We start from the raw sequence: 72,089 nt of genomic DNA on the forward strand, positions 1-72,089 counted from the left end.
GTTGAATTTCTTACAGAGCATTTTGAGACAATGGTTTGTGTTGTTTGTTTTCATATATAAGCAAGTATGGGAAATGTTTAAGGGATTGCATTGTATGCTGTATCAATGTTGTTGTTAACAAAGACTGAACTTTATAAAGATATCAAAAAGCATGCACATTAAATCTTAGAACTGTCTAGGACCTGAGGCATCTGTGCACTAGCCAATACCCTGGGTTGGTTGAGAGTTTCCACAGATTTAGTATCCCTCATTCTGGCCCACAGCTAGTTCTAGTCTTCTAGAATCTTAAACACAAAGAAGAATCTATGAAGAAAATATAAATGAAGCTGGAAAAGCAAATGTGGGGAAATGCTGTCAGGTTGTCCATATTGCATGAATCTGTGTGGAGTTTCTAGTATGGTTGAAGCTAGACCTTGGTCAAGAGGATAAGAATAGGGATTTATAGGATGCTCACTTTCCACTTGCCAATGTCACTCCTCTTACCCTCAACAGTCTATTTAGTAAATGTATCTACAAGATGGTGTCCAGTCAAGGCTTTGCATAGGATGTGAATAAAATAGACAAATATCTGCTGTTTATGATAGTTCTTAGACTATAATTGCCATTATATCCCCCTTTCCCTTCATGTTGGCAATGTTTTGCTGCTCGAGAAAGATAGAGGGATGAATTTTACATTTGGAGAGTTTGATCTATGAGATCACAAATGCTGTAATTTCTTTCTTCATGGATCTACAGGCATAGAAGCACTGGTGAGATACAGAGGCTCCTGTGGGTGTTTAGCTCACTGGTTAGTTGCCACAGCCATAGAGACTCATGATACAATGTCTATCACTATTATCAGGCTATAGTTTCTAGACTGTATGTTTTTGGAGTGACAGTTGCCATTCTATCCTTGTTGCCAGAAAATACTGATGTGCCCATGTCCTATGTGTGTAGTCTTTATCTCTGTTATCTTGACTCCTCCATGCCCACTCAACAAGAACTGGACTTCTATGGACATGATGGCAGAGAGTCTGAGAGAATTCCATCTGTCCATCACACTGATCCCTTAAGCTTAATATACTGAAAACCAGAACCAAAATGCTAAGCCATTATTGTCTAGGATTTCATGTCTATATGTACTTCATATTAACACTGTATCTCATGAGCAGTCAGTTAACAGACAATGCTATAATATAAAATGCACACAGAGAACACTGTTTTAATCTACTGTTAAATGCATCTCAAGAAGTGTGTGTATTTAATACCAATACAGAAGCTCTATGCATTACATTAAGCATCCCTGTATCACACTTGTGGATCATATAGGAAGTTCCTTCCTTATAAACTGAGTCAAGGGAATATCTTTAATCTCACATGTTGATGTGAGAGATAGTTTGTCCACAATGAGGTAGTATAGCAAGTAAATGTATCAAATGAGGTAGTATTCTCCTATTAAATGTCCTTTGGCATGTGGATTGGTTGTGGATGGAAAATCAGTGGCATATTCACTGCACATAGATTTGTGCTATATTCAAGTTCTACTGTGTCTTAGAAATATGTTGCTGAAGACATAGTCAAAAGCTTCAAGGGCCACATGTATACCAAGAGTTATTCACTGAAGTTATTGGTAATTCTGCCTGTTCATCTCCAGGCTATCGTGGGACTATATTAGGGTCTTTCTGTGTGCGGGACTCTTAATTCTACACCAACATATTAAGTACTAAAATAATGATTGGATTTATGGACAATTCCAAGTATTTTTATCACAGCTATGGAACATAAAATACTTGGTTCATTAAGACATATTCATTTCCTTTAACAGAAGAGACAGACTACACTTTGCTATGCCACCTGGACTTTATCACATCTGCCTCTTTTCTGTGGGTTTGAATGGATTTTCTGAGACAGAGAGTAAAGTGATCTATAATATATTGACTTTTTTATTGCTGGAAAACAAATTTTCACAATGTTAATAGTTTAAAATAAAACACTTAGCATCGTACTGTTCCCTAGGTCAAAAGTCTTTACAGGCATTATTTTTCTCTGTTTGGGGTTTCACAGACATTGAACAGGCCACTCTCTCTAATAAGATTGGAGCCTTGTATGTCCTGCCAGCATGCTGTTCTGTTTTCAGATGTGTTAGCAGAGTCCATTTTCTAGTAGCTGCATGACTGAGATCTCTTCTTGCTAGCTGTTAGTTGGAAAGCATTCTTGGTTCTTAGAAGACAGTCTCAAATCCTTGGTATCAGATTTTCCCATGGGCCTTTACAACAATGCCACTTGATTTTCTAATTCAGCAACAGAATTTCTATCAAGCCTCAAGAATGACTTTTTCCAAAAAAAGCCTCATCTTTTGTATGTGCTTCCTTTATTGGGTAGGTCCCATCTGGAGAATCATAGTTTCCAATATATGATTAATTAATCTTGGAATCTTGATTATTTCTGCAAAACTTCTTCTGTTTATCAAAGCTACATTGGCAGAGTGAAATTAGTATGTTCTGTCTGGCCATATCTACAGGAAAGGATTATACGGGCAAAACCAAATCTGGCAATGATTATTGCAACCTTCTTAGAATTTTCTGCTTGATTCTGTATCAATCGAACACTTGTATTATTCAGTCTTCTAGAATGCTTGGAGATTTTCTTTGTAACATAATACAGGGACTCAGGCACAGTTATAGCACTCATTGGGAAAGGATGTACATTACACCTATTGGGATATAAACGAAAGACACAAACAGATTGATGATGACATCTTCTTTCTTTTATATTTAATATATTGTTTATTCTTGTCTCTTTTATTATATCCTGACAGCATTTTTTCTCCCTATTTTCTCCCTTCTCTCCCCTGAACTTCCTGTCCCCTGATCCATGCCCTCCCTGTTTTCATTGAGAAATGAGTAGGACTCATTAAGCAAACATAACATGACAAGCTACAATAAGACCAGGCACATGCCATCACATCAAGGTAGGATGAGGCAACCTAGTAGGAGAAAAAGGGTGAACACTGAGGGGTGAGAGAGACCAGGACATCACCTTTATCACTAGTTGTCTTTCTGTCTAAAAGGAAAGGATTGATAAAGTATTGATAACAATGAATTGTGTTTCCCATTTGATACAATAGTTCAGTGAATAGTGAACTGGGATTAGAAAGTCAAGGCACAGGCATGTAAACAAGCACATACATACCTGTATGCTTAAGGACTTGTGTGACAGTGTTTAAATTACCCCCCCCACGACACACACACTTAGTGAAACTTTCAGTCTCTAAGATGAATTGATTCCTTGGAATCCAAATTGACAATTCTGATATGAATATTTTTTATCTTCTCGGGACCTAATTGTTGAGTTAGCATTTCTATACTTACTTGCAGACAGATGTATTTTGTACTTGAGCCACAGGGTAAGATATACAATTATGGAATTCCAAGGATTTTAAGGCCATTGGACTGATTTCTACTGCAACATGACATTTTCTAATGTTGTTTAGATGCAGAGATTAACTATTTACCCTTAATTTATGTGACGAAACAATGGATAAATGAAGCTAACCAGATATGGAGAACAAGTCATTTTGTCATTGAAGTGGTATACATTTGGACTGGACTCAGCTATTTTGGATAAAGAAGACTTGACTATATTTTTAAAAGAAAAATTTCATGCACAGATTGCAGAAAATGGTACATATGTTGCAATTTAATTTTGAAAATGAATAAAAAAGTTTATGAAATACCCAAACTTCACACTGTAGGTCAAAGAAAGTTAGCTATTGTTATGTTAATCTGTGACATCATAAAATTCAGATTCTCATGTGTGTGAAGAGACTGTTTACTCTGATGACTCTCAGCAAAGAGTTAATGAGATCAAAATTAAGTTTTTATTTACCTCTGTACCAAGATTCAAGTCTTTCCTTGTTGGAGGCATTAGGAATCATCCAGGAGATTGTTGTTTTTTCTTAGGGAAATTTACCACAGTTATAAGCAGGCATCCCAAACAAAAGACAAAGAAAATCTTTATCTCATGGCTAATGTGACCATGAAGTTTGCTAGCTGCCAAGTAAGGGAAATCAGGGCATGTCTCAGCATGAGTCCAACATTCTCAGAGAGGGCTTATGAAGATACAACTGCAGTCTGAGATCAAAGGACTGAGAATCATGTGATTACTGTTACCTAAAGGCTTTAGAAACTGAAATCCTTCCTCCAGAGAAGAATGTGCACACTTTCCCTCTATCTTTGTTGACCTGTCCCTCTGCATGCTGCTTACATGGACCATGAATCATTCTTACTCTGTTAATTGATTCTAAGGTCAGTCTCTTCTAGAAACGTCTTCCTAGACATACCCAGAAATAGTCTTTTATCAGCAAGGTGATTGTCTCTTAGTCCAGTCAAGTGGGGACATACCATTAACCATTAAAGTAAATAGTATTTTTCACTTTTAAAAACTAAAATTTGAAATATTCTTTTGATGTTCTGCATTAAGCACTTTAATTAGATCAAATCTTTATATCAGAGCTATTTTAATTTCTTAATACTTTGTAGATCTTCATATAATATATATCAAATGTACATACACATATGCATATGTAGGTGCAAACAGTTTTGCATATGTTTCTAATTCACAGTATTTACTGTTAATGAATTTAGCCTCTGAGGAACTAATGGAAACATTAGACATGTCTAACCTTGTCTTCTTTTTTATTATTTATTTCCTGCCATATAGAAGGTACAGTGTAGGTAGCTGTTTTCTTTCTTTGTCCATCAACATGAGCAAACAAAGTTGTTCACTATACTTGTGAGCGATTATAGATAGTGACAAACGTAATTAACTTCTAAGTTCACATTATTAACATTCCTTAACTAACCCTATTTTTTGGCTCTGTGGTCTGAGTCTTGTGTGTGTGTGTGTTTGTGTGTATGTGTGTGTGTGTGCATGTGTGTCTTTTTTAGTTTATTTGATTGTCAGCTAAATTAGACACATACCCAAATTCTCTCTAACATGTGACAGACTTGAGAAACTAGCATGAGGGCTTGACCAAGTGACAGAAGGTAAAATGTGTGAAGATCAGTAGAGTGGACAGAATAATTATATATTTTCTGCTTACATCTCTACTTGGGATAATATTATTTTACTGGCAGAGTTCATGGACACTTCAACATTTAGGGTCTGTTCATTTACTTCCTTGAGGGATACAATATACAGGTCTATGGATTGGTGTCCCAGGTTTTACAGTTATAATTTTATGAGTAATACTTGACAGTGCTCAATGTATTTGGCAGCTATGCTTTGCAGAATTATGTTATAGTTTTAGTACAATAGTGGCTTAAAAACAGCTTTATGGTTGGAGGCAAGAGCTAGAGTCTTTACTTGGAAGCTGTGTATTCATACTTGTGTCTCTGCTCCTGGGAGGCAGCATGTTTGCATGGTGTGGTGATGGATCTAGGCTACAGTTATTAAAACCTCCCTTAGCCCATCACCTCTTGTTGTGAGCACTCAAGTTAATTCTTTCTCATACAGTGCAAGCTTAATTTTTTTAATAAAAAAGAGTTGAAAATTTTTATGCTTACTTATCTATATCTTATTTATCAGATCAAAACAGGCAGAGCAATGATCTGTGTAGTGCTAGACAGAAACAGAACCTAGAAAGCAGGCAACGTTGCTTACTCTTTGCTGTTTGATGTTAATTAAAACGACTGTCATTGCTTATCACATTGTCTTTGAAATCAGTTACTTTGATCTTAAAATTATTTTTAACTTGAATGCTTTTGAAAATCCTCTCTTCTCTGGTCAGACACATATTTAACAAGGCACATCCTGTCCATAATTAAATAGTGCAGTAGTTTTCCTTATCCATAGAAATAGCTCCTCCTTCTTGTTTGTCACTAATATATTTTTCATGGAATTTCTATTGTGCATATAAAGCTACATTGGTGACCATACACTTCAGAAGTCCCGTGGAAAATGTTTAGAGCTGAAATATTTTTATTTTAACCATTGATTATTATGTATTAGCCTATTTTCTGGGCTCATGAACATTTATTTTATCCTTTTCTTTTAAACCAATGCTCATGTACTTTTGTGGAACGCTTCACAATATTAGCTCCAAACATATACCTCCAGGATCCTTGGAAATTTATAGAGGACTTCAGCCATTGTCTTGTTCCTAAAAGACTTCCATTATTTTTGCCTTTTATACGTTTTTTTTTCTTCAGTCAGTTTTATGGTTTAGTTAGTTACCTTTTTGTGTCAACTGGCTTAGAGCATGTTCTTTTAATTACAATAGTTCACCATCTAAAGCATCTGTAATTTGAGTCCATAATGACTTTGTTGTACTATATATTTTTAATATATTCCATTTGGAAGAGTTATTAGAAATATATGCTAGTCATAATTCCATTTTCTTGCTAACACAAGGACTGAAATATGACCTCTACCAATCTTATGCCTCCTGACCGACCACAAATAAAAGTGATACTTTGTAACAATGGCTTTGATAGACATTGAAGCAATAAAGCAATTCAAAAACACATTTTACAACAATGACATGACTTTTTCCTCTTTCTCCACTTAGCAGAAAGTTTATTACTTGATAATATGTGCTCTGGCAGGGTAGCAAGCTTTCTGCAGGGCTATGACACAGACTGTTGTGTTCCACAAGTGCCTTCTTTAGTTTTTTTTAGCTTGACTGATCACAACTTTGGTGGATCAGCATGAGTTCTCACAGCTCATTCTCTGAGAGCCAATCTGTGACAATCAGTTCAGAACAATGTACATTGACTCAGGCTCACCCTCAGTTTGAAGTCTTTTAGGAGGCTTACACTGAAGTTAGATTAACTCAATGTCTGGTCTAGTTCAAAAGGACTACTGTTTTACAATCATAGTTCCCTCACCTGTGCTCTATAATTTGTGGTTCTGGTTTCCTACTAACTAAACTCATCAGGACGTTCTGTCAACAAAACGACACTGATATGTTCAATTCTGTGGTCGCCCAATCTGTTATAGAGTTTAGTTTATAAAGAAGATTATTATTACTACTCTACTCTCTTCAAACTAGATTTATTCCCATATAACAAACAAGTGTTTCACAGTGCATATAAAATATACATTAGGAGGTCTTTGATGTATGATTACTTGTAGAAACTCAGTCCCTCAAGATGAATATTGACATATGTGTCACTAACACTGCTGGCATCAAAATGTATTGTGTGATTATGATTTGTTGCTGTTTCCCACTTGGCTTTAAGGATGTGTGATGAACACAGACTCATAGTTACTAGTGCTACCTCATTTTATGTTACCCTAAACTGCTTGGCTGTTCTGTAGCACCTCTGCTACACAGTTTTTCCCCCTAGCAGTGTTAAGCAGTACACAGCATTGCTTCAGAGTCTGCCTACGCCGAAGAAACTTGTGGGGTTTAATTTCTTTCGTCTACTGCTTGGTAAAACATGCTGAAATGCAGGCAAACCAACTCAAATATGCAATGTGTATGGTATGATCCATGGCAATTTTATTCTTTAAAAGTTGACATGTTGGTAAAGCTTAAACACCAAAAGATTACTTTGTTGTTTCAGATATTTACAAAAGTATGAATGCAAATATTCCCTTGAGAATGACTAGTAAGAGGTTTCTGATCATCTTTCAGTAAAAAGATGGCTATAAATAAATAAATTAATTAAAAAAAACCAAACCTATAGGTTTACAGAGAGGAGATATAATAAAGCAGATTGTGTTATGTGGTCTCTTTCCTGCTTTTTCTCTATTGTTCTCTCCAGTCTTAAGAAGCCAGAAGGCAGAAAGCATAACCAACCATCTTCTGTGGGCAGTGTTGTCTTAACAGCAAAGTGACTTGGACTTGGTTCATAACAATGCAGTTTAAACCCTAGGGTTTTCCAAATGTAAAATTATTTTTTCTGCCTGGGAAATAGACTTCTAAGGGGAAAAGTGAAGGAAAGCCAACTCGTGGTTTAGAGACGAATCATATCATCAATTGCATTAATGAAACAAATATTCTCTCCTTTCATAGGTTCTTTTTTCTGCACTGAATCCACATCCAACTCCTTTATTTTCCTTTTTACTAGAATTTATTTATTTCATTGAACTGTTATGCTGTATTTAATGTTCTCCATTTACTTTCAAACATATAATTCTGATTTTAGTTATTATTTGACAAACACATTAATTGTATTATCTTTCAGGGTTATCAGATTTTCGGCCATAAAATTTAATATTTTGGTGTGATTATAATTTTACATGTGTGAAGTTTGGGTTTATGCTATTAGTTTTTCATTTTAGGCCTTGTTATTTTACAACAATATAAATCCATCTGCTAGATTTTAGACATGCTTTCCACAAAACCTAAAAATTGAATTTTTAAATCATATTTTGTTAGTCATTGCTAATAATGTGGATAGTCATGTGAAAAAAAAACATAGCCTAACTTGCTCTAGAATGATGAATGAATTAGTGTTGTTTGACATTTTAATGAAGATTTCAAGATAATTCTTTTACATTCAGGTGACTCCAGCTTTATTCTCAACAGTTAACCATGAACTGAGTAATTCCTGACACATTCAATTCCTTGTTTAGTTACAATCATAGATTTTCCCTAACAATGATACAAAGGTTGAAATATTAGCTACTATTTATTATTTTTCCTTTTTAAAAATAAAATTATATTACTTGTTTACATTTCCAATGTTGCTCTGCTTCCTGGTCTCCTTTCCACACACCCTGCACCCCATTTCCCTCTTCTTGGCCTCAAAGTAGGTGCTCACCCAATCACGCACCCACTCTTGCCTCATACCTCTAGTATCCCCCTTCTTTGAAGCTTCCACAGGACCAAGTGCCTCACCTGCCACTGATGGTAGATAAAGCCATCCTCTGGTACGTACATAGCAGAAGCTATGGACTGGCCCATGTATACTCTTTCAATGGTCATTTAGTCCCTGGGAGGTCTGAGGTGTCCAATTATTTGATATTCTTCTTCTTTCTATGGAGTTGAAATATCATTCAGGTACTTTAGTCCTTCGTAAGTCTTTCATTGGGATCCCTAGGCTCAGGCTAATGGTTAGCTGTGAGTATCTGCATCTGCCTTAGGCAGGTGCTGGCAGAGCCTCTCAGAGGAAAGCCACATAAGGCTTCTGTCTGCAAGCACATCTTAGGGTCTGCAATAGTGTCATGGTTTGGTGTCTGTGGATGGAATGGATTCCAAGGTGGGGTGGCCTCTGGATGACCTTTCCTCCAGTCTTTACTCTACTTTTGTCTCTGTTTTCTTTAGACAGGAACAATTCTGATTTAAAAATTTGGAAGTGGGTAGGTGGCTACAGACTTCAACTGGGAGTCATGCCTATATACTGGAGGTGGTCTTTACACGTTTTATCTCCCCCCTGTTGAGCATTAAACTAATTCCATCTCACTGGGTCCTGTGAGGCTCTTGCTTCCCTGGCCTTTAGGACTTCCTAGTGATTTCCCCTATTCCCTGCTGCTACTGCTACATATACTATTCATTCTACTGGCCCACTAGATTCCTCTCCTGTTTCTTCCCATACCTGACCCTGCTCTCTTTTCCTCCCTCTCCCACTCAGGATCCTCCTTCCCTCTATTTTCTCTGATTATTTTGTTCCTGTTTCTAAGTGTGATTGAAGTAGCCACACTTTGGCCTTCCTTTTTGTTAAGTTTTATATGATCTCTGAGTTGTATTGTGGGTATATGAGCTTTGGGACTAATATCTACTTCTCAGTGAGTTCATACCATGATTGTCCTTTTGGGTTTGGGTCATATCACTCAGATGATATTTCTAGTTCCTGCAAAATTCGTGAAGTCCTCATTAATAGCTGAGTAGTATTCCATTGTATTAATATGCCTCATTTTGTATCCATTTTCCCACTGATAGACATCTGGGTTGTTTCCAGCTTCTGGTATTTGAGGCTGCTATAAACATAGTGGAGCTCATGTCCTTGTGATACAGTGGATAATCTTTTGGGTATATGCCTACAAGTGGTAGAATTGGGTCTTCAAGTAGAATTTATTCAGTTTTCTGAGGAACTACCAGATTGAGTTCCAGAGCACTCCTCTTTCTCCAAATCCTTGCCAGCTTGTACTGTTCCCTGAGTTTGTGATCTTAGCCATTCTGACTGATGTGATCTCAGGGTCATTTAGATTTGCATTTCCCTGATGACTAAAGATGATGAACCTTTCTTTAGGAGCTTCTCAGCCACTCAAGATTCTTTAGTTGAAAATTCTTTGTTTAACTCTATACCCCATTTTTAAATTGGGTTATTGAATTCTTTGGAGTCTAACATCTTTTTTTTTCTTTTGAAATGTTATTCCCTTTCCCCGTTTCCCATCCACAAGCCCCCTATCCCCTCACCCTCACCCCCTTCAATAAGGGTGTTCCCCCTCCCAACAACTCCCCCTTTCCACCTCCCCACCTGAAATTTTGCTACATGGGGGGAGGGGTGCATCCTTGGCAGGACCAAGGGCTTCTCTTCCCATTGATGCCCAACAAGGCCGTCCTTTGCTACATATGAAACTGGAGAAATGGGTCTGTCCATGTGTAGTCTTTGGGTGGTGGTATAGTCTCTGAAAGCTTTGGTTGTATTGTTGTTCTTATGCAGTTGTAAGTCCCTTAAGCTCTTTCAATCCATTCTTTAATTTCTCCAACAGGACCTTGTTCTCAGTTCAATGGTTGGCTGCAAACATTAGACTCTGTATTTGTCACACTCTGGCTGAGCCTCAGGAGACAGTTATATCAGGCTCCTATCAGCATGCAATTCTTGACTTCATAAATATTGTCTAGTTTTGGTGGCTGTATGTATGGGCTGGATCCCCAGATGGTACAGACTCTGAATGGTCCTTCCTTCTGTCTCTGCTCCAAACTTTGTCTTCATGATCCCTCCTATGGATATTTTTCTTTCTCCTTCTAAGAATGACTGAAGCATTCACACTTTGGTCGTTTTTCTTGAGCTTCATGTGGTCTGTGGATAGTATCTTGGAGAATTTGAGCTTTGGGGCAAATATCCACTTATCAGTGAGTTCATAGCATGTGTGCTTTTTTTTTTGTGATTGGGTCATTTCACTCAGAATGATATTTTCTAGTTCTATCCCTTTGCCTATGAATTTCTTGATGTCATTGTTTTGATAGCTGAGTATGTTGTGTAGATGTACCACATTTTCTGTATCCATTCCTCTGTAGAAGGACATCTGGATTCTTTCCAGCTTCTGGCTATTATAAATAAGATTGCTATGAACATAGTAGAGCCTGTTGGAGCATATTTGGGTTTGTGCCCAGGAGTGGTATAGTTAGGTCCTTAGGTAGTTAGTGTCTTAGTCAGGGTTCTCTAGAGTCACAGAACTTATGAGTAGTCTATATAGTAAAAGAATTGGTTGATGACTTATAATCTGTAGTCCAACTCCCCAACAACGATCATCAGCAGCTGTGAATGGAAGTCCAATGATCTAGGAGTGGCTCTCTCACACAGGGCAGGCAGGCAGGTAGGCAAAAAGAGAGAGCAAGCCTCTTCCTTCTTCCAATGTCCTTATGTAAGTCTCCAGTAGAAGGCGTGTCACAGATTAAAGGTGTGCACTATTCCTGGGTCTGAGACTTGCTTTGTCCCAGGTGACCTTGAACTCAGGGATCTCTTTGACTTAAGCTCCTGGGATTCATGGCCACTTTGCCTCAAGATCTCCATACCAAAATCCAGGTCAGAAACTTGTATCTCCCAGCCTGAAGATCAGGATCAAAGGTGAGCCTTCCAATTCTGGATTATAGTTCATTCCACTGGATTAAACTTCATTCCAGATATAGTTAAGTTAACAACCAAGAATAGCCACTACAGGTAGTGAAATGTCCAATTTTCTGAGGAACCTCCAGACTGATTTCCACAGTGGTTGTACCAGCTTGCAATACCACCAACAATGGAGGAGTGTTCCTCTTTCTCCACATCCTTGCCAGCATCTTTTGTCACCTTAGTTTTTGATCTTAGCCATTCTGATAGGTGTGAGGTGGAAATTCAGGGTTGTTTTGATTTGCATTTTCCTGATGACTAAGGATGTTGATCATTTCTTAAGGTACTTCTTAGTCACTCAATAATCCTCAGCTGATAATTCTTTGTTTAGCTCTGTACCCAATTTTTAATAGTTATTTGGCTCTCTGGAGTCTAACTTTATGGGATCATTTAATTATAATATCATATCATCTGCAAATAGTGGCATTTTGATTTTTTCCTTTTTAATTTGTATCCCTTTAATCTCCTTTTGTTGTCTGACTTCTCTGGCTAGGACTTCCAGTACTCTATTGAATAGGTAGGGAGAGAGTGGGTAATCTTGTCTAGTCCCTGATTTTAGTGGGATTGCTTGATGTTTCTCTCTATTTAGTTTGGTTTTGGCTACTAATGTGTTGTCTATTGCTTTTACTATGTTTGGTTATGGGCATTGAATTCCTGATCTTGCCAAGACTTTTGTAATGAAGGGCCATTGAATTTTGTCAGACGCTTTCTCAGTATCTAAAGACATGATCACGTGGGTTTTTTTTCTTTGAGTTTGTTAAGATAGTGCATTTTGTAATTGGATTTCCATATATTGAACCCTGCATTCTTGGGATGAAGCCTACTTGATCATGATGGATGATGGTTTTGATGTGTTCTTGGTTTCAGTTTGTGAGAATTTTATTGAGTAGATTGCATCTATATTGATAACGGAAATCCGTCTGAAGTTTAGGTATAATCATGATTGTGGCTTCATAGAAGGAATTGGGTAGTGTTCCTTCTGTTTCTATTTTGTGGAATAGTTTGGACAGAATTGGTATAAAGTCTTCTAAGAATTCTGCACTCATCTGGTCCTGGGCCTTTTTGGTTGGGAGATGTTTAATAACTATTTTTTTTTCTTTAGGAGTTCTGGGACTGTTAAATATTTTATCTAATCCTGGTTTAACTTAGGTACCTGATATCTGTCTAGAAAATTGTCCATTCCATCCAGATTTTACAGTTTTGTTGAATATAGGCTTTTGTAGTAGGATCGGATGATTTTTGAATTTCCTAGATTCTGTTGTTATGTCTCCCTTTTCATTTCTTATTTTGTTAATTTGGATAATCTCTCTGTGTCCTCTGGTTAGTCTGGCTAAAGGTTTATCGATCTTGTTGGTTTTCTCAAAGAACCAGCTCCTGATTTTGTTGATTCTCTTTTTAGTTCCTTTTGTTTCTACTTGGTTGATTTTATCTCCAATTTTGATTATTTCCTGCCTTCTACTTCTCTCTGGTGTATTTACTTCTTTTTGTTCTAGAGCTTTTAGTTGTGTTGTCAAGCTGATAATACATACTCTCTCCCATTTGTTTTTGGAGGCACTCAGAGCTATGAGTTTTCCTCTTAGCACTTCTTTCATTGTGTCCTACAAGTTTGGGTATGTTGTGCCTTCATTTTCATTAAATTCTAAAAGGTCTTTAATTTCTTTCTTTATTTCTTCCTTGACCAAGTTATCATTGCGTAGAGTGTTGTTCAAGTTCTAATTATATGTGGGCTGTCTGTTGTTTTTGTTCTTATTGAAGATCAGCCTTAGTCTATAGTGATAGGATGCATGGGATTATTGCAATCTTCTTGTATCTGTTGAGGCCTGTTTTGTGACTGATTATATGGTCAATTTTGGAGAAGGTACCCTGAGGTGCCATGAAGAAGGTATATTTTAGGATGAAATATTTTATAAATATCTGTTAAATCCATTAGGTTCATAACTTATCTTAGTTTCTCTGTGTCTCTGTTTAGTTTCTGTTTCCATGACCTGTCCATTGATGAAAGTGGGGTGTTGAAATATCCCACTATAATTGTATGAGGTGCAGTGTGTGTTTTGAGCTTTAGAAAGGTTCCTTTTATGAATGTAGGTGCCCTTGCATTTGAAGCATAGTTATTTGGGATTGAGAGTTCATCTTGGTTCATCATTTTTCCATTGATGAATATGAAGTGTCCTTTCTTATCTTTTTTGATAACTTTTTTGATAGTCGATTTTATTTGATATTAGAATGGCTACTCAAGCTTGTTTCTTTGGACCATTTACTGAGGAAATTGTGTTAAGTCTTTTAGTCTGAGGTAGTTTCTGTCTTTGTCACTGAGGTGTGTTTCCTGTATGCAGCAAAATGCTGGATCCTCTTTACATATCCAGTCTTTTTGTCTACATCTTTTTTGGGGGGGAAATGAGTCCATTGATGTTGAGAGATATTAAGGAATAGTGATTGTTGTTTCCTATTACTTTTGTTGTTAGAGGTGGAATTATGTTTGTGATTCTCTCTTGGTTTCATTGCAAGGAGATTATTTTCTTGCATTTTCTAGGGTATATTTTTCCTCCTCATGTTAGAGTTTTCCATCTATTACCTTTTATATGGCTGGATTTGTAGAAAGATATTGTGTAAATTTGGTTTTGTCATGGAATATCTTGGTTTCTCCATCTATGTTACTTCAGAGTTGTGCTGAATATAGTAGCTTGGGCTGGCATTTGTGTTCTTTTAATGTCTGTATTATAGCAGCCCACATCCATATAGAAGCCTACAGCCTCTGGCTTTTGTAGTGTCTGGTGTGATGTCTGGTGTAATTCTGATAGGTCTGCCTTTATATGTTACTTGAAATTTTTCCCTTACTGCTTTTAATATTCTTTGTTTTGTTCATCTGGGGTTTTGACTATTATGTGACAGGAGGAATTTCTTTTCTCATCCAAACTATTTGGAGTTCTGTAGGCTTTTTGTATGTTTATGGGCATCTCTTTCTTTAGGTTAGGGAAGTTTTTTCAATAATTTTGTTGAAGATATTTACTGGCCCTTTAATTTGGAAGTCTTCACTTTTTTTATACCTATTATCCTTAGGTTTGATCTTCTCATTGTGTCCTGGATTTCCCAGATGTTTTGGGTTGGGAACTTTTTGCATTTTACATATCTTTGAACTTTGTGTCAATGTTTTCTATGCTATCTCCTGCCCCTGAGATTCTCACTTTTATCTCTTATATTCTGTTGCTGATGCTTGCATCTATGACTCCTGATCTTTAGGTTTTCTATCTCCAGGGTTGTCTCCCTTTGTGCTTTCTTTATTGATTCTATTTTTATTTTTAAATCCTGGATGGTTTTATTTGGTTCCTTCACCTGTTTGGTTACATTTTGCTGTAATTCTTTGAGCGATTTTTGTGTTTCCTCTTTAAGTGCTTCTACTTTTTTTTTTTTAACCTGTGTTGCTTTGTATTTCTTTAAAGGAGTTATTTATATCTTTCTTAAAGTCCTCTATTATTATCATGAGATGCGATTTTAAATCCAAATATTGATTTTTGTTGTGCTGCAATATCTAGTATTTGCTTTGATGGGTTCTGTTGATGTCAAGCAGTCTTGATTTCTGTTGTTTAGATTCCTGTGCTTGCCTCTTGCCATCAAGTTGTCTCTGGTATTAGCTTGTCTTGCTGTCTCTGAGAGTGGCTTGACGTTCCTGTAAGCCTGTGTGTCAGCACTCCTATAGACTTGTCTTCTTTCACTTGGATCTGGGAACAGAGAACTGCTCATGGGTTTGTGTGTCCTGAAGCCTCCAGGAGGGTCACTTGGAGCAGAAATGTTGGTCTTACCTTTGCCCTCAGGAGTGTCACTGCTCCAGGTGACTGGCTTTCAGCACTCAGTGAAGGCAGAAACTGGTAAGATTTTGCTAATGACTGCTCCTATGTTTCTATATCCAAGGAGCACTAGCCAGATTCCTTTTGGGCCTGAAATGTGAGCAGAAGTGATGGTCTCTCCTGAATGCTCATGATTGTCTACACTTCTGAGTGTCCAACTCTCTCCCCCATGGGATTTGGGTACAGTGAGCTGTGGAAGAGGTTCATCTCTGGGCACAAGGTGAAGCCAGAAATGTCCTGTCCCAGATGACTTCTGCCTTTGTGTGTCCTAAGGCCACCAGGTGTGTTGCTTGGAGCAGAAGAGTTGGTCTTACCTCTGTTCTCAGGTGTGTTTGTGCTCCTGGCAACTGACTTTTGGCTCTTAGCACAGGTCGGAATCTAATTTCTTGAGTTTTTTGTATATACTGGAGATTAGCCCTCCATCTAATATAAAGTTGGTAAAGATCTTTCCCCAATCTGTAGGTTCCCATTTTGTCCTATTAAAATGTCCTTTGCCCTACAGAAGCTTTTATGTTTTATGCTGTCCCATTTGTCAGTTGCTGATCTTAGAACCTGGGCCATTCTGTTCAGAAAAATTTTAACTGTGCCAATGTGTTTAAGGCTATTTCCCCTTTTTCTTCTATCAGATTTAGCATATCTGGTATTATACAGAGGTACATGATTCACTTGGACTTGAGCTTAGTACAAGTAGATTAAAAATGGATCAATTTCTACTGTTTCACCTGTAAAACACCAGTTAGACGAACACCATCTGTTGAAAATGTTTTCTTTTTTTCAGAGTATGGTTTTGACTTCTTTGTCAAAGATTAAATAACCATAAGTGTGTGCTTTTATTTCTGGGACTTCACTTCATTTCCATTGATCTACCTGTTTGTTTCCGTACCAATCCCATGAGGTTTTTTATCAGTATTGCTCTGTATTACAGCTTAAGATCAGGGATGGTGATGTCCCAAGAGGTTCTTTATTGTTGCAAATGTTTTTCACTATTCTGGGTTTTTTGTTATTCCAGATAAATTTGAGAATTGCTCTTTCTATCTTGGTAAGAATTGAGCTGAAATTTTGATGGGGGTTGCACTGAATTTGTAGACGCCATTTCATTATGTTAATCCTACCAGTCCATGAGCATGGGAGATCTTTCCATCTTCAGAGTTCTTTGATTTCTTTCTTCAGAGACATGATGTTCTTGTCATACATATTTTCACTTGCTTTGTTGAAATTACACAAAAATATTTTGAATTATTTGTGCCTGTTATAAAGTATGTTGTTTCCTTAATTTCTTTCTCAGACTGTTTTTCACTTAGATAAAGGAATACTACTGATTTGTTAGAGTTAATTTTATATCCATCTACTTACTGAATTTGTTTATAAGGTGTAGGAGTTATCTGGTAGAATTTTTGGTGTGTTTTATGTATACTATCATAATATCTTCAAATGGTGATAGTTTGACTTCTTCCTTTACATTTTGTATTTCTTTGACCTCCTTTTCTTTTCTGATTGCTCTAGCTTGGACTTCAAATACTATATTGAATAAACAGGAAGAGAGTGGACAGCCTTGTCTTGTCCCTGACTTCATTGGGATTTCTTCAAGCTTCTCTTCATTTAATTTGATGTTGGCTGTTGTTTTGGTCAATATTGCTTTTATTATGTTTAGGTATGTGCCTTGAATTCCCGATCTTTCCAAGACCTTTAACAAGAAGGAGTGCAATATTTTGTCAAACACTTTCACAGCACAGAGGAGATGATGATCATTTGATCATGATCTATAGAGTAAATTAATTGATGCAATTCTGTACATTGAATGATTCCTGCATCTCTAGGGAGAAGCTTACTTGGTTATGGTGAATGATGTCCTTGGATCCAGTTTGTGAGGATTTTATTAAGTATTTTTCATCATTATTCATAAGCAAAATTGGTCTGAGGTTCTTTTTCTTCATTGGGTCTTTGTGTGGTTTAGGTTCCAGTTGAACTGTGGCTTCAAAGAATGAATTAGGAAGTGTTTCTTCTGTTTCTACTTTTGAATAGTTTGAGAAGTATTAGTATTAGATCTTCCTTGAAAATATGATAGAATTCTGAACTAAAACAATCTGGCCCTGTACTGTTTTTGGTTTGGAGTATTTTAATGATTCCTCCTGTTTACTTAGGCATTATGGAACATTTTAGATAGTTTTCTTTACATGGTACTTGGCTTTTTCCTACTGCTTTTAATATTCTTCCCTTTATGTGCATTTAGTGTTTTGATTATCATGCGATGCTAGCATTTTCTTTTTTGGTCCAATCTATTTGGCATTCTGTAGGTTTCTTGTAAGTTTATGGCCATCTTCTTCTTTAGGTTAGGTAAGTTTTCTTCTTTGATTTTGTTGAAGATGTTTTCTGGTCTTTTGAATTGGGAATCTTTGGTCTCTTCTATTCCTATTATTCCACACACACACACACACACACACACACACACACACACACACACACACACACACATATATATATATATACACACAAAACACACACACACACACACACACACACACACTCACACACTTTACTGAAGAGCTTAAGAAATGATTAAAGAGTCAGTACTAATCTTTGAGGTTCCTCCAAACTGACAGTGAACTTAGAGTTTATGTTGCCTTTAGATTTTCTTAACATTCACATCTGCTTTCTATTCTATTTGTAAATACCTATTAGATTACTCCAGATGTGCTTAAAATAAATATACAATTCAAATATGTATATATTTACCATTTTAAATAATTTATATTTATATACATCCCTCCATGGTTTACCAAAGCCTACATTCTTTTAGGTGCCTGGGGTGCCACATGATTAAGGCTAATGGTAGTTTAGTCAGGAAAAACACAAAAATGAATACCAAGGATTATTTTTCAATTTCTCAGAAAAACACTAAAAGAAGAAACTGGGTTTGGTTTTGTATTTTTTAAATTAGATTGTTTAAATTTACGTTTCAGACATTATCACCTTTCCCAGTTTCCAGTCCATGAACCCCCTATCCCTCCCCCCTTTACAAGGGTATTCCTCACGTAACAATCCTTCCCTTCCTGCCTCCCTGCCCTGACATTCTCCTACACTGTGGGGGGGGTGATGGGGGGAGTCTTGGCAAGACCAAGGACTTCTCCTCCCTTGGTGCCCAGCAAAGACATCCTCTGCTACATATGCAGCTGGAAACATGGGTCTGTACATGTGTACATTTTGGATGGTGGTTTACTCCCTGAGAGCTCTGGTTGGTTGGTATTGTTCTTCTCATGGTGTTGCAAACCCCTTCTGCTCCTTCAATCCTTTCTCTAACTCCTCCAATGGGGACCCCCATTCTCAGTTCAATGTTAGCTATGAGCATCCACCTCTGTATTTGCCATGCTGTGGCAGAGCCTTTCAGGAGACAGCTATATCAGGCTCCTATCAGCATGCACTTCTTGGCATTAGCAATATTGTCTGGGTTTGGTGGCTGTATGTGTATGGGCTGGATCCCCAGGTGGGACAGGCTCTGGATGGCCATTCCTTCAGTCTCTGCTCTAAACCTTGTCTCCATATTTCCTCCTATGGATATTTTTGTTCTCCCTTCTAAGAAGTACTGAAGCATCCACACTTCAGTTGTCCTTCTTGAGCTTCATGTGGTCTGTGTATTATATCTTAGGTTTGTTTTTTTCTGTTTAAGGAATTTTCATTAAAGCAAGAATTTTATAATCCAAATTACGTTTCCTTGCTCAGTCATCAGCACTCCTTAGAACAGAACTGACATCCGAAGGTATTCCACAGTAAAGAATTATAAAGTTAAAGAAAGGAATGCTTTAAATTTTTGTACTTTGCTGAAAATTCTTTTCTCAGGGTTTATAAAACATTAATTTGTTTTTATATTTTACTATTTTTTTGTATTTTTTTTTAAATCCAGTAATCTAGGACTAGCACTGTTTGCTAGACCTGGCATTTGCTCGGTACATAAGGTTCAAAGTTTCCTTTCCTTTTTTTATTCATTTTATATTTTGCAATTTTTTTCATAATATTTAAAGATGTTTAAGATATTTTTCTTTGGTGAAGCACAAGTTTCTGTTCGTGGTCCCTGATCAATTTAGACAGTTGGAACACCAGTAGCACTGTTCACTGTTTTCTGGGCAGCCTCTTTCGCTTGGTGGGCTTGTAGTACAGCTACAGCTTCATCGACCTTTGAGCGGAGAGACTCTGGAGAAGCAAGCATGTGAAGCAATTCTGAGTTATCAATCTCAAACAGCATGCCAGTAATTTTGCCAGCGAGAGAAGGGTGCACGACTTGAATAAGAGGAAACAGCCATTCACCCAACATTTGCTTTTGCTCTTGCGGGGGTGCAGATGCCAACATGGAAGCAATTAAAGGTTCTTGACCTTGCACATGAACCGCAGGCTGTTGCATGGTAACTTGTGGCTGTGCATTAAGATATTGCTGGGGATTGCAGACTCCCGCAGCATATTTATACTGGGGAACAGTGCGGACAGCAAGAGTGGCTGCAGTAGCAGCAGCTGCAGGACGTGGACCCATTGTCTGTGTTGATGTGTTAGCAACATGCTGTGTTGGCATGACTCGTGGAATCTATGAGGAAGCTGGTCTCATCATACTAAATGGTGGTCTAGGCGCAGCTGGGTGGATAGCACCGGGCATATTCTGGAATGGATGAGGTCTGGCACCCTGAGCAATCCAGCAAGGACTTGGTCTTAGTTGAGCAATTTGGCTAGGAGGGTAGTATGCAGCATGGTTCTGAGTCTGTGGGATAGCTGCCATGAAGTAACCTGAAGGAGGTGCTGGCTGGTAGGGGTTGATCACAGGGTCGGGCACAGTTCGTACACTTGCCATCCTCTGCATATACCAGTTACTGAGGTGAGCCTGGTGCTCTTTGTGCTGAGCTAAAGCTACATAGAGTGGCTTGGTGGCCACAATTCTACCATTCATCTCCGTAACTGCTTTAATGGCTTCTTCAGGGGAGGAGAAACATACAGAACCAAATCCTTTGCTGTGCCCACACTCCATCATTACTTTTGCGTTAGTGATTGTACCAAATGGAGAAAACTGTTTCTGGAGACGCTCATCAATACCGTCATCAAGATTTTTCACATAAAGGTTAACACCCTGATATCTGGTGATCCTGTCTTGTTTCATCTGCTCAAATTTGTGCTTAAGTTCTGTCTGCCGTTCCACTTTTTTCTGAGCTCGACCAACATAAATCTGTTTTCCATTGAGCTCCTTCCCATCATTTCATCCGCAGCTTTCTGCGCATCTTCATGCCTTTCAAAGCTTACAAATTCAAATCCTTTGGATTTTCCCATTTCATCTGTCATTACTTTCACACTTAAGGCAGGCCCAAACTTGCCAAAGAATTCCTTAAAACGCTCATCATCCATGTCTTCTCCAAAGTTCTTGATGTAAACATCGGTCAACTCTTTTGCCCTTGCTCCAAGTTCTGCTTCTCCTTCCTTCCAAGATTTAAATCGACCATCAAACACTTTACGATCATTTAGAAGCATTCCATTAATTTTTTCAATAGCTCTTTCAGCTGCTTCCTGAGTTTCAAAATGTACAAATCCATAGCCCTTGGAGCCATTTTCATCACAAAGCACCTTACATGAAAGGATGTTACCAAACCCAGAAAATTTATCACACAGTGCCTTATTGTCAATGGATTTGTCCAAATTTTTAATGAATATGTTGCCTACTCCACTTTTACGAAGTGATCGATCATGCTGAGACCACATGATGCATACCGGCTTGCCCTTTATAACATCAAAATTCATGGTGTCCAAAGCATGTTCTGCGTCCACCGGCTGCTGGAAGTTCACGTGCACGTAGCCCAAGGAGCAGCGGGTGATCATGTCCCTGCATATCCGGATGGAGAGGTTGGGCCCCACCAGGCTGAACTTCTCATAGACCATCGCCTCGGTCTCGTCGGGGTGCAGGTCCCCCACGTACAGAGAGGCCATGGGGTAGCTGGGGGCGAGGTTTTGGTTTTTAACTCCAAATGTTTTCAATTTTTAAATATAAGATCCATATTATAAAATTTGTTCATATTTGTTTAGAACCTGGAAAAGTTGCAGAGTAAATCACTACCCTCTGATTAAAGACAAGTGGATTAAGTTTATGTGGAAGTGGGGAGATGCAGAAACTTGGCCAGTGGACTCTTGCACAGGTAGACCACACTTGACTGGGAGTCCGTGATTGGACTCCATGGCCCTGCATGAGCTTCATGCTCTGTGGAAACCCCATCAGACAGTCGCTTCATACAATCACAAGTGTTGCGGTAAATTTAAAATAGTGTTTCTTTTATCCTGCACTAGTGCTGGCATTGTAGGGCCACATGGCATCTGTGGAATATTTTCATCTCTGTCAACAAAGTGTCTCACCTGCTAAGTTCCATCCCTTAACTCAGTCTATGGCTACTCTCTGAGACCAGCTGTAATCTCTCTACCCATCTAGTTCCCAAGACAGGTTGCTACCATGCCAGGCATACACATCCCAATTCTGTGGTGGGTCCAGTCTCTCCCGCCACCACATACTCTCTTGAACTAAATTAAACTGCCACATGAAAAAACATACCACACAATAACCTCTGACCCTAGTGATAAGATATAATTGTCCATCTAAACAGCACAAAATCCTGTACACATCCATCCCTTAAGAATAGTCATAACAACCTGTAAATGTGCAGAGAGAAATCTTAACCTCTACCTCCATGTTCTCTCGGCTGCTCCCTCCCCTTTCACTCCAGTCTACTCCTCTCTAAAAGCTTTTTCCTGTCTATCCTTCCTTCTCGTCCAATGACAGGCCTTGTTCTTGAACCTGCCTTCACCTGCATAATGACATCAACCTACACATGAGGGAAGCACTGATCTGATCACAATGTTTACATGAGCTCCAAGAGAAAAACCCAGCAGTCACAGCTCAATTTTTCTTAGTGGTTTCCTTCCATCCACTTCCCTGTGAACATGCAGTAGAAAAGGACAGAGCAGGCTGTGCTGAGAAGCTCAGTTAGTACTGCCTCTGAACATAATCTCCAGAAAGCAAGAAACTACATCCAGAGGTGCTGCAGGACTCATCTGATGACCTATGAAAGAGAACTACCAAACCCTTTAAAGGTAAAAACTAATTCGGATAGAGTTGAAGGTCACCTGAAAAGGACCTGTGGCTGGTTAAGTTGCTTTAAGGACCAATATCATTCAGGCATCTACCACTTCACCACCTGATAGAAATTTCTCACCAAGATTCTAAGAACAGTATACTAATCAGATATTAATCAGATTTAGTTTTTAAAACTAGCTAATATAACCACTGGTGTCTTCTCCCTGCTGTTCCTTGGGGGGAGGGGGAGATGTTAGGAAGTGCATCTGGGCACAATTGTCAGAATAGAACCCCCCCCCAAAAAATCTGGAAAGAAAATTGAAAGACCAATAAATATTCAATTGACATGAAATATAGGGAAATCCAGAAATGTTGATACCCCTTTGTTGTACGATGGTGCAGCTGTCACCATGGTTCTTCTAGACTACTCTTTGGAGACTATGTCCTTGGTCTTTTATTGCTTATGAACTGTGCGACATTGGGGAGGTCTGTCTTTAGCTTGTCTCTGAAAGAAGCATGAGCTAAGCTTAATCCAAATCACAAACTACTCGTTAAGAACAATGTGTTCAGGAGCAAACTTGAGCCTGGGGACGACAGGTAAGACAAACTTTTCTGCTACAAACGACTTGCCTGGTGAACTCAGGGCACACAGAGGCGGAGTTCCTCTGGGGCCGGACACTTCCGGTGTTTGGCCAGAGTCCTGGACCAGCGGAGGATCCCTGCCTTCAGCAGCTCTCTGCTCCCAGGCCCCCTGGAGGGGAGTTCTCGCCGCCTGGTCGGGCGGGCACTCCTGAGGCAGCAGAGCTGAGGAGACCACCAACGCTGCCCACCCCTGCCCACACCCCTGGCCCAGGAGGAAACTGTATACGGCCTCTGGGTACCCGTAGAGGAGGGCCCAGGAGCAGCAGGTCCACTGCGTCTGAGACACCGCACCTGAAGGGACCGACCGGATAAACAGTTCTCTGCACCCAAATCCCGTGGGAGGGAGAGCTAAACCTTCAGAGAGGCGGACACGCCTGGGAAACCAGAAGAGACTGCACGCTGCACACAGTACTGATCCCAGAGGAAAACAAAAAAAGCTATCTGGAACCCTGGTGCACAGAACCTCCCGGAAAGGGCGGCGCAGATCTTCCTGGTTGCTGAGGCCGCGGAGAGCTCATAGGAAACACCCTGTGAGCAAACTTGAGCCTCGGGACCACAGGTAAGAAAAACTTTTCTGCCACAAACGACTTGCCTGGTGAACTCAAGACACAGGCTCACAGGAACAGCTGAAGACCTGTAGAGAGGAAAACTACATCCAAAAAGCAGAACACTCTGTCCCCATAACTGACTGAAAGAAAACAGGAAAACAGGTCTACAGCACTCCTGACACACAGGCTTATAGGACAGTCTAGGCACTGTCAGAAATAGCAGAACAAAGTAACACTAGAGATAATCTGATGGCGAGAGGCAAGCGCAGGAACCCAAGCATCAGAAACCAAGACTACATGGCACCATCAGAGCCCAATTCTCCCATCAAAACAAACATGGAATATCCAAACACACCAGAAAAGCAAGATCTAGTTTCAAAATCATATTTGACCATGATGTTGGAGGACTTCAAGAAAGACATGAAGAACTCCCTTAGAGAAAACATAAATAAACAAGAAACCTACAGAGAGGAAAAAAATTCCTAAAAAATGAAAATATAAATAAACAAGTAGAAGAGAGGAGTCTAAAAAATCCCTAAAAGAATTCCAGGAAAACATAAATAAACAAGTAGAAGCCCATAGAGAGGAGACACAAAATTCCTGAAAGAATTCCAGGAAAACACAATCAAACAGTTGAAGGAATTAAAAATGGAAATAGAAGCAATCAAGAAAGAACACATGGAAACAACCCTGGATATAGAAAACCAAAAGAAGAGACAAGGAGCTGTAGATACAAGCTTCACCAACAGAATACAAGAGATGGAAGAGAGAATCTCAGGAGCAGAAGATTCCATAGAAATCATTGACTCAACTGTCAAAGATAATGTAAAGCGGAAAAAGCTACTGGTCCAAAACATACAGGAAATCCAGGACTCAATGAGAAGATCAAACCTAAGGATAATAGGTATAGAAGAGAGTGAAGAAGCACCAGTAAATATCTTCAACAAAATCATAGAAGAAAACTTCCCTAACCTAAAAAAAGAGATACCCATAGGCATACAAGAAGCCTACAGAACTCCAAATAGATTGGACCAGAAAAGAAACACCTCCCGTCACATAATAGTCAAAACACCAAATGCACAAAATAAAGAAAGAATATTAAAAGCAGTAAGGGAAAAAGGTCAAGTAACATATAAAGGCAGACCTATCAGAATCACACCAGACTTCTCACCAGAAACTATGAAGGCCAGAAGATCCTGGACTGATGTCATACAGACCCTAAGAGAACACAAATGCCAGCCCAGGTTACTGTATCCTGCAAAACTCTCAACCAACATAGATGGAGAAACCAAGATATTCCATGACAAAACCAAATTTACACAATATCTTTCTACAAATCCAGCACTACAAAGGATAATAAATGGTAAAGCCCAACATAAGGAGGCAAGCTATACCCTAGAAGAAGCAAGAAACTAATCGTCTTGGCAACAAAACAAAGAGAAGAAAAGCACACAAACATAACCTCACATCCAAATATGAATACAACCGGAAGCAATAATCACTCTTCCTTAATATCTCTCAACATCAATGGCCTCAACTCCCCAATAAAAAGACATAGACTAACAAACTGGATATGCAACGAGGACCCTGCATTCTGCTGCCTACAGGAAACACCTCAGAGACAAAGACAGACACTACCTCAGAGTGAAAGGCTGGAAACAACTTTCCAAGCAAATGGTCAGAAGAAGCAAGCTGGAGTAGCCATTCTAATATCAGATAAAATCAATTTTCAACTAAAAGTCATCAAAAAAGATAAGGAAGGACACTTCATATTCATCAAAGGAAAAATCCACCAAGATGAACTCTCAATCCTAAATATCTATGCACCAAATACAAGGGTACCTACATACGTAAAAAAGAAACCTTACTAAAGCTCAAAGCACACATTACACCTCACACAATAATAGTAGGAGATTTCAACACCCCACTCTCATCAATGGACAGATCATGGAAACAGAAATTAAACAGAGACGTAGACAGACTAAGAGAAGTCATGAGCCAAATGGACTTAACAGATATTTATAGAACATTCTATCCTAAAGCAAAAGGATATACCTTCTTCTCAGCTCCTCATGGCACTTTCTCCAAAATTGACCATATAATTGGTCAAAAAACGGGCCTCAACAGGTACAGAAAGATAGAAATAATCCCATGTGTGCTATCAGACCACCACGGCCTAAAGCTGGTCTTCAATAACAATAAGGGAAGAATGCCCACGTATACGTGGAAATTGAACAATGCTCTACTCAATGATAACCTGGTCAAGGAAGAAATAAAGAAAGAAATTAAAAACTTTTTAGAATTTAATGAAAATGAAGGTACAACATACCCAAACTTATGGGACACAATGAAAGCTGTGCTAAGAGGAAAACTCATAGCGCTGAGTGCCTGCAGAAAGAAACAGGAAAGAGCATATGTCAGCAGCTTGACAGCACACCTAAAAGCTCTAGAACAAAAAGAAGCAAATACACCCAGGAGGAGTAGAAGGCAGGAAATAATCAAACTCAGAGCTGAAATCAACCAAGTAGAAACAAAAAGGACCATAGAAAGAATCAACAGAACCAAAAGTTGGTTCTTTGAGAAAATCAACAAGATAGATAAACCCTTAGCCAGACTAAGGAGAGGACACAGAGAGTGTGTCCAAATTAACAAAATCAGAAATGAAAAGGGAGACATAACTACAGATTCAGAGGAAATTCAAAAAATAATCAGATCTTACTATAAAAGCCTATATTCAACAAAACTTGAAAATCTGCAGGAAATGGACAATTTCCTAGACAGATACCAGGTACCCAAGTTAAATCAGGAACAGATAAACCAGTTAAACAACCCCATAACTCCTAAGGAAATAGAAGCAGTCATTAAAGGTCTCCCAACCAAAAAGAGCCCAGGTCCAGACGGATTTAGTGCAGAATTCTATCAGACCTTCATAGAAGACCTTGTACCAATATTATCCAAACTATTCCACAAAATTGAAACAGATGGAGCACTACCGAATTCCTTCTATGAAGCCACAATTACTCTTATACCTAAACCACACAAAGACCCAGCAAAGAAAGAGAACTTCAGACCAATTTCCCTTATGAATATCGATGCAAAAATACTCAATAAAATTCTGGCAAACCGAATCCAAGAGCACATCAAAACAATCATCCACCATGATCAAGTAGGCTTCATCCCAGGCATGCAGGGATGGTTTAATATACGGAAAACCATCAACCTGATCCATTATATAAACAAACTGAAAGAACAAAACCACATGATCATTTCATTAGATGCTGAGAAAGCATTTGACAAAATTCAACACCCCTTCATGATAAAAGTCCTGGAAAGAATAGGAATTCAAGGCCCATACCTAAACATAGTAAAAGCCATATACAGCAAACCAGTTGCTAACATTAAACTAAATGGAGAGAAACTTGAAGCAATCCCACTAAAATCAGGGACTAGACAAGGCTGCCCACTCTCTCCCTACTTATTCAATATAGTTCTTGAAGTTCTAGCCAGAGCAATCAGACAACAAAAGGAGGTCAAGGGGATACAGATCGGAAAAGAAGAAGTCAAAATATCACTATTTGCAGATGATATGACAGTATATTTTAGTGATCCCAAAAGTTCCACCAGAGCACTACTAAAGCTGATAAACAACTTCAGCAAAGTGGCTGGGTATAAAATTAACTCAAATAAATCAGTAGCCTTCCTCTACACAAAAGAGAAACAAGCCGAGAAAGAAATTAGGGAAATGACACCCTTCATAATAGATCCAAATAATATAAAGTACCTCGGTGTGACTTTAACCAAGCAAGTAAAAGATTTGTACAACAAGAACTTCAAGACTCTGAAGAAAGAAATTGAAGAAGACCTCAGAAGATGGAAAGATCTCCCATGCTCATGGATTGGCAGGATTAATATAGTAAAAATGGCCATTCTGCCAAAAGCGATCTACAGATTCAATGCAATCCCCATCAAAATACCAATCCAATTCTTCAAAGAGTTAGACAGAACAATTTGCAAATTCATCTGGAATAACAAAAAACCCAGGATAGCTAAAACTATCCTCAACAATAAAAGGACTTCAGGGGGAATCACTATCCCAGAACTCAAGCAGTATTACAGAGCAATAGTGATAAAAACTGCATTGTATTGGTACAGAGACAGACAGATAGACCAATGGAACAGAACTGAAGACCCAGAAATGAACCCACACACCTATGGGCACTTGATTTTTGACAAAGGAGCCAAAACCATCCAATGGAAAAAAGATAGCATTTTCAGCAAATGGTGCTGGTTCAACTGGAGGTCAACATGTAGAAGAATGCAGATCGATCCATGCTTATCACCCTGTACAAAGCTTAAGTCCAAGTGGATAAAGGACCTCCACATCAAACCAGATACACTCAAACTAATAGAAGAAAAAACTGGGAAGCATTTTGGAACACATGGGCACTGGAAAAATTTCTGAACAAAACACCAATGGCTTATGCTCTAAGATCAAGAATCACAAATGGGATCTCATAAAACTGCAAAAGCTTCTGTAAGGCAAAAGTACACTGTGGTTAGGACAAACGGCAACCAACAGATTGGGAAAAAGATCTTTACCAATCCTACAACAGATAGAGGCCTTATATCCAAAATATACAAAGAAGTCAAGAAGTTAGACAGCAGGGAGACAAATAACCCTATTAAAAAATGGGGTTCAGAGCTAAACAAAGAATTCACAGCTGAGGAATGCCGAATGGCCGAGAAACACCTAAAGAAATGTTCAACATCGTTAGTCATAAGGGAAATGCAAATCAAAACAACCCTGAGATTTCACCTCACACCAGTGAGAAAGGCTAAGATCAAAAACTCAGGTGACAGCAAATGCTGGTAAGGATATGGAGAAAGGGGAACACTCCTCCATTGTTGGTGGGATTGCAGACTGGTACAACCATTCTGGAAATCAGTCTGGAGGTTCCTCAGAAAATTGGACATTGAACTGCCTGAGGATCCAGCTATACCTCTCTTGGGCATCTACCCAAAAGATGCCCCAACAGATAAAAAAGACAGGTGCTCCACTATGTTCATCGCAGCCTTATTTATAATAGCCAGAAGCTGGAAAGAACCCAGATGCCCTTCAACAGAGGAATGGATACAGAAAATGTGGTACATCTACACAATGGAATATTACTCAGCTATCAAAAACAATGACTTTATGAAATTCGTAGGCAAATGGTTGGAACTGGAAAATATCATCCTGAGTGAGCTAACCCAATCACAGAAAGACATACATGGTATGTACTCATTGATAAGTGGCTATTAGCCCAAATGCTTGAATTACCCTAGATGCCTAGAACAAATGAAACTCAAGACGGATGATCAAAATGTGAATGCAGATCGCTCCTGAGAGACACAGCCAGAATACAGCAAATACAGAGGCGTATGCCAGCAGGAATCCACTGAACTGAGAACAGGACCCCTGTTGGAAGGAATCAGAGAAAAGAACTGGAAGAGCTTGAAGGAGCTCGAGACCCCATATGTACAGCAATGCCAACCAACCAGAGCTTCCAGGGACTAAGCCCACCCAAAAGACTATACATGGACTGACCCTGGACTCTGACCTCATAGGTAGCAATGAATATCCTAGTAAGAGCACCAGTGGAAGGGGAAGCCCTGGGTCCTGCTAAGACTGAGCCCCCAGTGAACTAGACTGTCGGGGGGAGGGCAGCAATGGGGGGAGGGTCGGGAGGGCAACACCCATAAGGAAGGGGAGGGGAGGGGATGTTTGCCGGAAACCGGGAAAGGGAATAACACTCAAAATGTATATAAGAAATACTCAAGTTAATAAAAAAAAAAAAAAAAAAAAAGAACAATGTATTCAGTCTTGGGAACTCTTGGTCAAGCTCCTTCTAACCTTTGGATCCAGGCTTCAGACTTGCAAACACTTTGGGGTTCTTAAGGGCAAGAGAGAGCTCATTGAGGAAGGAAATAAAATGGGAGTCTCTTTCAGATTTCTTTGATGATGGTGAAGTAGAGTTCTGGGCAGGTCAGGAAGTAGGTACTCTGGACTTTGTCATCATAGAAGTGGACCACTTTCTTCAATATGTTCAGGTCAGATGCTCGGGTCTGTCATGATCATGATATCATTGAGACAGTGCATGACTGGCCTGTCACTGGGCAGAGAGACCACAGCTACTTTCTGAGACCAGCTGCAATCTCTCTACCCATCTAGTTCCCAAGGCAGGTTGCTACCATGCCAGGCATACACATCCCAATTCTGTGGGATGTATACTGGTCCACTTCCTTAGGGGCCTTTGTGTAGGAAAGCTCTCTGAGTCCCGATTGTCAAAAATTAAGGACATGTTGACAGCGTCAGATTACCTGATAAAACTGGAGATTTTTCCAAAGAGATCCAGGTTCACCTTGGCAATCAGCACTTTCATTTCTGAAGTGGTCATCTGTTGGCTCACCACCTCATGGAAGTAAAAGCTAAACTTGCCAAGAGCATGGTTTTGAGTTTCATCAGCCAAAGGAAAAGGTGTGGACGCTGCACTGCCTTCTGAGACTGCCCCCCAAACAGGTGTTTCTTGGTCTTCAGCTGCTACTCAAAAGTCTGGCCCCAGCTCTGAAACTTCCTGTGAGCGTTGCGCAAGGTAATGAGAGAAGAGAGGAACTTCGAATCCAAGATCTGGGCCTGCGCCTTGAGGAGATGACTCAGCTTGCCAGAGGGCTGAGGATGGAGTGGTCAAATCTGAAGCTATGCTTGAGGATGGTATCCAAGGTGCTGAGCAGCTCTTCAGTGTTGATGAACTTCTGTGTGCTGAGGGCGTACATCTTCTGAAAGAAGTCTGTGATCTCCATCTGAGCCTGATCAAAGAAACAGAGCTGCTCTGACAAGTTGGGGAGAAGCTCCTTCACATGAGGAGCCATTCCACCCAGGACACCTCGGTTGGCCACCACCTTCTTCAGTTCGTTATGCAGGGAAGTGTAGACAGTACAGATGGAGTCGTTCCTGCTGAAGAATGATTGGGCCCCTAGTTTCTGTTCCAGGTAGGTGAGGCTGTGATAGACTTTCATGGCCAAGGCATCCAGCAGGGACAGCCAGCTATCCCCACTCCCCAACCCCTGTACTACTGTCCGCCTCTCGTTCCTTCTGGACATTGTCCTTGGCCTTGTCACAGGAGAAGATACCCAGGTGAGAGGAGAACGTCTCCAGTACTACCTGTTCCACCAGCACCAGGTTGGGGGGAGGGCAACTCCACCCACGTCTATTCTTATTATTTTTAGGTTTAGTCTTTGCATTGTGCCCTGAATTTCCTGGATATTTTGGGTTAGGTACTTTATGCACTTTGTATTTGCTTTGACTATTATATCAATGTCAGGAAGCTGGACCTCTGTGAGCTGGGTTCGAACAGCACAAACTGAAAGAAAAACAAACCACATAATCATCTCATTAGCTATTGAAAAACATTTGACAAAATCCAGCACCCTTTTATGATAAAAGTCATATAGAGATCAATGGCACATATATCAACATAATAAAAGCAATATACAGCAAACTAATAGCCAACATCAAATTAGAGGGAGAGAAACTTGAAGCAATCCCACTAATGGGACAAAAGAAGGCTGCTCACTCTCTCCTTATCTATTCAATGTAGTATTTGAAGCTCTAAGTAGAGCAATTAGATAACAAAAAGACATCAAGGGAATACAAATTGAGAAAGAATAAGTCAAGGTATCACTATTTGCAGATGTTATGACAGTACATATAAGTGACCCCAAAAATTCTACAAAAGAACTCTACACCTGATAAACAAATTCAGCAAAGTGGTTGGATATAAAATTAACTCGAACAAACCAGTAGCCTTCCTCTACTCAAAGGATAAATAGCCTGAGAAATATATTAGGGAAATGACACCCTTCACAATAGTCACAAATAACATAAAATACCTTGCTGTGACTCTAACTAAGCAAGTGAAAGAACTGTATGACAGGAACTTCAAGTCCCTGAAGAAAGAAATTGATGATGACCTCAGAAGATGGAAAGACCTCCCATGCTAATGGACTGGTAATAATGAAAATAGTCATCCTACTAAAAGCAACCTACAGATGCAATAATGCAGTCCACATCAAAATTCCAACTCATTTTCTCATTTGCTCAACAGATGTTTAAAGAGCAATTTTCCACTTCATTTGGGAAAACAAAAGGCAATGTACATTCTTTTTTAAGGTACAGCCAATGAATCGAGTTGTATCAGTTTCTCCATATATTATTCTTCATTGTCAGTCTGTGGGCTCATCAGTTTAAAGAAGGTGGTACCTTAATTCATCAAGGACTTGTTGCAGGCTTTCAATAAAGAACATGAAAGGATACAGAAGAAATCAAAGGCACACACCAGCAAGATGGAGATAAAAAATGCTTTGCATGAGAACCTTAGGAACTGGGTTCAACCCTGCCCATCTATAGAAAAGCAAGGCGGAGTGGCACATACCTGTAATCCTAGCACTAGTGAGGTAGAGATAAGACTCCCCGAGGCTTGCCTGTCAAATAGCCTAATAGAATCTGTGGTTTTTAGGTTCATTGAGAGACCCAGGAATTCTGGCATGTGAATGTGCCTCCTACATATGACAGAAGCCATACTCATTAAATCTCAAAAGTATGGCTGTATGTTAGGCTTATTATTTCTTTGGTGCAACACTATAAACAAAAGCCACTTGAAGAGGAAAAGGTTTATTTGGCTTACTCTTCCACATCACTGTTCATCATTGGCGGAATTCAGGATGGGAATTTAAGCAGAGCAGGAACCTGGTATCCGGCACTGATGCAAAGGGCATGGCGGGGTACTGCTTACTGACTTTTTCCTCATGGCTAGCTTAACCAGGGATGGTAAAACCAACAATGGCATGGACCCTCTCTCATCAGTCAACAATTAAGAAAATGCTGTAGAGTCTTGCCAGCCTACAGTCCAGTCACATGGAGGCATTTTCTCAGTTGAGGTTCCCATGTAATGATTACATCTAGCTTGTGTCAAGTTTACATGAAACTAGTCAGCATGAGGGGCTGTTTAAAAAGTCCTGAATAATGACAATACTAGACAACATGTCAGCATTAATGGAAGACATTGCATGGGGCCCAGCCCTAGATGAATAGCTACAGGGAATTTACAGCTACTTATATACAGAGAATTAGTCTTCCAAGGAATGAGCCCCTGATTGTTTATGCAAGACTGATGGTTGGCCCTAAAATCATATACAGGCAAACAAAAGTGTTATGTAGATTTTTTGTTTATATAAGTATTCGTTTATATCTCTTTATTTTTCTCTGTGTAATAATGAATGACTGAGTTTATGACAGAGTAGATATACATGGGAGGATGTAACTATAATTACAAAACAAGATGAAGAACAATTGAGGCAGATACCCAGTGTCAAACTCCACCCCTAACTCCACACACAAGTACAAACATTTGCAGGCACATATATATTTACATATACACCACCCCCCCACACACACACATGCAGGCAAACACATGCATGTACAAGAACACACACATGCACACATACACATATGTAGTAGGAAATATTAAAACTATGGACAAATCTCAAGCTGTGTCAGCACTGGTGGACCACATGGCACCTGCAGGGTATTCTCATCTCGGCAGACTCTCTGGTCTGGAGCTCCCAGAACATTTCCACCCAATTCACTAAGTTCCCTTGGCAGGTCACTGCCATGCTAGCCCCATGCTGTCATGCTAGCGCCATGTTAGAGTCACAATTTCCAGTAACTCAGCAAAATTAAAACTCTAGAGACTTGTAATTCACCAATCAGATTTATATTAATAAATTATCACCCCACAAAACATTCACACAATAAACTGGGAGCCAATTGATATTGATAAAAATTACCCACCTAGATAAGAAAAATTGTCTATAATTATCCATCCTTAAAAAGATATTCATAACTACCTGTGGCTATTTAAAGCCACACGGATCTGGGTCCTTCTCTTCCTCCATCTTTTTTTTCTTTCTGTCCCATCTCCAAAATTCTCCACTCACCTTTCTTTTTCATTGTTCAATCACAGGCCTTACCTTATCTTGTGCCTGCCCTCACCTGCATGCAGACATCAACCCACAGAAGTGCATATGGTCACAGACACACACACACACACACACACACACACACACACACACACACACACACACACAGAGAGAGAGAGAGAGAGAGAGAGAGAGAGAGAGAGAGAGAGAGAGAGAGAGAGAGCTTGCAGAGGATATTGCTCAGGGGTTAGTACCACATAATGGTCCAGCAGAATTAATTAATAAAATCTGCTCTGCAGGTTCACAGCCAGCATCAATGCTTAACATTCCTGAATGAAGCACACACAGACAGCCTTTGTTTTGATGCGTTTTTTTTTTAGCTTTTCAAAATATAATTTAAAAGTATTTTGTACCAAAAACTATATTAATTTTACAAATATAAAGTTTTTTTGCCAGCCATTAAAGCATTTGCACAAGCCACATTCTACTTCTGCTTTATCGCATAGTATCTATAAGGAAATATTAACTTTAAATTAGAAAACATATAAATGCTTTCAATATAGAAGAAACGGTCTGATTTTAAAGACAATACGCTTTAAGAATGTCTACCCAGGAAATAAACTTTCACAGGATACCAAGCTCGACAGATGCTTTAGCAAAATCAGTACAAAGCTGTTTTAAAACCAGTCTGAGATACTTAATGCAACCTTTATTATCGTTATCCATTAAAAGTCTAGGCACTCAAAGGGTTCCTCACACTTTCAAATGTTGAGGCATCTTCAGTGTGATCTTCAGTGAACACGCTGAACATATCACATGCCTTCCATGTCAGAAGCAGCACTCAATAGCAATGCCTGGATATTTTCCTTCAAGCGCACTACCTCTGAGAGCTGTTTTTAATGACTTGGTGACCCAGTATAATTTATGCTGATAGAAAACATACATTAAATGCAGTTTTAAAACCTCAGTCTTTACATAACATTGGTTTATAAATTTGCATCATAAAAATTAGTGTTGAAACCACTAAGGTAGCCTTCATTTAAAATGGTTGTAGATTTGCTGTTTTTTCCCAGATTTGGGGTGTCAGGTGTCCCACTTTTCTATGTAGTGCAATTAAGAAACAAATCTAAGCACTAAGCTGGAGGCCCAAGACAAATTGGTTAATAGGTTTGTACAGAGAATATTAGTAGAGTATAACTCTGGACAAATAAAGCAATCCAGGTGTTAAAATACTGACCTAAACTTTAGTGAGAATTCAGTTCACCTCAGAAAAAAACGTACATACGGAAGTGCAAATGGGAAATGTTCACATAGACACTGCTGATAGGGTTAAATGTACCAGAAAATAAAAAAAAAAAATCTTAATCAGTACAGTAGCTTGGCCACTTCCTAACCTCCATGCAATTAATCTCAAGTTACTGCTTACAATTTCTGTGTCTTTTCTTGGCCAGGCTCAGGCCCTCACTCTCCCAGCTCTTCATATGTCATCTCTCTTCTAGCCCCCTCTCTCTTGATGTGATCTAACTATTTCTTCCGTCTCTCACTCTCAAGCATGGTGTACTGGCTAGTTTTGTGTGTCAACTGTACACAAGCTGGAGTTATCACAGAAAAGGAGCCTCAGTTGAGGAATGCCTTCATGACCCCCAGCTGTAAGGTATTTTCTCACCTGGTGGTCAACTAGTGGAAGGACCCAGCCCATTGTGGGTGGCGCCATCCCTGGGCTGGTGGCCTTGGGTTCTATAAGAAAGCAAACTGAGCAAGCCAGAGGAAGCAAGCCAGTAAGTAACATCCCTCCATGGCCTCTGCATTAGCTCCTGCTTCCTGACCTGCTTGAGTTCCAGTCCTGACTTCCTTTGGTAATGAAACAGCAACATGGAAGTAAGTTGAATAAACCTTTTCCTCCCCAACTTGGTTCTTGGTCATGATGATTGTGCAGGAATAGAAACCCTGATGAAGACACATGAGAATTCTAAAAGTCCCACCTCTGTCTGCCCTCCCCTGACATAAGAAAACTAGCTTTAACATTTGTTATCCACTCTCTGTAGGCTTAGAATGTTCAGGCTTTAAGTGAAGTTCTGACTGGATCTGTAGGAAAAGCTGGGTGGATGGAGCTAATTGGGGAATAGCAGCTCTTCCAGAAGCCATTGGGGGAGCAAGTTTCTGGAAGCAGGTTCAGGTGAGGCAAGGAGCTAGAACAGCAGGCCATTTCAGCATCCAGTGGATAAATCCTGTCAGAGCTGAGTGCCTTTAAAAAAAAAACCAAACAACTTTTTATTGGATATTTTGCATATTTACATTTCAAATGTTATCCCCTTTCCCAGTCCCCCCTCTCCCATCCTCCCTCCCTCCTTCCCAGCTTCTATAAAGATTCCACTCCCACCCTCCCACTCCCATATCAACAACCTGGCATTTCCCTACACTGGGGAAAAGAGTCTTCACAGGACCAAGGACTTCTCCTCCCATTGACGCCTGACAAGGCCATCCTCTGCTACATATGCGGCTAGAGCCATGGGTCCCTTCATGTATACTCTTTGGTTGGTGGTTTAGTCCCTGGGGAGTCTGGTTGGCTGATATTGTTGTTCTTCCTATGAGGCTGCAAACCCCTTCAGTTCCTTCAGTCCATTCTCTAACTTCTCCGAGATTGGGGTCCCTACACTCAGTTTGATGGTTAGCTGTAACTATCCTCATCTCTGTCAGTAAGGCTCTGGCAGAGCCTCTCAGGAGACAACCATGTCAGGCTTCTGTCAGTCACTTCTTCCAATCAGCAATGGTGACTGAATTTGGTGGCTACATATATGCTGGATCCCCAGGTAGGACAGTCTCTAGATGACGCTTCCTTCAGTCCCTGCTCTACTCTTTGTCCCTATATTTCCTCCCATGAGTATTTTGTTTCCCTTTCTTTATTTTTTATTTTTTATTTTTTTTATTTTTTTATTAACTTGAATATTTCTTATATACATTTCGAGTGTTATTCCCTTTCCCGGTTTCCGGGCAAACATCCCCTTCCCTCCCCCCCTTCCTTATGGGTGTTCCCCTCTCCACCCTCCCCATTGCCCCTCCCCGACAGTCTAGTTCACTGGGGTTCAGTCTTAGCAGGACCCAGGGCTTCCCTTCCACTGGTGCTCTTACTAGACATTCATTGCTACCTATGAGATCAGAGTCAGTCCATGTATAGCCTTTAGTAGTGGCTTAGTCCCTGGAAGCTCTGGTTGCTTGGCATTGTTGTACATATGGGGTCTCAAGCCCTTCCAAGCTCTTCCAGTTCTTTTCTCTGATTCCTTCAACAGGGGGTCCGTTCTCAGTTCAGTGGTTTGCTGCTGGCATTCGCTCTGTATTTGCTGTATTGGTTTTGGCTCCTTTGTCAAAAATCAAGTGACCATAGGTGTGTGGGTTCATTTCTGGGTCTTCAATTCTATTTCATTGGTCTATTTGTCTGTCTCTGTACCCATACCATGCAGTTTTTATCACTATTGCTCTGTAATACTGCTTGAGTTCTGGGATAGTGATTCCCCCTGAAGTCCTTTTATTGTTGAGGATAGTTTTAGCTATCCTGGGTTTTTTGTTATTCCAGATGAATTTGCAAATTGTTCTGTCTAACTCTTTGAAGAATTGGATTGGTATTTTGATGGGAATTGCATTGAATCTGTTGATCGCTTTTGGTAAAATGGCCATTTTTACTATATTAATCCTGCCAATCCATGAGCATGGGAGATATTTCCATCTTCTGAGGTCTTCTTCAATTTCTTTCTTCAGAGTCTTGAAGTTCTTGTTGTACAAATCTTTTACTTGCTTGGTTAAAGTCACACCGAGGTACTTTATATTATTTGGATCTATTATGAAGGGTGTCATTTCCCTAATTTCTTTCTCGGCTTGTTTCTCTTTTGTGTAGAGGAAGGCTACTGATTTATTTGAGTTAATTTTATACCCAGCCACTTTGCTGAAGTTGTTTATCAGCTTTAGTAGTTCTCTGGTGGAACTTTTGGGATCACTAAAATATACTATCATATCATCTGCAAATAGTGATATTTTGACTTCTTTTCCCATCTGTATCCCCTTGACCTCCTTTTGTTGTCTGATTGCTCTGGCTAGAACTCAAGAACTATATTGAATAAGTAGGAGAGAGTGGGCAGCCTTGTCTAGTCCCTGATTTTAGTGGGATTGCTTCAAGTTTCTTCCATTTAGTTTAATGTTAGCAACTGGTTTGCTGTATATGGCTTTTACTATGTTTAGGTATGGGCCTTGAATTCCTATTCTTTCCAGGACTTTTATCATGAAGGGGTGTTGAATTTTGTCAAATGCTTTCTCAGCATCTAATGAAATGATCATGTGGTTTTGTTCTTGCAGTTTGTTTATATAATGGATCATGTTGATGGTTTTCAGATATTAAACCATCCCTGCATGCCTGGGATGAAGTTTCTACTTGATCATGGTGGATGATTGTTTTGATGTGCTCTTGGATCTGGTTTATGGGAATTTTGTTGAGTACTTTTAAGGCCGTCGATGTTCATAAGGGAAATTGGTCTGAAGTTCTCTTTCTTTGTTGGGTCTTTGTGTGGTTTAGGTATAAGAGTAATTGTGGCTTCATAGAAGGAATTCGGTAGTGCTCCATCTGTTTCAATTTTGTGGAATAGTTTGGATAATATTGGTATGAGGTCTTCTATGAAGGTCTGATAGAATTCTGCACTAAACCCGTCTGGACCTGGGCTCTTTTTGGTTGGGAGACCTTTAATGACTGCTTCTATTTCCTTAGGAGTTATGGGGTTGTTTAACTGGTTTATCTGTTCCTGATTTAACTTGGGTACCTGGTATCTGTCTAGGAAATTGTCCATTTCCTGCAGATTTTCAAGTTTTGTTGAATATAGGCTTTTATAGTAAGATCTGATTATTTTTTGAATTTCCTCTGAATCTGTAGTTATGTCTCCCTTTTCATTTCTGATTTTGTTAATTTGGACACACTCTCTGTGTCCTCTCATTAGTCTGGCTAAGGGTTTATCTATCTTGTTGATTTTCTCAAAGAACCAACTTTTGGTTCTGTTGATTCTTTCTATGGTTCTTTTTGTTTCTACTTGGTTGATTTCAGCTCTGAGTTTGATTATTTCCTGCCTTCTACTCCTCCTGGGTGTATTTGCTTCTTTTTGTTCTAGAGCTTTTAGTTGTGCTGTCAAGCTGCTGACATATGCTCTTTCCTGTTTCTTTCTGCAGGCACTCAGCGCTATGAGTTTTCCTCTCAGCACAGCTTTCATTGTGTCCCATAAGTTTGGGTATGTTGTACCTTCATTTTCATTAAATCCTAAAAAGTTTTTAATTTCTTTCTTTATTTCTTCCTTGACCAGGTTATCATTGAGTAGAGCATTGTTCAGTTTCCACGTATATGTGGGCATTCTTCCCTTATTGTTATTGAAGACCAGCTTTAGGCCGTGGTGGTCCGATTGCACGCATGGGATTATTTCTATCTTTCTGTACCTGTTGAGGCCCGTTTTTTGACCAATTATATGGTCAATTTTGGAGAAAGTACCATGAGGAGCTGAGAAGAAGGTATATCCTTTTGCATTAGGGTAGAACGTTCTATAAATATCCGTCAAGTCCATTTGGCTCATGACTTCTCTTAGTCTGTCTACGTCTCTGTTTAATTTCTGTTTCCATGATCTGTCCATTGATGAGAGTGGGGTGTTGAAATCTCCTACTATTATTGTGTGTGGTGCAATGTGTGTTTTGAGCTTTAGTAAGGTTTCTTTTACATATGTAGGTGCCCTTGTATTTGGGACATAGATATTTAGGATTGAGAGATCATCTTGGTGGATTTTTCCTTTGATGAATATAAAGTGTCCTTCCTTATCTTTTTTGATGACTTTTAGTTGAAAATTGACTTTATTTGATATTAGAATGGCTACTCCAGCTTGCTTCTTCCGACCATTTGCTTGGAAAGTTGTTTTCCAGCCTTTCACTCTGAGGTAGTGTCTGTCTTTGTCTCTGAGGTGTGTTTCCTGTAGGCAGCAGAATGCAGGGTTCTCATTGCGTATCCAGTTTGTTAATCTATGTCTTTTTATTGGGAGTTGAGGCCATTGATGTTGAGAGATATTAAGGAATAGTGATTATTGCTTCCTGTTATATTCATATTTGGATGTGTTATGTTTGTGTGCTTTTCTTCTCTTTGTTTTGTTGCCAAGACGATTAGTTTCTTGCCTCTTCTAGGGTATAGCTTGCCTCCTTATGTTGGGCTTTACCATTTATTATCCTTTGTAGTGCTGGATTTGTAGAAAGATATTGTGCAAATTTGGTTTTGTCATGGAATATCTCGGTTTCTCCATCTATGTTAATTGAGAGTTTTGCAGGATACAGTAGCCTGGGCTGGCATTTGTGTTCTCTTAGGGTCTGTATGACATCAGTCCAGGATCTTCTGGCCTTCATAGTTTCTGGCGAGAAGTCTGGTGTGATTCTGATAGGTCTGTCTTTATATGTTACTTGACCTTTTTCCCTTACTGCTTTTAATATTCTTTCTTTATTTTGTGTGTTTGGTGTTTTGACTATTATGTGACGGGAGGCGTTTCTTTTCTGGTCCAATCTATTTGGAGTTCTGTAGGCTTCTTGTATGCCTATGGGTATCTCTTTTTTTAGGTTAGGGAAGTTTTCTTCTATGATTTTGTTGAAGATATTTACTGTTCCTTTGAGCTGGGAGTCTTCACTCTCTTCTATACCTATTATCCTTAGGTTTGATCTTCTCATTGAGTCCTGGATTTCCTGTATGTTTTGGACCAGTAGCTTTTTCTGCTTTACATTATCTTTGACAGTTGAGTCAATGATTTCTATGGAATCTTCTGCTCCTGAGATTCTCTCTTCCATCTCTTGTATTCTGTTGGTGAAGCTTGTATCTACAGCTCCTTTTCTCTTCTTTTGGTTTTCTATATCCAGGGTTGTTTCCATGTGTTCTTTCTTGATTGCTTCTATTTCCATTTTTAATTCCTTCAACTGTTTGATTGTGTTTTCCTGGAATTCTTTCAAGGATTTTTGTGTCTCCTCTCTATGGGCTTCTACTTGTTTATTTATGTTTTCCTGAATTCTTTTCAGGCATTTTTGCATTCCTCTCCTACTTGTTTATTTATGGAATTCTTTCTTTTTACTTGTTCTCTAAGGGAGTTCTTCCGTCTTTCTTGAAGTCCTCAGCATCATGGTCAAATATGATTTTGAATCTAGATCTTGCTTTTCTGGTGTGTTTGGATATTCCATGTTTGTTTTGATGGGAGAATTGGGCTCTGATGGTGCCATGTAGTCTTGGTTTCTGTTGCTTGGGTTCCTGCGCTTGCCTCTCGCCATCAAATTATCTCTAGTGTTACTTTGTTCTGCTATTTCTGACAGTGGCTCGACTGTCCTATAGGCCTGTGTGTCAGGAGTGCTGTAGACCTGTTTTCCTCTCTTTCAGTCAGTTATGGGGACAGAGTGTTCTGCTTTTCAGGCGTGTAGTTTTTTCTCTCTACAGGTCTTCAGCTGTTCCTGGGGGCCTGTGTCTTGAGTTCACCAGGCAGGTCACATGCAGCAGAAAAGTTGGTCTTACCTGTGGTCCCGAGGCTCAAGTTTGCTCGCGGGGTGCTGCCCAAGGACTCTCCGCGGTGGCAGCAACCAGGAAGATCTGCGCCGCCCCTTCCGGGAGCCTCCGTGCACCAGGGTTCCAGATGGATTTTGTTGTTTTCCTCTGGAATCAGTAATGTGTTCAGAGAGCAGTCTCTTCTGGTTTCGCAGGCGTGTCTGCCTCTCTGAAGGTTTAGCTCTCCCTCCCACGGGATTTGGGTGCAGAGAACTGTTTATCCGGTCTGTTTCCTTCAGGTCCTGGCGGTGTCTCAGGCAGGGGTCCTGCCGCTCCTGGGCCCTCCCCCACAGGAACCCAGAGGCCTTGTACAGTTTCCTCTTGGGCCAGGGATGTGGGCAGGGGTGGGCAGTGTTGGTGGTCTCTTCCGCTCTGCAGCCTCAGGAGTGCCCACCTGACCAGGCGGTAAGGTCTCTCTCCCACAGGGTCTGGGAGCAGAGAGCTGCTGCGGGCCAGGATCCTCGGGTGTGGGACTTCCGGTAAAGACAGGACATGCCCGGTCCTAGAGGAATTCTGCCTCTGTTTGTCCCGATTTCACCAGGCAAGTCACTTGCAGCAGATAAGTTAGTCTTACCTGTGGTCCCGAGGCTCAAGTTCGCTCGCGGGGTGATGCCCACGGGCTCTCCGTGGCGGGAGCGACCAGGAAGATCTCTTGTTTCCCTTTCTAAGAAGGACTGAATGTGGATACATTTTGGACTTCCTTCTTCTTGGGAGTTGCAATTCTGCAATATATGAATCTCACAACCAAATTTTTAGATCTACAAAGATGTTAAGAATACATTTTTGTTCCTTTTTTAGCAGGTGAAAGACAACTGCATTTTTTTATGAGTTAGTTTCATCAATAACCAATTGTAATAAATCTCCATTCATGTCATGTGAAATATGGCATGATAAAGTTTAAAGATTCTGTAGACAACAAGATTTATTGGCTAATTTTGGCTAAAGTTTTGGCTGAAGACATTTTTATGTCTCAGCTAGTTTCAATGCTCTCCCCAAGTATATATGTCGGCAATTCTTGTTACCTGTCCTGTTTGATCTGGTTGAATTTTTCATTCCTGTCTGTAGTCAAGATTTTCAGAGGCAGTCTTCCCCTATCATATATGATCCATATTACTTTGGAAGGGGTTCATAGCCTTTTCTCCTTTCCTATTAACACAAATACAGAGCCCCTTTCCCAAAGTCCTTGGTCTGGTAACACAAAATCGATTGGTTCAATTTTGTAGCCTCCCTTCCTTCTGGGTCTGCCTGAGAAGTGTCATTAGTACCAGCAAACTTGTAACCACCTTCATTTTGATAATTAAAACAACTCAAAAAATTAAAACAATTTTAAACAATTATATTATTTGTTGTAAGAGGGTTTCTCTCTATTTTCATGTCTTTGTTTTCTGCATTCGAGATCAAAGGCCTGGATTTATTTAATTCTTCCTTTCTATGGAGATTAGTGTTTGTGAATATATTTATATCTTCTTTCTCTTTATATAACTTGGATTAGCATCCTTTCTTATGCACAATAGTGGGACCAATCCCTAACCTCCATGAAGTTAATCCCAAGTTATTCCTTACTAATTCTGTCTTGGCTTCTCTGGACCTAGTTGGTCAGCCCCATGGGCTATGTTCTCTAGGTTCCTTCACTTGGCAACCATTTCTTGCAATTGTAAAAAATTTGTACATTGATACAGGTTTAAGGTTTTTATTGGTACAAATCTTTGTTTATTGATGAATTTAAAATTATTGTTGTTTCTTTTAGTTAGGCATTGTGCCTATGCAACTCATTTAAGGATACAAGGCTTATACCAAGTTCTTTTAATAGCTGCTATTACAAAGAGTTTAGGATTATTAAGTAATGCGAGTAAATAGAGAAACTCATGGTCTTGTTTGGTTCTAGTTAATTACAACAAAGTGTTTTCAAGATTGTTTAACTAGTGAATAGCTAAGAATAATCAATATTTGACAATTCAGTTATGCCATGTATATAGATAGACTGTTTTCAAAAGCATCAGAGATCCACAGAATATGGCATTGATGTTATTTCATTATTAAAACATCTTTGACTACCAGACATATCTGCTCATGACAGTAACTCCATTTCACTTCAAGGAAAATCTTGAGAATCATTACCTCCAGGCAGAGTTACTTCCCTTATGGCAAGCCAGCCACTGGGCAACAAATGCCCAATTTCCTCTATAGACAAAAAAACTGTAGAATGACGGACAAATGGATGCAGGATAGTTGACTACTAAGCTCTGCCAAGCAGGGAAACAAGTCCTTTGTAATTCCTGATTCACTTAAAGTCTTTCAGGTGGTTCTAGGAGAGAACGATGAAGTCAGACCCTCCAACATAAAGAATACTGAAGACTGTCCAGGAAGTCAGCTATGTCTGGTGATCGAGTTTTGGAAGCTGTCTTTGTGTTTCCTGATCATTCAAGTAATATTAAACTCTTCAAATCACTGACAGGGTTGAAGACTAGTTATATTCTCACAGTTGAACATTAATGAAGATGTTCCAGATTGGAAAAGATAGTTTTCAGATGGTAATATAAATTAAAACCAAACGGTATTATTGTACAGAATTGTATCCTCTTTTTGTGAGGATAGCTGGTAAAAGACGTTATCTTGATTACCAAGTTTAATGACCAGATGTTATGTGTATATCATACCTTACAATTTACATAACCATTATAATTGTTTTCAATGTATATCTGAGAGAAGAGAGCCTTTTTAATTGTATATAAGTGAGAAACCTAACTGCTTGTATTATGAATGTTAATTATGTTTCTCCCCCCGCAAAAAAACCCTGTTTCCATGAAAAGGTCTGCATGTAGCTTATGGGAACCTGCCACAGTTGGTTCTGATTGGTAAATAAAGGTGCCAACAGTCAATACCTGGGGAAGACAGACAGAGGCAGAATTTTAGAATCTCCCAGGCTTGGGATTGGGAGCAGGAAAAGGAGATACACCTTGCTGTGAGAATGCAGAGGAACGGAGAGACACCATGCCTGAGAAGAATGCAGGACATAGCTCGTGTATGAAGGATCCTGGATAGCATGGCCGGGAGGGCTGCCCAACTAGGTCTAGAGAAGCCAAGACAGAATAAGTAAGGAATTACTTGAGATTAACTCCGTGAAGGTTATGCTGTGGTCTAGCTGTTGTACTTCCTATGGTTTGGCCTGAGAGCTTGGGAAGACCTCATCTACATATTTGGTAGTGTGGTCCTGTTTCGATGCCTGATCTGTCTTGAGCCTATGTGACCTGTGATCATGTTCTCACTTGTGGAGGAGGGGCTTGGGGCATTGTCTTTAGCCTATGTAACCTATGGTCATGTCCTCACCTGTGGAGGAGAGGTTTGGGATGTTGTCCTGTGTGACTGATTTGTCTTGGGCCTCTGTACCCTGTGGTCATGTCCTCACCTGTGGAAGAGGGGCTTGGGGCATTGGCCTATGTTACTAGTCTGTCTCAAACCTCTTTACAGGGGTCTGTTGGAGGGGGGAGGTGCAGCTATATGAGGCCTTGATATCCTGGGAGAATGGGAATGTCCCTGCTGTCCCTTTTAGGGTCTCCGAGTGATTTGACCTATCTTGACCAGGAATCAGGGTACCTTTCACTGCCTGCTGCCCCACATTTTTGCATATATTTATATTACACAAAATTTGACTAATGTTAAACCTTCCAATTTACTCTTTCATTTTACTTTTCTTTTATCTTCAGAACTTCCTCCCACTAAGTAGTATTGGACTCTTTTTAAACTATCAAGTTAGTTTCTGACTTGTACTATACAGACAATGCATATAGAAATTTAAATTTTCTCCTATATCATAAACAATGTTGTAATAAGCATCTTTACGTATGATCACTTTTTTATGCATTATTTGGCTCTTTTAAATAAATCTTCAGGAATACTAAATGTAGGCTTAGATTTTTCAAAACCTACTTTAGTAAGGATACTCAAATGCTTCCATATTCCCCCTACTTACAGCTCACTGTCCAAAGAGAAAAATGGTAAATAGGACAAGAGGATGTCGACCTATTTAGGAATGGTTCTTTGGAGGTGATTCCAATCTTCAATGTCAGGATACCAGCAGCCCAGTTCAATAGTGTCAAGATACTGACAGTCCAGTTCACCAAGCATGAGTCAGCAGCACTAGCAGAATCTAGTAGAAACAGCCAGGCATCAGCTAAATCAGCATGAGTCACTGGGATCAACTAAGAAGTTATCTGCTGTGCCTCTCTCAAAGAAGTGAAGATCAGCAAAGACCTGAGACCAAGGAAACTTGCATGGCTAGCAATCAGAGTGCTCTATTACTGTCTCTTGGGTCCTAATTATATTCTCTCCAAATATCTGAAGTCCTCTCATAGGCCTTGCTTCAGCAAGGTATCACATGAGTCTGCTTCAGCAAACATCACATAAGTCTACATCATATGACTCAACCAGAAATTTCCACTTCAACTAACATGTTAAATAATACATTCATTTAAATTATTTTTGATGTGTTAGGCACCATGACTTTTCAATATAAACTATGTGTAATAATATCTCAAGTATTTTTGTTTAAGTTAGCTTTAAGTAAATGTAGTAATGTCAGTTATTTTACAAAATACTGAATTGCTACATCTTTATTCAAATTACCCACTAGATTCCTAATTGAGTTACGGCTCCTTACATGTTTCAATATTGATTTCCAAAAACCTGCACAAAGAACAATTTTCAATTATTATTTTTTCTCACATACCTTTAGTACCATTGGAAATGTCATTGTGTCTAACCTCTTTGCTTATTTTATATGATTAATTTAGCAACTGTTTTCTTTGCTACATTTAAGTGAGATCAAGTATATGATATTGAAAATCAAAGTCAGCATAGTTTTATGAGAACATATATAAATTTATTATGCATTTATGTTAGCTCATGTTTCCATCCAAAGTTCATCAAAGTCAGTTGATAGGTCTATTCATTAAATAAAACTTAAAAATTGAGTCTTACATTACAATATCTCTTTGTTCAATTTATTTACTTTTAATAACCTAATTATATAAGTATTATTAAAAATAAAATATAATGAGTAATTATATACTTTGAGCTGTATAATGAAAATTCAAACTCATTTACACAATCCTAGCATTTGATCACTTCAACAACAAAAGTCACTTCATAACAATTTCATCATGAAACCTTTTGACTTTGAAATATTGGGGGGGGTTTCTGTGAGAGCGAATGTTTGTTGGCAGTCTGAAGAACTGTAACTTAAAGCATCTACTCTGTGGTTTCATGACAGTAACCATATTTAAAAGAAAGCCAGATCTCAACTTTAATTATGCAATACAGACTTTAACCTATTCTACTATGTTCCTTGCCAGGAAACAAGAATATATTAATGTAACAATTTTCATTTTGAGAACACCTGAAGAGGCTAGAGGGGACATTAAGTTCTTTCATCAATTGCAAGAAAATGCAAAAATCAAGATGGAATGCACATTTCATTATGTTAATTTTTTTAATCAGCAGAACTTGAGAAGCTATGCATCTGTTGAATCAAAACATGTTTGCCAAGCTCTTTATGCTTTTTTAAATATTGTGTGTGGTTGAAGAAAAATAAAATCTGTGTTTGCTATCCTTACTTTTAGATTCTATCAGAATTGAATACATTCTTAAAAGTTCAGTGTGCCTTTTCCCTCTGTCTTTTCTTTTGGAACTTCAGATTTTAAGATTTAGATTCTACACAGTGACAATAAAACTTGATGTTTATCACATATATTCTGTCTGTTTTTCTCTTATTTTTTTCAATTAAGTCATGTTTGATGAAATGTTGAAGTTGCCATACTAAGGACTGCATCCAATCTCCAAAATTGTGATGATTTCTTCCCTCAAGCTGCTCGCTGTACAGTTTTAGTAATAAGCAAATAACAAAAGAGTTCACAAATACACTGAAAACACTCATGTGTGAGGATAGGCTTCTACCTCCCTGATAAATGGAACAGAAGAGATAGCAATACTGGAGTAATTCCCAGAATACATACATTTCTGGCTTAGGGTTTTAAATCAGATGCTATTGGGTTAACTAACCATGGTGGTTTCCCCTAATTGTGAGAGGGTATGAGTGAATGCAAATAAAACTATAATCATAAATATGGCAGATAAATATGACATACTAATTTCTATGGCAGCAAATGCTGCTATAGCCTTAATATATAATAAGAGTTCTTCTGTATGATTTATTATTTTCAAGGTTTCACCTTTTCTAATAACTTAGTGAAATGACAGTTCCCTTTTTCATAAGTAAATAACTTGGTCATTTGAACCAGGTACTGATTCTAGGGTACACATTTTCTCTATTGCCATTCAGAAGGAAGAGCATAATGAAATTAAATTGTACAATGGTATACTATGTTTTCTGGATAATACTCCTGTTCTCAAACATGGAACACAGGTAACATTTAGCCAATTTTTTCATTGTTAGTATTGGCTTAATGTTGACAATGGAAAATTAACATGGAAAATATAATTTTTTTACCTACTAATTACAAATATGTGCTCCAAGTAAGTTTCTTTCTGTCTCTGTATTTTAACACAATTTGGAGCATCAGCCTCTGGCACATTGAGACATTATAGACCATACAAGCCAACTTCTTTCCATGCATTTTGTGGGTATTGTATTCTGTGTCAGAGTAACACCGAAGAAAGTAAGGCTGCAAAGTAATGGAGGGCAGTCTAACTCCTTAATTAAGGCATAATGAATTAAGAAGGAACAACACAAATGTGTTATACTAAACAATGATAAGATTTTTTTATTTATTTTATTTATTTTTTAACTTGAGTATTTCTTATTTACATTTCAAGTGTTATTCCCTTTCCCGGTTTCCGGGCCAACATTCCCCTAATCCCTTCCCCTCCCCTTCTATATGGGTGTTCCCCTCCCCATCCTCCCCCCATTGCCACCCTCCACCCAACAATCACGTTTTGATTGGAACATAGAACAATAAACTCCATATTAATGGTATGGCCAACATTGTTTCAGTATTTTGTGCTTATGTCCACTGTGAAAAACTTAAGAGACTTTAAATATATTCATTTCCTTGAGCACTGTTTATGATTAAACTTTCAAAGTCCTGTCTTTTAGCTTCTATATTAAACCTATTGTGCTATGACACATTAACGCTTTCTGTTCTTAATATAACATAGTATTTATTCACCTACCTGTTCTGATCCCTCCTACACTTTAATTTTCCTAGCCATTATTCCATTTTAAACTTGATGAGATTTTTCTTTCTTTTTTTATTGGATATTTCCTTTATCAACATTTAAAACATTATCTTCCTTCCTGGTTTCCCCTCTGGAAACACCCTATCCCATCCCCCACTCCCTGCCTTCATGAGGTTGCTCCCCCAGCCACACACCCACTCCCCACCCTGAGTACTTATAAAAGCAACTGTATAGTTAAAGCTGAAAATAGTTTTTTTAAGATTCACATATTTGAGTGAACAATACCCAGGCTAATCTCCAAATCATTTCTGACTATGAAAAGAGAAAAATTATCACAATCAATATTTAGTATAAAAGCAAAATTATCTAAAACGAATGTTAATCTCTTGTGTAGCATTAAGTTTGGAAGAAATAAAATAATACCCAGAAAAATTAAGGTATCAAAGTATTAAACAAGCATCTATTTAGAACAGAATTGGAAAATATTAATTTTTATAATTTATGAAATTAAAATATAATTATACCATTTATTTCTTCATCCTGAGCAAGGTAACCCACAGACCCAAAAGGGGATTTGTATTATATACTCATTTATAAATGGATATTAACCATATGGTACAGGAAACCCATACTATACTTCACAGACCAAAAGAAGTTAAGCAAGAAGGAACCACCAAGTGAGGATGCTTAGAAGGGGGAAGAAAATAGCCATAGGAGAGAGATAGATGGGAAACATGGTAGGAAAGGGGTTGAGGAGGGGAGTTGCAGGGGTTTCAAGATTTGTTGTCTGGAGAGTCAGGAGAGAGAATCAGAGAGCTAGGAGAATGAGTGAAAACCTACAGCTGGTGCAACTAGGTAGGGGTTGGGAGCATCTCTAGGACATACCAGAGATTTGGAATGGGGAAAAACTCCCAGGAGTCTTGAGGGGTGACTCTAGAAGAGCCTCATAACAATGGAGACATGAAATTCTAAATGGTCACCTCCTATTACCAGACAGGAACTCCAGTGGAGGAATAAGGGCACCAACCACCTACAAAACTTTTAGTCCAAAATGTCTACAAGAAATGCAGGGACAAAGATGAAGCAGAAATGGAGAGATTGGCCAACCAATAATGGTCCCAACTGGAGACCCATCCCCTAGGCAAGCATAAATCTCTAACACTATTAATGGAATTCTGTTATCCTTGCAGACAGGAGCCTAGCATAACTTTCTTCTGAGACGCTCCACCCAGCAGCTGACTGAAACATGCATAGACTCATAGGTAAACTTTGGATAGAGCTTGAGGAGTCTTATGGAAGAGTATGTGTTGGAGGGATTGAGGGCCCTGAAGAGGATAAGAATTTCACAAAAAGACCAACAGAGTTAACTAACCTGGACCCTTGGAAGCTCCCAGAGACTGAACCTCCAATCAAAGAGCATACAGAAGCTGTACCCAGGGCCCCTGCTCACTTGTGGCAAGAGTGCAGAACAACTGGAGTGAGAGAGTAAGGGCAGGGCTGTCTCAAAAGCTGATGCCTTTCTTAGAAATCCATTTCCTTAACTTGACTGCCTTATCCAGCCTCATTGGAAAAGGATGCACCTACCTCTGCAGAGATTCGATGTGCCCGGGTAGGGCAACACTCAGGGGTTTCTCCAACCTCTCAGCGGATAATGAGAGTTGATTTTGGGGAAGGGACAAAATGCAGGGAATCCAGGAAGGAGAGACAGAGAGAGACAGAGACAGAGACAGAGACAGAGACAGAGACAGAGACAGAGAGAGTTTGTTCCTTTACAATTTGCCTTCTTGACACAATTGCTGGGCACAACCATGCCTGGAAAAGTATGACCTTATTCACTTCTTAACTTAGACTCTTCCAACTATCCCAAATTTAGGGGCTAATCCCATCTGGTTTCTGCCAAACATCCATGAGTACCCATCTGTAGTAGTGGTCCCAGGCCCTAGCTCCTTCAGGGACCCCATATGGCTGCTGCATTCTCTTTATTTCAAGCATGGCTAAAACTCTTTTCTTTCCTAGCATCCTTCTGCCTGTCTCCAGAGACCTGGAGGTCCCACCTCTACTTTCCACCCAGCAAATGGCCCGTGTCTTTCTTTACTGAGAAATCAAGAACCGATTGGGGAACAGGACCTTAGCATCAGAACCTCCCCTCATACACCCACATATCACTCATATGCAATTTTATTCTATCTGAAAATAAGTAAATTTTCCATTCAGAAAATCACATGAAAAGTACAAAAACTATATTGATGGGCAAATACATCCTTATTCTTCATAAACTTGTGCAGAGTGAAGAACCAAGTGTAACCCTGAAACTAGAGACAAAAATTTAAAAAATACAACTATTTATTGAGCAGAATGAAAATTGAAAAACAGTACATAAATGACAGAGAAGCACAAAAGAGATTATACTTGCATTAAACACCATAAGCTTCCAGACTCAAGACTTATATCTATTTTAACACACTATGAACTTTAAGGCTCAGGACACTTTGTGCTTTTAATATCTTTTAAGATGACCATTAATTATATCCACTAAGTCGCATTGTCAAGGATGATTCATAACTATGGCACAATAGCTCCACTCTTATAAATACAAAGTACATGACTAATATAAAAGGTACAGTACGTATTTAGAATAGATTGTATTAGACTTTAACAAAAAAGTAAACAAATAAACAATATCTAAAACCATCAAAAATAGTTAAAAGTTATTGTGATGAGATTTTAATCTGTCAGTATATGGTCATGTACAGGATTTGGGCTGCTCTGATAAGATACTGTAGATGGGCTGTTTTGTAGACAGTAGAAATTTATTGCCATTCTGGAATCTTAGCAATTTAATACCACTTTAATATGAATAGTGTAAGATTAGGGGCTTCTAAGATTCTTAAACCATTAGAACTGTAATAAATTTATGCATTTTAAGACTTACTTTCATTTGTGTGATAAATTGTTTATTTTTGGCTCATATTTAATAGTACCTCTCATTGTGATATTTTAATCTATGGATGCAATGACATCAGATCATATTTACTCTCTCTTTACTCTTCTCCCTTTGGTTCCTTTTATTTCCCCAACAAGACCTCTTTATTGTTTCATGTCTTTTCTTGTTTCTACATGACCCAAGTAATGTCTTTCCCTTTCTTAGCAATCATTAACAGTCTAGAGATTCTCAGGGAGTCAAACAGCCTCATGAACCTCTCCCATTTCCATAATGAAAATGCAATGAACTCAGGTTTCAATAGACTTTGTTTATGTGTTGCGGGTGGTGTGAGTTGAAGAATGCCAGAGCCATATCATACTAGAAGGGAATATGTTGAAAAGATTCTTTATCAAACTCTAGAGAAGCTTGCTCATCCATATTGAATGTAGCTCTATAATAGTTATGAAACACAAACTTCCTAAATGATCACCAACAGAAGAATAATCAAAATGTAACATATATTCACAATAGAAATATATTAATCTGTAAAAGTAAAATTATCACATTTGCAGGTAAATTGCGGTAGAACTTGATAGAACAATATTGCATGAAGTAATGCAAGTGTCACAAAACAAATGCCAAATGCCTCTCTGATATCTAAGCCCTAGACTGGATTTTGAGAGCTGTGTACTTTACTTAGTATACCTATAAATCAAGGAAGTTAGTAAGAGAAGTAGGATGTCTTAAGGAGACATAACAGAAGGCTAGTAGAGCATAGGCAATAAAACAATAAAAAGGAGGAAATTAGGATGCACAGGTACTACTAGGAATTGGAGTCGAACTAATAGTAACATAATAGAAGGTTAATTTAAATAAAGGGTATGTGAAAGAGCAATCTGGAATTTTGTTATGTTGGTTAGACAGCTAAAAATATAATTTACAAATGAGATATTTCATTTGGCTAGATAATGATACTTCTGGAACACATGGATTTTTAAACAAAATTCATGGCACTAGACATAAGATATCTATGAATTACTGTTTATAAAGGGGAAAGAGGGTCACCAAACAATACAGGATCTTTATATCTCTCTGGTTTTCAAGTATAACTATATGACAAGATCTTTTTGCTCAAGATACTACGTAACTTGCTTGCAAACTCAGAAGAGACAAAGCTGAAAGTAAGCCTTAAGCCTTCAGCCCGCTTGCTCACTTTCCTGTTCTGGAAGCTGTTGTGCAGTCTGCAGAAGAATACAGGTATAAGCAGTCTAATCTATCTCAGAACTCCACAAACTACAGTATTAGCCTGATACCATTATAGTGAACAGCAAATAATACTGGAGACTCTTGGCTGCTCAAGGTGCTGAGAAAAGAAGATAGTTTAGGGTTCAGCCTTGAGCAGGACATATTAAGGAAGTGGCTAAAATCAAAAGAAGTATAAGAGAGGGTGAATATGATACAAATGTTATTTTAAGTTATGACACAGGCATTATAATCATAAATACATACCAACTATGGTTGGTGGGCTAATATAAAACTAAAACTACCAATAGTCTGTCATGGATTTGGGAATCCATTTGACTCCCTGTTCAAGTATTGGCCATGGAAAGATTCTGAAAAATCAGGAATAGGCATGCATTATCTACAGATGTGTACACTACTAAGGAGCCCACTAAGTTTTATTGGCTAACTCCATACTCACATAAATACAAATGGACCTAGGGAAACTCAGTTTGCATCAAAACAACAACAACAACAACAACAACAACAACAAAAGATAAAAATATAAAATAGGGATCAGTAGGGAGGAAAGGGCTGTTTAAAGAAGAAAACATGGGTGTGAGAGCAATGCATAACCAAACAAAACATGGACACACATAAGCATGAATGTTGGGTATATATACAGTATGTAATAACCTTAATTGAAAATACTTGTCATAATATTATCATGACTCAAAGAAAAAATATATTTGATGATTTTTATTTTGACTTAATGGGAAAAGAATATTCAGCTTTGGAGGAAAATAGCTTTCTAAAGTTATGTTTCCCTCATTTTGTACTGAACAGAGGCTGTAAAACATTCTGTAAAGATTCAATGGTTAAAAAAAAGTCATTCATAATTTTCATGCTACACTTTTGAACACTTTTCCATTTATGAGGCACATACCTCATAATCTAATTACTTCTGAAGGATTCCACATTCCAGTAGGATCATCCTGGGGGGGTGGGGTAAGATATCAACAAGGAGTTTGGGGAACACAGGATTTAGACTAGTAAATTTTATTATGTAGATAATCTTAATATATAGTTAAACATATAATCAACAAAGTTATTTTTTTAAAAGAAAAGACAAAAATAGCGTTTTATAAGAGGAAAATAGACAATTACTGTTTTTACATATTTATATTTTTTTTCAAAATCTCCTTATAATCTTTGAAGACAATAGACTTGTAGAGATATGTCTACTTGTAAAATCATGAAACTATATGATACCTAAAAAGGTGTCTGATAAAAATGTTGCATAAATCTGAATTTGTGATATTTGGTAAAATTACCTTTTTGTGGTTTTATTTAATCATAAATTATTAAATATATATTCTCAGGCTCAATAAAAAATCATTTTCGATACTTGTTGATGCAGATGTGTTCCAAGGGAGCAAAATGTGGTACTATACACATTTGCCCTTGAGCTGACAATGGTGTTTCATGTGATGCCTAAGTGTTCACTTTCCTATACACAGAAGATTTGTGTGATCAAGAGCAATTTATCAGTGTCTTGTTAGAGACAAAGAGCCAGATGCAAGAAATACAACTTAAGCTAAAGGGCAAATGGCTTTGGCCCCTTCCTGACTAAATTCAGCCCAGCCTTCTACAAGAATATAATGTGAATGATATTTCTTATTTCTTAACTTTTTCTGTAGATTCTTAGACATGACTTCTATATGAAAACGTTCCATAGAAATAGCCCAATTGAGTAGTTTTGGTATAACAGAAACTTTATTGAGTGCAAGGTAACTATATATTTCTTTAATGTCTGTTTACCAGTACTGAGGTCACAGAATATTCTCCTGTTTGTTGATTCCTACAGCCCAAACTTCTTGGAACTTTAGGTTGCATCCACAAAACAGTTGTCCCGATGAGAAGTCGTACAACAATACCATGATTCATAAGAGAATTTGTTCAAAGAAAACTTTAATGTGTATGATTCTACTTTTATGTGATATTTATTATCAATCATGTGTATGTGTATTCTAATGGTTTTATGTGTGTAGTGTCTTAAGTGTTTCTATTTTTCTTCTAAAATATAACATTTAATATATAGAAAAAACAGTAAAAATTTCTGAACAACATGCATTGAAATGTTATCTATATTAGCTAATACATATCCCTCTGTAGTTTCTGATATTTGGCATCTCTCCTATTTGGGCTTCAGTATATAAGCATCTCTTTGGTCAAAGAAGTTTTGTCAGAATAGAAAAATACTGAGAAATACTGGGATTGAAAAGTGAGCTTTTAAATTTCAAAAAGGAAAAAGGGATTTGGAGAAGTGTGCAATGAAATTTTTCTCTGCGTAAAGAGAGAAATTGTGAAAATATTGGAAATTACGGGTCGGAAAGAAAGAGACTCAGGTAGCATTCAAAATTATTTCTTATTTGTAGGATTTGTGTTTTTAGAATGAAAAGCATGGTGTGGAAGAGGCTCATGAGAAGTCAAAGGAAGACTTGCTTCCTGCAAAGAATTCAGTGAAGTGACAAGTGAATGACATTAGTGACCTCAGCTCAGGTAACTTCTTATGTGTATATAGAAACAGTACAAGAATATAAGTGCAAAGGTGTTTATTCATTAGCTATAAATGATCATATATTACATAACATTATTCAAACTACCCAGGCAAGGAATTTCTACAGATGTACTGTCTTTGGAAGCATTGTCTTTTATGGTTGTTATTTAGGTTTATAGATTAAAGCCAAAATGGAATTTATTCTATTTCTAACTGCCCTGATGTTTGCTGAAATGTCAGCAAGGTGTCACCTGTTATACTAATTGAAATGGCAGGACATTTCCTTCAAGCAATAGGAACCACTGTCAGTTTGTAGCTTGCAGAATCCTTAGTGATGTGGAAGAGTATGTCACAGTGTCAAGACCTTCAGTGTCACTGTAGAAATATGCACACTATGAATTCATAGGTAGAAGAATTGGCACATTATATGCCTCAGTATTCAGTGGTTATGGAGGACTGACCTGCTGAATAAATTTGAAGGTTGAGTGTTGGTTCATCTTGCAGGTGAGATGAATTTAAGTAATTATCTTTTGAAAATGAACATAGATTAAATGAAGATATATAAAGTTGAACATATTGTTGGAAGACTGGTATGTCTCTAGTTAGGCCAGTAATTAGTAAGGGGGAAACATTCCTGAAAAGCTTAAATGTCTTCTCTGTTGCTATAGAAATGCTTCATAACTGTTATAGCCTGAAATGAATTGTGAATCTGCACCAGTATTTTGATAACAGTATTAAATTGAACAGAAATAATATTTGGATTATATCAATGTATATTTCCTATACAAGATGGTTGGAGAACAAATTATGGCTATCCATATTTTGGAAATAAGTGCTAAGATTAGTAAGAAAATCAAAAGACTATTGTCATCAAAATATATGCATACATATTTGTGGACATATAAAACCTACAGGGAACTTTTATGTTGATCCCCCTCTATCAAGGAAGTACCATTTGATATCTTTCCTCTAAAACTATAGATTTATGGTTGATGAATCAGTTCAGTCACTAAAATGCTTATATTATAAGGATGTGTGTTCAACTTTCAGAACCCATGTGTAAAGTTCAAGTGTGGTAACATATACTTGAAATCCCAGCACAGGAAAGGAGAAGTCAGGAAGATACTTGAGGTCTACAAACTAGCTGAATTTTTGGGCTCCAAGCAAATGAAAGACATTGTCTCCAGAAAGAAAGTGGATGTCTGAAGCCAACCTCTGTCCTAAACACTCATGTGTGCATCCATGTACTTAACTCCACCCTTACATGTGCCCATGTATGCACACACATTTTAACATACACATTTAAAATGTTCTCAGAACTCAAGAAATCATATATTTATAATAAATATATAATCTTTCTGTAAGTTATACAAATATTTATGAATATGTACTAACTATTCAAAAAGAAGAGCTGACTTCAAGCTTCTCTTAAGTTCCTGCCTTGGCTTCTTTCAAATGATGGCTTGTAACCTATATATTAATGTAAATCCCCTACTCCTCATTTACTCATGTGCATTTACTGTGCATTTACTCATGACATTTATCACAACTACAAAAGGTAAGTTAGAATCATGACCTAGAACCAGTTTTGACATCAGGTTATATTACAAACAACTTGGTTTTTCTATTTCAAGCATTTTACTAGTAAGTAGTTTTGTTTTAAATATATGTAATAGAATGATTTCTGGAAACAATAGCATTTTCATAGATTAATTCACATCTTAATTCATTCCCCAAATATTAATATAAATGTTGTAGTGCTTTAGGATATTCCAAGTCTGGATGAATTCCTACAAAGGTAATGAATCTACCAATTGATAGTCTTATCTTCACTGCTCACCTTCTTTTAAGATTGATTTGTTTGTATCTTTGGGTTATGAGTGTTTGCTTGAATGAGTGTATGTACACTGTGTGAATGTCTGGTGTTCCTGGTTTCCAGAAGAAGACATTGGGTACCCAGGAACTGGAGTTATGAATTGCTGTGAGCTGTGCTAGGTTCTCTGAGTCTTCTGCAAGAGCAAAACATCCCCCTAACCCTGAGCTAACCCTTTTTAACTTCATCAATGTCAGTGTTACAAAATATATCCATTTCCAACTATTACCCAGCAAAGTATTGTATTTTCTATGAATGAAGAAAATCTCTGTGGAGTAGTTAATGAATCAATGTAAAAGCCAAGAGATCCACTGCTCCAAGTAGAGTCATTATAATATGGTTGTCTCGATATCTGCTTTGATCACAACTTCCTGGAGCATTGTTTTTATTTTTAAAAAATTGTTTTATGTTTTCACACCTACATATTTTTTCATCAAACATCCCTCCCAATTATTCTGTATCATCTTCTTTCTTTTATCCTCAAATCTTTCCTTTTTGAGTCTCCTTTTTTTAGAACATGGCCCAAGAATGAAGTTCTGTAAAGAGATTTCTGAGAATTTATAAAAAAATAATGCCAATACCAAGATAAGTGATCTTGTGATCTTAGTTTCTTTTTAAACATGTAATTGTTCTTAGATTATGCTTTTGTGCCTCTCCCAGGAATAGCAGACAGGAACGAGGTTATATTCGATTATTCATTACAACAGGCTATTGTCACTATTGTCATTTGTTTATATACCTGTGGAAAAACATTCTTTTGCCATGCATGGCTTCCTTTTGTGACTGTATATTTTACATATGTGACTCCTCTAACACTCAGAGTATAAAGTGTCTGATGCTCTGAATAAAATTGGCTATTGTATGAGACTTTAGCCACCTGCATTTATTGTGTGTGGTATATTCATATCTGCCTATGTGCTCATGGCCCCACTATATTTCAGTTTACTTGCAAGATCATGGGTTGAAGAAATATCTTTTGAATAATGCCATTCTCCCAGTTCTAACTGCTTCTAGAGTGAGACTCTTCTTATGTTCACATCTATCCTGTGTGTGTGTGTGTGTGTTTCTGTATATGTGTGTGTGTTTCTGTGTATATGTGTGTGTGCGTGTGTGTGTGTGTGTGTGTGTGTGTGTGTGTGTGTGTGTGTGTGTTGTATTCATATCTGCCTGTGTGCTCATGGCCCCACTATATTGAATTAAGCTTGTTTGCATGATCACGGGTTGAAGAAATATCTTTTGAATAATGGCAATGTGGCTATTGCACTGAAAAATATGACTCCCCTTCTGCCACATTTAATTTCTTCTTTGTAGGAGGAAGTAGTGGAATGATGAGCTCTTTTCCATCTATTTTAGTATGTTGATGGGCTTAATCTTGTGTAGGTTTTTTGCAGGGAGCCATGACAACTTAGAGTAGATAGATGCATCTGCTACATCATGTCCAGAAGGAGCACTTGTCTGCACTCCCTCTCATTCTCCAGGCCTTACATTCTTCCACAATACTGCCTGAGGATTTTTGGGGGGAGTGTTATATTTTCTGATTTAGCATTGTGTAGTTAAGAGTCAATTTATTTCAGTGTATTGATCTATTATAAGGAGTTTCTGCATTAACCATCCCCATTGCAGACAGAGTCTTCTCAGATAAGGCTTCAAGTCCTGTTTAACTTTTGTTACATTTGGGGCTTCATTGCATAGCTTAACTTTTAAAATGAATATAAAAATAGAAGTTTTTCTTTGTGTATAGATTTCATTATTATTAAGAGAAAAATTGAAGAGTATAGTGAGGATTGACAGGTGAACTATAAAAGAGGTGAGTGTTCCATGTAGAAGGAATGATCATTAAAATATTCCATAAAAATAGGAGGATAGTGTGTTTAGAATCTAATAGGTTATTTGTAATCCCTGTTAGATCCTCTATGTCTATGTATTCTCATTTTCCTGGTTATTTTAATTAGAAAAACTTTGTAGGATTCCATTTTTTCCTAATTTGTGTCCTCTGCAAGATCATACATTTTACCACTTTGCTCTTTATGTTATTTTATTTAGTATCTTATATAAAGTAGCCGTGTTCTAAACAATGTGAGCTATAGCAAAATAATGTATCCATTTTATTTTCTGTAAATGTTTGCTTTTTAATTTTAAAATATCCACTTCACACATCTCCTTCCAGAAAACATCCATCCTGAAAAGGGCACATAAGGACTCCCATGTGTCCTGTGCAAACAACGTGATTTCAAATGATACTTTCCCAGACACATTTGAACTTGTGAGTAATTATAAACATGTGTTAAAAATATCTTTGGATAAAGTTCTTATAAGTACTTACAACATCAACAGCTCTCTCTGCTACACAGAAATACACACATTAGCAAGACATTGCAAGTTAGAACTCATTAGAATTTGTTTAAAGCCAAAGAGTTCACACAGCTTTGTTCATAAATGCACACATTAACTATATAGCACCGGGTGTTACTGTTAAATAGTACTTACAACATTAACAGAGCTTCTTTTGAAAAAAGCAGGGGGGAAACCTAATCCAAAAAGATATTAACCAGCAAACATCTAGGTAGACATAACCACAAAGAACATTGCAGTTTAGAGCAACAAATACAATTTAAAGAGTCAGCAGCATTGAGAATGGCTACATTCCTCATTATAGCTCAACTAGGTATCATGTGACATAAAATAAAAAAATTAGAAATCATCTCTACATCTTTTCATAACCTTGGAATTCTTCTCTAACTGCCTTCAGAATTCATATTTTCCAAATCAATTACTTGACTTTGAAGTACTTCTAATTATTGTGTAGGAAAAAGTCTCCCTTCTAGATGCTCTACTACAGAATGGAGTCACATATGCAGGAAGTACTCATTTAGTTTATACTGCAAAAGATTTCACAATGATTGTATTTATTTAACACATTCTCAAGTTGGAAAAGAAAGAACTGAAACACTGAATTTTCAAGTTTTATAAATAGAATTTTAAATCCCAAGATATGCTAAAAGAGGATGGGCCCTGAGCAGTCCTTGGGGCTTGATAACTAGCTGTAAAATTCTAAGGGCTTCTGTGGGGTGAGCAGAATTGCTCTTGGTGAGTAGGTGGCCATTGGTATATGACGAGCTGTTCAGTGATGGCTTCTAGCCAAGAGTCATTTACACTTCAATTCCAGTGCCATTTACTTGATATTTCTTAATTAAGATGTTTTTATTCTTTATTTCTCATTATAATTCCAATATTAAACCATTGGAATTCTAGGGACCAGACTTGGCTTCAAGAGGGGTTCTGAGAGTAGAGGTGTCTGGGAGCAAGGAAAAGAATGACTAGAAGTCAATTTGTGGTTCACACTGATGACCTGTGCTCTCCTTCATACGGCTTTTCCAGTCTGCTTTTTCTATGTTCTGCTTTCTCCCTGGGGATTTCTCTGTCTATATTCTGCTTGCTTGCTATTCTACAAAATCTCTCTCTCCATGTCCTGTTCTCTTGGTGTGTGTGTGTGTGTGTGTGTGTGTGTGTGTGTGTGTGTGTGTGTGTGTGTGTGTGGTCTTCAAGCAGTTTTCTCTTTTTATTCTAAAAAATTCTCTGGATAACTCATGTCCTGAAGAACACTGTCCATATTTTACATGTTAATTCAGTTATTTAATCCAGGTTTTCTTTTTTGTTATCTTATAAATCAGCATCCCATTACCTTTTGATTTTTAAGAGACAGAAAGCATATATTTTTTATTAACACTGAAAATAAGCTGGTTGGCTGGGACACTGCCTTGAAATTACCATTTCCACCAGGTCTGAGCCTAGCCTTGCTCTGTCTTAGGCTGATGCTGAACTCAGGAATGTGTAAGCATTGACACAAAAACTACATAATCAGAAAGGCGATGTCCCAGTGATGTACTTCAACTAGGCTTCACCTTCTAATGGTTCTATCAACCTCCCAAACATGCCATCAAAAAGCACCACCTGGTCAATTACATGTCTAGGGAATGCATTTCTTGTTCAAACTATTGCACATACCAGTTAATGCTGTAGACAGAACAAGTGTTTTTCAACTATAGTTACTATAAGCCAAGCAATTAATTATATATTTTAAGATATGATTATTAGGGTATGAACAAAATTAGAAGAGTGGAATATCAGAGCAGTGCAAATGCTCCCTGTGCACAATAGAGTATGAACACAAGGACTTTCTGAGCTTTGTACAAGTTCATCACATCTGTAGTAATATGAATGCAAACACTGATATATGAAACATGACTAGTCAAGTAAGGAACAAAAATATATGGACAATAACTTTCTCTCATTTTGTGTGAACTTAATACTGTCATGTAATTAGTATGAACTATTAAAAAAGATAAACGTCATTCATGGCTCAGGACTTTGGCAACATTACCTTTAACTTGGTTGTCATAAATATCTATGTTTTGAATGTAAGTATATATATATAATATATATATATATATTATATATATATTCTTATTTAACCTATTCTAAAGAGTCCATAGGTGACTATCAAGATTTATGGAGTTTACCAACTAAAAGAAAGTAAACTGTTAGTAGATAAATTGTAAAGGTTTAAGCCACACCCTCTGCCTAAGTCATATAAACATTTCCAAAGCTACTCCTGACTCTGGAAGGTAGTAAAGAAATGGAAGTAATCTAAAATGTATTTAATGGTAGGAGATAAATCACATGTGCCAATCTGGTAGGAATGCTGGGAGATAGAGTATATTCTCATCCCAGATTCTGCACACATTGGTTCTCAGCCTGAGCAACTGAAACTATGAGACTATTCATAAATAACCAGTGAGATGGTATACTAGCATGTTTTCCCTTTATATGTTTGATACATTTTCCACCCCACAAAGACTTCAGAAAGTACACATCTTCTGTAGATGTACTATATGTGACTATTGAAGAAATTAATAAAGGGAAGAGCATACAAATCCTTATTCTATTCAAGAGAAATTATTATGTTACAAACTGAAAAAAAATTTTTCCTCTGATATAACAGTGCCAGGTATACTGAAAAATGTCCCTCCTTTCCTTTATAATTTTAAATTTATTTAGAAGAAAGTTCTTCCTATATATGGACTTAATTGAATAGATAATGATAGAGTGGACAAGGCTTTTTCCTGATTTTAATGGAATTGCTTGGAGTTTCTCTCCATTAAGTTTGATGTTGGCTATTGACTTCGTAAATTGTTTTTGTTATGTTTAGGTATATTCCTTGTACCTCTACTGATTCCAAGACTTTTATCATGAAGGGATAGGTAGTATGTATAAAGCCAGAAGACACCAGGAAATGTAAAATGGTTATGTAATAAAATGGCCACTTTCCCTGCACATCACATGTCCTCACATAGGTCTTGCCTATGTGGTCAGCAAAAACTACATGATTCTGAATCACGTGACACACCCAGAAACTTCCATTTCATAACCAGGTTGCATTTAGAGAGAAGTTGTAATCAATACTGCTTTCAGTATATGTAGTTAAAGTAAATACTCTGTGATTCTTGGGTCTGGAGCTTACTTTCCATGGGAAAGATGATTCGATTCATTATTTGTTTTAGTTTTATTTAAGTTTCATTAGAAAGCCTAGACTATTTTGTATAGCCGCAATGATACATTTTTTCTTTTTTGACAAAAAGCAAGGTGTATTTATTGATTTATTCTCATGGCAAGATTCTTTTTGCTAATGTAAAATAAAAACTTCTTTCAATATAGACACATATTTCCTTATTCTTTCCTGTGTGGTGAATTAGCAGTGATTATACATAGAAATTACTACAGGATTTCATAAAGCCTCTGTAAACACAGAGCAAGAGTAGCCTCACATAATAGCATCAGTCCAACACAAGTACTATGACAAACGAATGAATTGAAAGGGGAGAATTTGCTAGAAGGTCCTACTTCTAAAATGTGAGTTCATGAGTTGTGCAAATATAGAACAAAAAGAATGGCTGGAATAATGAATTTTGCCCTTAAGAATTTTTGTTTAAAACTGGGAGAACTAAATGTCTGAATATTAGTAAATCATAAGATGTATATTGAAGTTTTATATCTTGTGCTGTATTATCTGCATTTGGTGATTTTTTTAATATTTTTTAAAAATTTCTTAATATTTATTTTTTATTAAATATATTTCTTTATTAACATTTCAAATGTTATTCCCTTTCCCAGTTTCCTCTCCATAAGCCCCCATACAGGTGTTTCTCCCATCCACCCCCTTACCTCCCTCCCTTGCACTGGGGGATGCCAGATTTGTTTGGTTTGGTTTTACTGGATGATATGGATACATTATATTTTATAGAAGATTTCTGTCTTACATTTATTCGATTTTGTTTTTTGTTGTTGAACCGTGACAAAGGCAACTTATAAAATATAATATTTAATCTGGGATCATATGACCATCATGGTAGGAAGCAAGTAGCAAGCAGGAGTGGCACTGACTAGTAGCTGAGATCTAGCTTCTTGTCCACAAGAGGAGAGACAGAGAAAGAGAGAAAGAGAGAGAAAGACAGAGAGAGAGAGAGAGAGAGAGAGAGAGAGAGAGAGAGACAGAGACAGAGACAGAGACAGAGACAGAGAAAGAGACACAGAGACAAAGAGAGACACAAAGACAGACAAAGATAGAAACAGAGTTACCTGGAATGGCTAGAATTCTTGAACTTCGAAGCTCACCCTCAATAACATACTTTCTCTAAGAAGGCCATATTTCCTAATCCATTTTCAAATAGTTCTACAAACCTGGAACCAAGTAGTCACACATATGAGCCTAAAGGGGCTTCTGTGGATTGAATAATAATCATCCCCATAAGCTCACATAGTTGAAAGCTTAATCACCAGGGAGTGGAATTCTTTGAGAATGTGAAGCCTACTTGGAGTAAGTGTGGCCATGTTAGAAGTGTGGCCTTAAGGGTGGGCTTTGAGTTTTCAAAAGCCTGTGCTAGCCGCCCCCTCCCATTCCCCCCCTGCCAGCATCTCTTTCTTTCTCTGCTCACAGATCAGTAGAACTCTGGCTACTTCTCTGGAACCATGTCTGCCTGGTTGCTGCCATCCTCCAGTCATGATGACAATAGACTGACCTCTGACATTGTAAGCAATGCCCTTTGGGAGGAAGGAGATGGGGGACCCTCTGGAATGTACCAGAGACCTGGGAGTTGAGAGACTCTCAGGACTCTCAGAGAGGGACCGTAGATGAAATGTCTGACAGAGGGAAATGAAAATTGTAGAGCCCTCCTCTAGCAGAAAAACAGGGCATCAAGTGAGGGAGGGGGTTGCTATTCCATAGTCAAAATTCTGACCCATAATTGTTCTGGTCTGAAAGAACTGCAGGGATGAAAATGGAGAAGAGTCTGAGGAAAAGAATGTCCAGCGACAGGCCCAAAGGGAGATCCAGGTCAAGGGGAGGCCCCAAGGACTGACACCATTACTGAGGCTACAGAGCGCTCACAAAAAGGGACCTATCATGACTGTCCTCTGAAAGACCCAACAAGCAGTTGAAAGAGTCAGATGCTGATATTTGCACACAACCAACGAACAGAAGTTGGGACTGAATTAGGAAGAAGCTGGAGGAAGCTGAGGAGGAGGGCAACCCTGTAGGAGGACCAGCAGTCTCAATTAACCTGGATCCCTGAGATCTCTCAGACACTTGATCACCAACCAGGTAGCATACACCAGCTGATATGAGGCTCCAACACATATGTAGCAGTGGGCTCCCGGGTCTGAGTTCAGTCAGAGAAGATGCACCTAACGCTCAAGAGACTGGTGGCCCTAGGGAGTTTAGAGTTCTGGTAGATTGGTGGGGTAGAGAGGTGTGTGTGTGGGGGGGGGGCGTATGGGATGTGGAACAGTCAGAGGGTAAGCCAGGATGGGAATAAAATCTGAAGTGTAAAAATAAATAAATAAATAAATAAATAAATAAATAAATAAATAAATGAATAAGGAAGGAAGGAAGGAAGGAAGGAAGGAAGGAAGGAAGGGAGGAAGGAAGGAAGAGAAAATAAACAGAATTTCTACACTTTATCACAGGGTTGTATGTTCATTTATTGGTTAAGTAGTAGAAGACCATAATTTGTCGTCAAAGAACTCCTTCTTCTTCCATAGTGATCAGAGGGGGATTCCCCCCCCATTGTCTGTCTCTGTCTCTGTCTCTTATATAGCATCTCTGACTTTTCTCCTTTTTATATTCTTTAATTGGTCTTTTTTCTGTTCTGGTATGGTAAACACTTTAATCCCCACAATCTTGGCTCATCACTGTCATTCCCATAGCGAGAGATGCAACAAATAAATCCTTCCTCATATTTTTATTATAACTTACTTTTCTAAATATTTACTTTTTATTTTCCTAAGGAAGCAGTAAATAATTTAATCATTTAAATATATGACCTCATATGTTTATGAGTCAGTTTTAGCTATTCTGATATTTATATTCTATACAATTGCTGTTGACATTTTCTAAAATTTGCCTGCAAAATTTTGATGTTTTTAATAGCTGAATATTATGGATTTTGCAGGCAAATGGATGGAACTAGAAAATATCATACCGAATGAGGTAACCCAGAACCAAAAGGACATGCATAGTTTGTACTTAATGATAAGTGGATATTAGCCAGGAAGTTCAGAATACCTAGGATACAACTCACAGACCATAAGAAGTATAACAAGCAGAAAAGTCCAAGAGGGAATGCTTCAATCCCACTTAGAAGAGAACAAAAATAATCACTAGAGGCAGAGGGAACGAGTAACCATAGTGGGAGAAGGGACAGGGAGAGGAAAGGGAGAAAGATCAGGGAGGGAGTACAGAAGAGAAGCCCAGAGGGCCAAGAGAATGAATAGAGAAAAGCAGCACCGGAAGTCAGGGACCCCTATAGTTGAATTAGGGGAAGAATTGAAAAAGCTGAAGGGGAGAGGGACCCAACAGGAAGAGCAATGGACTAATCTGGACTCCAGGGAGCTCCAAGAGACTGAGCCACCAACCAGGAGAATAGAGGGTCCAGTCTGAGGCTCCTGGCACAAATATTGCTGAGGTTGGCCTGGTCAGGCCTCAGTTGGGAAAGATATACTTAATCCTCAAGAGACGTTAGGCTCCAGGGAAGGGGGAAGGCTGGTGGGTGGAGAGCACCCTCCAAGAGTCAAGGAGGAGGAGGAAGAATGGGATGCGGAAGTCTGGGAGTAGGGGAGTGAAGGGGAGACAATGACTGGAATGTAAATAAATCAAATCAAAATAAAACAAGTTTGCTGTTGACAAAGCATCCATGAAAACTGAACATTTGCTCCTAAGGGACATACCCACTTTTATGAATGTTTTGGCTTGAACATACCAGATTTAATATATAGTTGATCCTGACCCAAAAATTTTAAATAAAAGCACTGCAATATAAACTTTAATGATGTTTAGCAACATATGTTCTCTGTAAGGAACATCACAAACCTTCCTGTTATTAGAAACATTAGCTAAGAAATCAGCCTGTGCTGGAGGAATATGGAAACCAGAGTCATGCGGATAGAGAAATGTGGCACTAGAAAGATGTCACTTGCTGAAGTGTGTGCATTTAATGTATGAGCTAAAATAGGTAGTATTTTGTCTCCTTTTTAACCTCAGCTGGGAATGTAAGTGCTGAGAAAGTCAAGTATTTTTCCAGTCTGTGAATGTTTGTGAAAGAATGTGAAAGTTCAGCTGATTTTGCTGTCACAATAAATATTAACAAGTGATTAAATCTGTAAACACATAATCCACAAGTAACAAAGAATCTTATTTTTCTCTAGGTCAAATATAAGCAAACTTTTGCAAATGGATTAAAAAACTCTCTCTGTGTGTCTTTGTATCTATCTATCTATCTATCTATCATCTATCATCTATCTATCTCTCTATCTCTCTATCTCTCTATCTATCTATCTATCTATCTATCTATCTATCTATCTATCTATCTATCTATCTATCTATCTATTGTTCTCTGTTCTCCCCATAAGAATGTAGCGCTCACACTGGGCTGTTCACATGTATATTCTGATTTCTGGAATAGTGACAATGACTAATTTTATATTTAAAGTATTTTATATTGGCTCATGTGCTGAGTATTATGTACTAAGTCACATATTTCTAGTGAGATCACGTGGATTGTGGAGGTGAGGTCAGAGGGAAGAACTTCTGATCTGAAAATTGGGCAGTTCTATAAAGCAAAGCACAGGGCAATATCTTCCTGCAATGAAAAAAAAAAAAAAAAAAGGAGCCGGTCATTGTAAGGAATGATCCCAGTGCAAACAAATTAATGTATATTAGGATTTGACAGCTGTAGGTAACTTAGTAAAGCCCCACATAGTAACTCACTTTTAAACCCAGGAATTTAGTCTACAACATTCAACCTAATGTGGATAAAGTGCATTCTTTTGGAAAACAGTAACATGCTGTGAACTTTCATGAACACAATTGCCTCAAAATGTCTATGCACTGGACTAGATCAGCTTCCAAAGAAATGAAAGCATATATTTCAGAGGTCGGACATAAAAAAACACTATTTGCACATCTTTTTTCTTCATGTTTTTAGTGTCTTCATGCTGTGTGATTTGTTTTCAAAAATGAGGGAATGAGTGAAACTTAAGCATTCCTTTGTTTGGGAGAATATGAGGGAAAGTTTTAAAATGGTGCCTTTGCTAGAATTTGCCTAAGGAATATACAGTGTAGTACTGACTTTATGTTCCTTCCCCAACAATCTTGGCAACTTAAATAGTAAAAGGTATCAATGATGCTATTAGAGCATGACCTTTGAAAGATTATTAGAAGTAGAACATTCTACATATGTCAACAGGATTTAGTCAATTGTCAGGAAAACTTGGACTTTGGGGAAAAATTACATTTTTAAAAAACCAAACCAAATTGTGTATTGCAGAAAAACTTTTCTGACCTTCAATGGTATAACTGTTCTTAGCACTCCCACTCAGCTCTTGTCTCAGAAACACATATTAATACTTCCATTAGAGAAAGTCATTGTACTAAACTCTATGCTATTGGGTGGGCTATTGTAAACCACTTCTATCCATTAACAAATCTGTGAAAAGGGAGCCAGAAGGGCAGTTAATTTAATTAACAGGTTGCCTTCCTACCACAACATGAAAATAATAATCACCACATGATGTCCCTACCTTGAAAGCCAATTTAAACCAACAAATCTGAGTAGGCTAGGTCTAAAGGGCATAGATGAAAAGAAAAAAATGAAACATTGAAAGGTTAATATGTGAATGTCCTCCTCAGAGAAAGGCCCTTGATAAACCTCTTAGCTTCAGTGGATTTCTCTTAGATTGTTAAAATGTTGGATCTGATACAATAAATAGAGATAAGGTCTTAAAGAGGAAAGGCTTGACAGAAAATAATTGAAACTCATAGGAAAAAAATTAAAATCTTACAGGCTCTACTCATTCCCTCTATTTGTCTACTCTGTAACTATTCCTTATGTTTGCTGTTAGTTTCATTGTCATTTGTGTTCTAGCCACATATGTTCAAGGCCAGTTCCTTTGCCATTCTAACCAGAGAGGTTTCAAACCGAAATCTTATAAGTTATAGTTAATAATATTCATGTCCAAATACCTAGTATCTTCTCTATTCTTCATTATATTTTTATTAAAATTATGTTCATTTATAAATATTTTTTCTGAGACATTGGGAGCTGGCTCTGCATCAAGTCCCACAACACCCAGAGGAAGCCTGACTCCCAGGTGCTCTAACATGCCAAGAATCAGAGGTGAGGAAGCCACAAAACTGCCCCAACACTGGGAGTAACTGGAACCTCCAGGACCCAGGGATGCAGGAACCCCCAGGTGACAGCAGATACTGGAGAGGATATGGAGAAAGAGAAACACACCTTTATTGTTGGTGGGATTGCAAGCTGGTACAACCACTCTGGAAATCGGTATGGAGGTTCCTCAGAAAATTGGGCATAGTACTATCTAAGGGCCCAGCTATACTACTCCTGGGCATATACCTAAAAGATGCTCCAACATGTAACAGGAACAAATGTTCCACTATGCTCATAGCAGCCTTATTTATTATAGCCAGAAGTTAGAAAGAACCCAGATGTCCTTCAATAGAGGAATGGATAGATAAAATGTAACACATTTACACAATGGAGTACTACTCAGCTATTAAAAACAATGACTTCATGAAATTCTTAGGCAAATGTCTGGAAATAGAGGAAATATGGAGACAAAGTCTTGAGCAGATTCCAAAAGAAAGGCCATCCAGAGATTGCCACACATGGGGATCGATCCCACATGCAGTCACCAAATCCAGTCACTATTGAAAATGCCAAGAGGTGCATGCTGACAAGAGGGTGAGATAGTTCTCTCCTGAAAGTCTCTGCCAGACCCTGACAAATATAGAAGCAGATATTGGAGTGAGATCAGGGTCCCCAGTAGAGGAGTTAGAGAAAGGACTGAGGTAACTGAGCAGGTTTGCAACTCCATTGGAAAAACCACAATATCAACTAACCATACACCCTAGAGCTCCCATGAACTAAATCAACAGTCAAAGTCTTTAGCTACATGAGCTTCATGTAACAGAGGATGGGCCTTGTTGAAAATCAATGGGAAGAGAGGTCCTTGGTACTGTGAAGGCTCGAAGCCCCAGTGTAGGAGAATGCCAGGGCAGGTCAGTGGGTAGGGAAACACCCTCATGGAGGCAGATGGTTAGGGTATTGAATTGGGGGTTTGAGGAGGGATAACAGGGAAAGGGAATAACATTTGAAATGTAAGTAAAGAAAATATTTAATAAAGGAAAATAAGAAATAAATAAAAAATTCCTTTTTTGTCTTTTTTAATTTAATTTTTTATTGGATATTCTTTATTTACATTTCAAATGTTGTTCCCTTTCCAGATTTTCCATCCATAAGCCCCCTATCCCATTACCCTATCCTTCTTCTATAAGTGTGTACCCCCTCCCCAACCACCTCCTCTTCCTGCCTCCCCACCCTGATATTCCCTTACATTGGAGGGTACAGTCTTGGCAGGACCAAGACTTCTTCTTCCATTGGTGCCCAACAGAGTCATCCTCTGCTACATATGCAGCTGGAGACATGGGTCTGTCCATGTGTACTCTTTGGGTAGTGATTTAGTCCCTGGGAGCTCTGGTTGATTGGTATTGTTGTTCTTATGGGGTTGAAAGCCCCTTCTGCTCCTTTAATCCCTTCTCTAACCCCTCCAACTGGGATCCCGTTCTCAGGTCAACAGTTTGCTGCTAACATTCACCTCTGTATTTGTCACGCTCTGGCTGACCCTCTTAGGAGACAGCTATATCAGGCTACTGTTAGCATGTATTTTTTTTTTATTAACTTGAGTATTTCTTATTTACATTTCGATTGTTATTCCCTTTCCCAGTTTACTGGCCAACATCCACCTAACCCTTCCCCCTCCCCTCAGTTGGGTGTTCCCCTCCCCATCCTTCCCCCATTACCGCCCTCCCCCCAACAATCACGTTCACTGGGGGTTCAGTCATAGCAGGACCCAGGGCTTCCCCTTACACTGGTGCTCTTACTAGGCTATTCATTGCTACCTATGAGGTTGGAGCCCAGGATCAGTCCATGTATAGTCTTTAGGTAGTGGCTTAGTCCCTGGAAGCTCTGGTTGGTTGGCATTGTTGTTCATATGGGGACTGGAGCCCCTTCAGGCTCTTCTAGTACTTTCTCTGATTCCTTCAACGAGGGTCCTGTTTTCAGTTCAGTGGTTTGCTGCTGGCATTCGCCTCTGTATTTGCTGTATTCTGGCTGTGTCTCTCAGGAGAGATCTACATCCAGCTCCTGTCAGCCTGCACTTCTTTGCTTCATCCATCTTGTCTAATTGGGTGGCTGTACATGTATGGTCCACATGTGGGGCAGGCTCTGAATGGGTGTTCCTACTGTCTCTGTTTTAATCTTTGCCTCTCTATTCCCTGCCAAGGGTATTCTTGTTCCCCTTTTAAGAAGGAGTGAAGCATTCACATTTTGATCATCCGTCTTGAGTTTCATTTGTTCTGTGCATCTAGGGTAATTCAAGCATTTGGGCTAATAGCCACTTATCAATGAGTGCATACCATATATGTTTTTCTGTGATTGGGTTACCTCACTCAGGATGATATTTTCCAGTTCCAAACATTTGCCTATGAATTTCATAAAGTCATTGTTTTTGATAGCTGCGGAATATTCCATTGTGGAGATGTACCACATTCTCTTTATCCGTACCTCTGTTGAAGGGCATCTGTGTTCTTTCCAGCTTCTCACTATTATAAATAAGGTTGCTATGAACATAGTGGAGCATGTGTCTTTTTTATATGTTGGGGCATCTTTTGGGTATATGCCCAAGAGAGGTAGAGCTGGGTCCTCAGGTAGTGCAATATCCAATTTTCTGAGAAAGCTCCAGACTGATTTCCAGAATGGTTGGACCAGTCTGCAATCCCACCAACAATGAAGTGTTCCTCTGTCTCCACATCCTCGCCAGCATCTGCTGTCACCTCAGTTTTTGATCTTAGCCATTCTTACTGCTGTGAGGTAAAATCTCAGGGTTGTTTTGATTTGCATTTCCCTTATGACTAAAGATGTTGAACATTTCTTTAGGTGTTTCTCAGCCATTTGGCATTCCTCAGCTGTGAATTCTTTGTTTAGCTCTGAACCCCATTTTTAATAGGGTTATTTGTCTTCCTGCAGTCTAACTTCTTACATTCTTTGTATATTTTGGATACAAGCCCTCTATCTGTTGTAGTATTGGTAAAGATCTTTTCCCAATCTGTTGGTTGCTGTTTTGTCCTAACCACAGTGTCCTTTGCCTTACAGAAGCTTTGTACTTTTATGAGATCCCATTTGTCGATTCTTGATCTTAGAGCAT

General features: G+C 38.4%; 1 protein-coding gene and 1 pseudogene across 1 annotated transcript; both read right to left on the bottom strand.

The window, feature by feature from the left end:
• Positions 1-19,650: 19,650 nt before the first annotated feature.
• LOC116914535 (polyadenylate-binding protein 1-like) lies at positions 19,651-21,574 on the bottom strand. The gene is given in 2 exon segments (XM_032918864.1): positions 19,651-20,833; positions 20,836-21,574. Coding segments are annotated over 2 exon segments (1,875 nt in total). The 5' UTR covers positions 21,560-21,574; the 3' UTR covers positions 19,651-19,682.
• Positions 21,575-29,772: 8,198 nt separating this feature from the next.
• On the bottom strand, positions 29,773-33,932 carry LOC116914307 (annotated as a pseudogene).
• Between the last annotated feature and the right edge of the window lie 38,157 nt (positions 33,933-72,089).

Source organism: Rattus rattus, chromosome 13 (assembly GCF_011064425.1).
Source record: "Rattus rattus isolate New Zealand chromosome 13, Rrattus_CSIRO_v1, whole genome shotgun sequence".
Taxonomy (NCBI): domain Eukaryota; kingdom Metazoa; phylum Chordata; class Mammalia; order Rodentia; family Muridae; genus Rattus; species Rattus rattus.